Genomic DNA, 72089 nt, shown 5'->3' with positions numbered 1-72089 from the left:
ATATTTACAAAGAATGGAATACAAGTTTATCATGATTCATTATGTTTATTAGCCTAAATGTTATTATGATTATCATTATTCCCCCCCCCCTCATTATCATGAGTATTATGTGTGCAAAGTCCAGTTATCATTTACTGTTACAGCCGGGTGGGGTGGGTGGACAGGTAGCCTAGATCTTGTGCTGTTGAAACATGTAAAAGTAGCCTACATCTGAAGTGTAGTCTATGGTAAACACATTAGGCACCCCTGTGCTATGCACTCCAGTGACTACACTGAACAGCATTTACTCATTTACATAGCCCTCTGAGAAGAGTGTTCTCAATGTTATTAAAACAGTTAGTGTCAAACAGAAACATAATTTGTATTGTATACCTTCGTTTAGATGCTTTGTTTATTGTGCAAACGAACCCTTTTTGAGTTAGACAGACCATGTCTTTTAAAAACATGAATTATGCCGCGTTTATTTTGAAGGCTAAACGTCCAAACCGGAACTCTTATATTCGCTAGCCCCGGCGTTCCATCGATGTATCGGATGTATTGGGGCGTCATGGGCGTTCACGGAACAGAGCTGGATTGAGGATAGAAGGAAACTGACTTCCGGTAGAATTACGTTCGCAGCATTCAAAATAAAAGTCAAACAAAAGCACAATAGAGAGCCGCAGTAACGAGTCCGGAAATCATCGATGCTAACAGCCCTGGTTCAACACAGTTTTCGCCTATGGGAGTTTTGAATGGGTTTTTGGCGCGATGCTTCTAATAATCTCTCTGGGCAACGCTGGCTTAATCAAACGCGAACCAGTGTTTAGTAACATCATCTTCACACACGAGGACCACTTTTACGAGTTTTGAAGCTTTTACTTGCCGTTAAAAGGACGGCTAGCTAGCAAACGGCTAAATGAGACTACACTTTTGAGTCGATGGGGATATATACGTCAATAACGTCACCACTTCAAAGGGCGAACACGGAAATTCTCTTTCCCTCACCTGGTTCAGCCCGTTCATCCCGGGGTAAAGTGCACACATCAACAACAGTCCAGGTTGAGTGCTGACGTGACGTGGAAGCCTATGCGACAGTGTGTAGTTCTGGATTAGCTTAGCTGGAGCATTTTACTTCTAGGGCTCGCATTTACGCTTCAAAACTCATGAAAGTGGTCCTCATGTGTGAAGATTATCCCGCTGAACCTTGGTTCGCGTTTGATTAAACTTGCGTTGCCCAGAGACCTTATTTGAAGCATCACGCCAAAAACCCATTCAAAAATCCCATAGACAGAAACAGTGTTGAACCAGGAAGTTCGGGACTATCGCATTCAGCCTACAAAAATACGTCATCCCTGCGGCTCTCTATTGTGTTGGACCGTTGGACCACAGGCCCACACCTATGCCACATTTAGGCTATTCTACGTGATCTTCATTTGATATCTCATGTAATATTTCTTCCATTCACTTCCCCCTCCCACTATGAAAACCAGATAAAATGCATTCTAACCATCGACCTACTAGATTGAAATGAGGACACATTTTAATATGGAAAACATTTATTGTGTATACAAAAAATAGTTTAGTAGGTAATAACCAATATGAATGAACAAACTGACATTTTGGCATGCTCCCCCCTCCCCTCCCCCCCCACACAGGCCTCTACCTAATGATTAAGAGTTGAGTGTTTTCAGCTCAAACAGAAATGCCCTTAATCACCACGGCAAAACTAGTTAGACCCAAGTCAATTACTTGGTCTAACCTAAGATCTTGAGACAGACTTCCGATTGGGTCCGACCATACCTCATAGCCCAAAACTGTTGGTGTGGCAACAAGACATCCATAAGAATTAACATCCTAATTTAATCTGAGAAGTGACGATCAGACCTGCAAACTACAGAGTGTGAAAAAGGTGATGGGTACCCGGGCAGACACAAATCATTCACTTTGACTTCAGTGCCCTATTTTGGGACCACAAAGGTGACTCATTTGCAGGTATGTGGCTCAAAGCCTCATTGGTTCCATCCAGTCCTTTTGGGTTACTTGGCGGCAGTCTTAGCTGAACACCTAAAGAGCGGTGATGTTCCACCATCTGTGCTACAGTCCTCTATTCACCACAGGGCTCAGGTAATGATCATCAGTTTGTCAAAGCGAGTCTGCCTTTACAATCATCTGCTTTCAATGTGTCAAGTCCAACTCTTCATCAACTACTATTAGGGGAAATCAATTGTTGCCCATTTCCGATATGAAACTAAGAATGTATTCTGAGCTAAATTAACTGGTCCAACAGAGTACCACAGGGATGATGTATGGGATATGAAATTTTTGTTTAGGAATTTCGGTTCGATCCATGAAATAAGGTCTGTGGTTAACACAAGTTTATGAAACAGCAAAGTTTGGGTTCAGCAAGATCATCTTCACAAATGAGGACCATTAAACACGCATTTACGCTTCGAAAATCCGAAAAACGGTCCTCATCTTGCTGAACACAAACTTTGCTGTTTCACAAACTTTTGTTAACCACAGACCTTATTTTAAGCATTGAATCAAAATCCCCAAACAAAAATCACATTGCCTTTTACACACAAGAGCCGGAAGTGCCAACATCCAGGGCTTCCGGACTCATTCCTGCTGGACTCTGAGAACTTTGGACGTTCAACATCGTCTAAAGCAGCGGTGTCAAACTCAATTTCATACCGGGCCACATCAGCATTATGGTTGCCCTCAAAGGGCCGGTTGTAAATGCAACATGATATAAATGTATTGAGCCTTATTTCATAATTGCCTCGGATTTGATTATTGTGTTTTGAGTAATAACTTAATAGTTAATAACTAGCTCTGAAAGCAGAATTATAGGGAAAACAATGGTACAACTATTATTCAATTCAACAATTGCTATTTATATCCGTATTGCAAAGAATTGTATTGCGCAAATTGTATTCTTTATAGTTCTCACGGGCCACATAAAATTAGGTGCCGGGCTGGATTTGGGCCCCGGGCCTTGAGTTTGACACATGTGATCTAAAGCTACCGGAGCAGCAATGCAGCCTGGTTTCTGAGTCCTAAATACACTCTCAACCCAAGAACAAGATTAGATTAGACAGTGATCCAGGCCCAGTCTGATCCATCCGTTAACACCCAAACTTAATCACCCCAGAGACCCTTAACAATAAATCAAAACAAACAAAATCATAATAGTGTAAACAAACTGATTACAGAGACAAAAACCTATCAAAGACTAAAACAAATCCAGTAATGCAAAGCACTGCATTCAAACACACAATATAAAAACTCAGTTTCCCAGGATGATATAGTTAGAAAAACAAATTGAGGCAAATGTTACTTCAATATTTCAGATTGACAGAGCAACCGTCATCCAATCAGAATGCTCGTTTTCTTTTGTCACCCAAATTGCAGTAGGTGTAGAGAGGCGGGTCATCTCGCCATTCCGAAGTGTCGGCATTCCAATCATTGACTTCTATGCTTTCGGAGAGGCGGCCCTTTTTATCTCCAAAAAAGGTTTCGCCATTGCGAAAGATATTAGGTCCGTCTTTCCGACATAGCATCTTGAGATATTTAGCCTACAGGGGTGGGAGAGGTTAGGTTCTGGGGGAGGTTAGGTTTAGGCGTGGGGGGTGGGAGAGGTTAGGGTCTGCAGGTTAGGTTTAGGCATGGGGGGTGGGAGAGGTTAGGTTTAGACGTGGGGGCTGGGAGAGGTTAGCTCCAGCCGGTCCCCCGGGTTAGGGTTATTTCGCAATGGCGAGACAGATCTCCATTCCGACAATTTTGTCGGAATGCCGGTATTTCGGAGTGCCGACATTTCGGAATGCCGGGGTGTCCCCGTAGAGAGGAGCGAGCACACGCCGCTACAGCCTACATTCACCAGTCGGAAACCAGAGACAGACATTTTGGCCACTCCAGGGTTCAGTGGCAGCCATGTTGGCTTCAGTGCTGCCTCAGGGCAGTTTTTAGGTAATTGATCTTGAGTGGTTCCATATAGAGAACCGCAGGGTAACATCTTTTTGTAGGCCCAAACCCAGAAGTCCCTGCACTTCCAGTTCCTTCATCTCAAAGTCAATACGATTTTTGGCTAAATGTCTGAAATAAGATCTGCGGTTAACACAAGTTTATGAAACTGAGAACTTAGCATTCAGCAAGATAATCTTCACAAACGAGGACTTTTATGACTTTTGGGCAGTGGTGACCCAACGGTTTAACGGAGCGAGCTTGTGACTGGAAGGTCATCGGTTCAATCCCCGGGACCGGCAGAATGAATCTGGGTGGGGTTAAGTGAAAAAGCAGCACTTGCCCCTCCCTCATTACCACCACTGTGGTGCCCTTGAGCAAGGCCCTTAAACCCAACTGCTCCAGTGGAGCCGATCGGTGGCCAACAGATCAGACTGTGGTCGTACTGGTCAGCTTCCAGGTGTGAATGTGAACAGGGCACTCCTGAACAAGAGATCATTGCTCTCAGTGAGACTCCCCTGAATAAAGGCTCAAGAAAAAAACATTTGAAGCATAAAAGTCCAAAATGTGGTCCTCATAATGTGAAGATTCTCTTGCTGAACACAAAGTTTGCCGTTTCATAAACCTTTGTTAACCACACCTTATTTAAGGCATTTAATCAAAACCTCCATACAACAACCCCATTGACTTTTAGACCTTGGAACTGGAAGTGCCAACATCCAGGTCTTCTGGACTTCTCCCTGCGGTACTCCATCACTAACTAGCAATGTTTCGGGAAACAAGTTGATCCGGACCGGACCGGACCCTGCCCTGCTGCTCATCCAAATCCTGTCACATGTCTGAGAAACATCATTTTCACATATTATAACAATCATTATCTTCATGGCCATAACTTCTCCAACAGACCTCCTGTTTTAAGACATACACCCATGATTTTATAATCATGACAGCACCAGAGCTTACAGTAGGGTGTCAAGAGCAGAGGCCAGATCATTCCCTGTGACGCTTCAGAACCACAGGTCACATCAGTGTGACTTGCAGACACGATGCCATGACACACCGGCAACATTCTGAGCAGTTTTGTTCATAATGAGGTCAGGCAGTGTTTGGTCTTAAAGGAGAACTTCACAGAAAATCTTGCACATGATGTGATCTCACACATGTCTGAAAACTGTCAACAGTTTTGCAGTCGCCAACGGTCATTAGTTTGGCAATTTGTTTCGAGTTTAAAAAGTGGTGCAGGTTAAAAACAAAAACCTGAATTTACATTTTGGGCTCATGATTAGTACGAAAAAAACAAAAAACACACGCCCCCCCCCCCACCGGGTAGAAATATGGAGGAAAAGGTGGGATACTAAATGGCCGTGTGACATCATCAGAGGAGTGACGTCAGAAGAGGGGGCTCCCCCTGAGTAACTTACAAACTTTAAAACAGGCTACACACCAAGCCATAGTCGCATTTTGCCTTCGGTTTGCAATTTCTCACACATTTAAAATCAGACTAATTAGATTGTGGATTTACGTCGTCAACGATTTAAAAAAAAAGAGCAAAAAGGTAGATTCCTGTATCATCTTTTGTTTGTTTTCGTTTTTTTATGAAAGAAAAATCACATGGCAGTATCGAGGTGTTTTTTGTACAGAGGAGGTTAACAGCCGGCAGTCAGTACGACATGAGACACTGAGTGGAGGTCGTCACTACTCAGGCTTCTATGGAACTCAACTGCATCAAAACTGTTGCCCGTGTGTCACTACCTGAATGTTTTGTTGCTCTTTGGTCTCCCAGCACGCAAATCTTCTCAGTCAATGTTCCATTTGTTTCAGGACTACGTTGAATTTTCTCTTTCTTTCAACGCGTTTCATTCCAATATCATTCTATACACATTTTAAGAGTGAGCTACGTTTTTGATATTTAAAACCAAACCCACCTCTCCTGTTTCCACCCTTCTGGGCCTGATGCTGCCAGGCATTCTACACTTACTGAGTGAGTTTGATATCAACCAAAGGGCCTCCAGGCAGCACGGCACATTTCTGAGCCTCTTTAGGTCTGTGCAACAAATCCTCATACAGAGATGGGAAAAGGACACACATTCTGCACTTAAATAGAAGTAGTTACTTGTGTTGAACAGTAGTGATTCAACATGTTTACTCAAGTCAAAGTTAAAAAAAAAAGTACAGGCTCTGAAATGTAATAAAGTATAAGTATTAGGTATAGTTGTAGTACATGTAGTAGTACAAGTATTTGTACGTATGTAGTTACTTCTCCATCTCTGCATACAAACATCCCTACGTCTGCTGTTCTGCGTGGAGGAGTTGCTGCACAGCTTGGCAATTAGTGGAACCTCGTTAGGAGGCTGGTTTTCACTGCAGGGTTGGTACGCCCCTTACAGGCCAAAATGAGCACCAAACGACAAGCCATTCCCCACTTTTCTCTATGAGGTTGAAGCGTTGGGTTGAGATACATGTAAAGCAGTAGTGTTTAGTCTTCAGGGGCATAGGCCCTGCTGTGGAACTCAAGGGAGCAATATCAACCTCACCCAGTCACTACAGGCACTAGCAATAGTTAACTGTCAGTTTATAGCGTCTACAACACACATCACATGAGTCTCTAGACCCTTCCCCTCAAAACCTCCCTAGTAGGGCTGGGTGCCTAAGAAATAAAATTTGATTTTTTTTTACACCTACACCCAGGTGTATGATTTTAATTCTATTTTTCCTTTTTCTTAAAAACCAATTGAGTGTATGAAAATTATATGAAACACCAGCACATCTGCAAGGTCTTTCCACTGGGGCCTCTTCTGCTTTTTAGCAGGTGTTTTGGGGCCCGTACTTAGGGTCACCATGACCCCAAGGTCAGACTCCACTTCAGCCTTGCAACAAGGCTAGGGGTTTAGACCCCATCCGCGCCATATTTACCCAGGTTAAAGTGAAACTCCACTTTCGTTTTTTTTTTTTTACATGTGAATTCAAATGAATTGATCAGATGGTTTGATCACCCAGCCTTACTCCCTAGCCAATTCCAAACATCCGCCCTTTGATGCTGTCTTTCCCGTCTCATTCTGGAGGACAGAATAAGAGTGAAATCTCATAAAGCATCACATCACATCTCACTGATCTCTGTGAAGAGACGAGGTGGGAAGAGAGGAGAGGAGGGAGAGAGAACGAGGACAAGGAGAGGAAGAGCTTTGGAGTTGCGTTCCAAGATTGTGACAGATTGTGCTCCAAAAAATCCGCTGTCACCATCTCATCAACACCAGCGTGGATACTTAAAAACACTGAAGTTATGAATTCATCACATCGTCATTATGGACAGAAAAAAAAAGTCAGAGTCATGATTGAGGGCCATTCACTTGAAAACCCGAATAGCAGGTTCTATGAAATTATTTCTATAGAATTTCTATACAGTTTTTTAAATTGTGCCATTTAGCCAAATGTTTACTAAGAAAGAACGGAAAACAGCCCACCGAACGGACGAGATAGGAAAATGAAAGTTTGCAGCCGAGTGCCATAATCTTTTTGTGTGTTTTAAGTGTAATTGTTATCTACAGATGATATTACTGGTATTAAAAGCAGGTCCAGAGTTGAGCACAGCAGTAAAAACAGTCTGTAAAATCCTCACGCGCATCTTGAACTATGAAAACCGGCAAAATGACGACGAGGCAACAGGAAGAATAGAAAAATATGGGAGTGGCTCTAGAGAAAAAAGGGGAAGTGAGACGCAGCAGTGTCGCGGGGGGAGGGGCTTCACATGATGGAGCACTCTCTGGAGCCAATCTTCTTGCCCTGCATGGACGGGGGGACACACAGACAGACAGACAGACAGACACACAGTTTAGTCAGGTTTACTGCGTCCACTCTTTCCATCTGGAATATTTTTTATGTCTCCGACGGTGATAGCTGGTTCCGGAGGCTTTTTATGGTTTTGGGTTGTCCGTCCGATGTTCGTTAACGTGATATCTCAGGAACGCCATCACCAAATTTCGTCACATTTTGCTCAAACCTCCAACTGGGACTCAACAATGTACTGATTCGATTTTGGTGGTCAAAGTTTAAAGACGGCATGAAATGACATCTCAGGGTCTGTGGTGACGTATCCGAGCGAAAACAAGCATTGCTTTGACTGAAATGGGGTCGAGAGGCGGGACATGGCGTGTGGAACGGATGATTTGATTTGACGAGTTCTGGGGACTGGAGTTGTGACATTGGCCAATCCTGGCGCTTGAATTCTGTGAATCCCACTCAGTGGAATGGATGGATCCCACCGGACTTGGAGGCACTGGCAGAACGAGCTGAACGAGCTCACCTCGTACTGCACCGCAAAATAATGTATTTTACCGGACAAATCTGAAACCTACCGGTCACGATTCAATAACGGTCCATGTACAAACACAATATAATGTCAATAATAATAATGTAAATACAGTCAATATAGTCACTGGCTGGCTCACTGTGCGAGTCCCCAGGGCAGATAGGAGCGGGTGCTGTTTCAAAGCTGAGTCAGAGAGTGCCGCTGCCCACTTTGAAATGCATTATTATCTTTGCATTATACATTAAATGAAGACATTACGTACGATATTGGAAAAAACTGGCATTGCTATTAGGGCTGTGAATCTTCACTGGCCTCACGATTCGATTACGATTCATCTGTCAACGATTCGATTCCACAATGCATCACGATACAGCTCAAAGTATCGCAGCTCCAAGTATCAAATCCTCAATTTTCTGTATTATTACTGCACATGGCTACTTTTTCATCAATTAATACAAGCAGTCAGATACATATCAAGTCCCTTTTTTACTTAGAAAGTGCTTTAAAATCTGAATGTCAACAGAAATTTAAACATAAACGATTCATCTATCAACGATTCGATTCACAGATCCGCATCGCGATGCATCCATTATACGATTAATTTTGACACCCCTAATTGCAATACATTTTGTTTCTGCGATATATATATATATATATATAGCCTTATGAAAAAATACTTTTCACCAAATGACTTGAGTAGCTCATCAAGCTGTGCCCCTTTAAAAGAAGGTAGCGGGTCACCTGCGTGGGTGACATAGTAGCAACTTGTGTTTTTAGCTGCAGCCAGAGTGATGGCTGGCAGGATGCTAGTGTGCCAAGTATCAACCAGCAAAACAGTTTTAGACGTATGTATGACGTGTTTGAGTTAATTTGCCCTTTGATTTAAGGAGACACGAGCAATGAAATGAGGACATCAAATGTCTGCTTTTTAAGCAAGTGAAACGGACCCAGATTTAAGGCCACTCACCCCTTCTCCCACCTCCTCTTCGTCCTCCTCCCCGTTTTCCACCTCCACCTGAGTCTTGGTGACGCTCCTACTGGCCACCTCCTTTAGGACAGACCAATCACAGGACATTATTGGCCACCTCCTTTACGACAGACCGCTCACACCACGTTCCAACGTAGAAACACAGTGCAGAGTGTCGAGGTTTAAGAGATACCACCACCTCCAGCACCACCTTGCCCAATGTACACATACTCAAGCTAGGTCCACACCTCTAAAAATGCTATGTTGTTCACTGGCCTAAGCTCAATTCCATCAAGATTCTATGGCAGGGGATCCCCATGATTCAGCATGAAATGTCATTTCAAGGTACTAAATTATATGAATAAAATTGGATATGAAATATTCTTTAAATTCAGTACCTCTCCATCAGCGTTGATCAGAGTAGTGATGATGTAATTTCCTGTACCCCAGGAAGACTGGCTCTTCCACAGCAAGTCAGATGGTGGGCTGTGAGCCATGCCCGCGTCCGCAGACCACACCTGTACAAACATGACTGTTAGGATCTTTTTTAGGTTGTGTTTAATTCCTGATCCTGAATTAGCTTCAGATCAATTCTCTCTCATTTTTTCATGTTGTCACTGATAAGCAGATAAGCAGATAAGCACGCCCCCGTATAAAAACTTCTAGTCCCTGGTTTTCAGACGGTGTTAAATCAGCCCTGCATCTCAGAGACTCTGCCTGGACCATATTTTAGCAGCCAAAATAATGAATTTCGCATTTTTGTGTCACATATACATATATCCATATGGTGGCCGGCTACATCTGGGCCAAATGTGGCGCTGGTTTTGTTTTGTGCTTAATTTGCACAAACTAAGCCTCATATCTCCCTAAGTCCCTCGACTAAATACCTTCCAAAAGTGTGTTTTCCACGGGGCTATAAATCGAGTGATAACACACATTTAGAGGCCACCGCTGTAATGCTGTCACATATTTTCTAACTCTAGGGGTGTTTTTATACCTGCCAAAAATCACTATGAAAATGAATCCCTCAAGATGGTAGCGGTGGCCCAAATTTGGGCACCCAAATACTAAAGCAAACAAATTGTCACATTTTCGAATTGTTCTTTCTTACCGTGACGGTTTGTCCGGCCTTGAGGACAAACTTTGGAGAGAATTTATAGATGACCTCCTCCTCTTGGTCAACCTGTCTCTTCAACCTCCAACTGCCCAGTGGCTGGTCCTGCAGATACACAACACAGTATAGAACATTAGTAAAGCATGTAGGTTAAGTTAACAGTATGTGGGAGAGGTTATAATATTATACAGAACATAAATAATGTAATTATTTTCTGACGACTGGATAGTGTGTGATGTGTTTACTTTATACGATTATATTATATTCAGGGTTCATATCTTTGTCTCTGAATCTGCGCCAAATTTTTGAATCGTCTTTGCTTGACAATCCGCTGAAGCCCACGGTCATCCATGGTATTTCCATGATATTCTAATTTTTTGGAAAGGATCTGTGTATGGGCCTTGATTGGTGGAACCCTAGTCATAGTGTTTGAGTGATTTTTCTGCAGTGGATCAGTGAACTTGTGCTACATACCTGTTCAGTATCATTGGCCAGGGTGACAGCGTTTCCGTCCATATCAGTGGGTGAGATGGTGACCGCTCCGCTGGCCGTGGCCTCCTCTGACACCAGCAGCTGCCCCTCTCCTTCTTCCAGCTCCTCCTCTGCCTCCACCACCACACGCTTCCTCTTGGTGGTGTGGGAGGAGGAGGAGCCGGTTACCCTGGAAATAGTGACGCGCGAGGAGGGGCTGGGCGACAGCTTCAGCCTGGAGGGAAGCACGCATTTACCAGAAAGTTACTATCACACAATACAGGCTTTCCCATATACTGTATAGAAATTATTAGTCTTCCATTTATGCGTTAAGATTCAGTTCTGGTAGGTCTTTGAGGTAGGCCAGGGAGACCAAAAAACAACGGCAAAATTAAAGAATTTTATAAGAATTCTGAAGAAATTAATACATCTTATACATTTGACTATTTAAGACATAAAAAACCCGCTGTAAGACATTTTAAGTCCTAAAATTCATATTATTGGATTTTACGCTTTTATGGAGCTACAGAAAACCCAGCTATGTATGCTGTACCTATGCTCTTCTCCCTCCAGCAGCTTCCTGTAAGCGTTGATCTCCATGTCCAGGGCCAGCTTGACGTCCAGGAGCTCCTGGTACTCGTTGAGCTGAGAGTTCATCCTCTCTCTCAGCTCGCTCATCTCCTGCTCCTTCATCTCCATGGCTCTGCGGTGCTTGTCTCTCTCTGCTGACAGGATCTCCTCCAGCTCTCCCACACGATCCTCTGAGGCCGACACCTGAGCACACAGCCATCACACGGGTATCATCGACACGTAGCAAAGATCAGACGCAATCGAAAAAGTGTAGTTGGGCGGTCAAAATATGCAAAATTGTGGGAATAAAAAAAAAACATATAGGTGGGGGTCCGCGTATAGTACCCGCTTCTGCAGGGCGCTCAGCTGATATCCAAGGCTCTCTAGTCTCATACGAGATTCCTGCAGCTCCTCCCTGGCTGTGCCCACCGCCTTGTCGTTCATCTCCGAGGACACCTTGGCATTATCCAACTAGAAGAGGCACCAGAAGAGACACCAAGACAGACCGTGTGAATGACAGACACATGGGGGGGAGAACAAGGGAGAGAGAGAAAGGGAGACAGTGAGCGTGACAGAAAGAAAGAGAGAGAGAGAGACAGAGACAGCACAAGAGAGAGACACCTTACCTTGGCCTGGAAGGTTTGCTCTAGTTCTTCCTTGTAGAAAGAGACTTGTTCATCATGCTCCCTCCGCAGGTCCTGATGAGAACACATTAGATTAGTTACTGCAGTGGGTCTCAAACTTGTTTGGCTACAGTACTCTCCTTTCTGTGAACTGGTATCCAGCGCCATATGAATCGCAGTTGTCAGCACTCCATATGGGCATGGACGCAAGGTCCAGTTATTCAGGACAGATATTGTCCGGGATGCCCGATTGGCTGGTCGATGTAGGGGCGGGACTAATCTGGTGTTACCGATGACGCATTACAGAGCGTTGCAACAAAACACCAGGGGCCGGTTGCACCAACTGGTCTTAACTATGCCTTGTCGTAACTCCTATGTCGGTCTTAGTTAAGACCAGTCTTTAGAGTGGACTTACGCCTGTTGCACCAACAGGGCTTACGTCTGGTCTTAACTACGCCGGTCGTAGCGATGCGCGTCCATGTGAAAGCATGGGAATGCCGACTGGAATGCGGCACACGACCTGTAGTAGAAGAGTGTACTGACGTCAAATGACGCTCCGCTGATGGGTAATCGGCTGTAATAGTGTGGCTAATGTTAGCGGCTAACTGTTACTTGTCGCTACTTTAGATGGCAGTAAAACGCCATGAATGACCAAATTGATTTAACTTTTAACCATTTGGATTTCCACTTTCCATACGGACCCCCAGCATTGGTTAGTTGTTTATAACGTGACTATATTTATAACCTTTATAACGTACTGCGGTTTCCAGTTTATAACTCGGGTCTGAATACAGCCAGAGCGCTGAGGGGTTGTAGCTATTGCGCAACACACATGTGAAAACCGTCTATACTGCACCCATGACTGCACCTTACGCCTGCTCTGGACTAGGAGTAATATTTACGACCGGTCTTAGTGAGAAAAGGGCTTACTACATACATTATATATATATATATATATATATATATATATATATATATATATATGTGTATATATATATACATACATATATATATATATATATATATACACACACATACTGTATATATATATGTATATATATATATACATATACATATACATATACATATATATACATACACATAAAAATAAAGGCAAGGGCACAAGACTGTATTTCTCTTATTTTCAGAGAGCAGGAATAGACCCCTTATACGACTACGTCACACTGACATCACGCAGCGTCGATGCGCAAGACGGAGGCAGAAAGACAGACTCCACGCAGCCCTGGCAAGTAGTTTTCCACTGGCTGGAAAACTAGACGAGCTAGACATGTCTTCGTGTTGTGCAGTGGGATGCCAGAATCGGAAAGCTATTGTAGCAGAGTATTCGGGTCCGCCTATTCACACTTGGTTAATAAAATAATAAACGATAGAGGCAGGCTGTAACGTTATAACAAGCTTCTCCCCACATATCCTGTTCTACAGCAACTCGAGGGAACATACTGTACACAGCCTTGCACACACGCAATAGAACACAACACAACACTGAACAGTCTGTTACACTATCAACAAAGCAAGGACTAAAGTTTTACCGAATCCCGTCAACTCATACTGCTTTTAATGCTAACCGTAGGAGTCTTTGGTAGCAAGCCGAAACGGAAATCATTAAAAATGCCCGACTTTGCAGTGCTCGCTCATTTCATATCAGGTAAGCTGTAGCTGTAGGTTGCTAGTAACAGCCACATCGCTCGGTTAGTTAACAACCAAGTAACGTTAAATAATGTCATTATTGAGTTGAACTGATTGGAACGAGGACATCATTAAAAATGCCCGACTTTGTAGTGCTCATTTCATAATCAGGTAAGCTGCCTGAAACTGTAGGCTGCTCAGCCACATCGCTCGGTTAGTTAACGACCAAGTAACGATACATAATGTCATTATTGAGTTGTGTGCATTATCAACATAACAATATATCTTTGCAAGTTACAGAATAATTATCTACTACGCTATCCCCAGTTATAAAGGAATGCACGATATGTATTGCTGGCCACTCTAGGCTTGGCCAATTGACAGCGCCAGTGCGTATGGGTCTGTAAGACGTATCCCATTAACCAACGTTAATTTCGATGGATAACATTGCTTATCACTAGGCGATAAGCTGTTGTAGTAAGCCGAGAACTGCATTTTAAAACTAAAATCTAACTGTGTGTCGCAGATGGGCACAGAGCAGTCCTGACAGCGGGGCTTTTACACAGCTCTCTGTGTCTGTCAATGCTGGGCTCACGGCTTTTTGCCTACACGATGCGCGCGCAGCTCCAATGTTGACAGCTGTATAAGGGGTCTATAAAGGCAGTCATAACAATAGCACAGATCACATGTCAAATCATTTCCCAGCATACCTGTAAAGCCTGTGCCAGTTTGAACTCGTAGTCCTGTTTGACTCCAGAGTCCACCTCCACGGTCCTCTGCTCCTGTCTGCGCCGAGAACCACGCACCTCCTAACCAGAGACAACAGAGGAGGGGGGCGGGGTTTGAGGAGGCAGATATTGAGGCACAAACATTAAAGAACCATTTTCAATGAGATTTTTCCATCTTCTATTTGCAGTTGCCATTCAGTACTCTGACCAGCAGGGCGGCGGTGCTCATGAACCCACTGCCTCTGAAGTGTGTCTCCAGGCTGTGTCCAGTGTTTACAGTGCAGAAGCAGAGTCAACTTGAAAAAGTGTATTCGACTCCTACTTCCTGGGTCCATAGATTCTGTGCAGTAGTGTTTTTCTTGGCCCCGCCCATCCCACATGAACAGAGTTATAGAGCACCACAGGAATGAGTCCGGAAGTAGCACTTCCGGCTCGTACGTGTCAAAGGCTATGGGATTTGTGTATATTTCAGTTCAATGCATGAAATAAGGTCTGTGGTTAACAAAGGTTTATGAAAAAGCTAAGTTTGTGTTCAGCAAGATAATCTTCACAATCGAAGACCACTTGTGACTCAGGCGCCTGAAGAAATTTGGGCTAAGGCCAAAAATCCTCAGGGACTTCTACAGGGGCACCATTGAAAGCCTGCTGACTGGCTGCTTCACCACCTGGTACGGGAACTGTACCACCATGGACCGCAGGGCGCTAAGAAGAGTGAGGCGCATGTACAGTAACAGGATGTGGGCTGCCAGAACTGCAGGAACTGTACAACCAGCGGTGCCTCAGGAGGTCCCTGAAGATCATCAAGGACACAAACCACCCCCACAACAGCCTGTTCTCCCTGTTACCCTCAGGGAGGAGATACAGGGTCCCAAAAGCATGCACAAACCGCTTGAGGGACAGTTTCTTCCCGCAGGCCACGAGACTCCTTAACATACACAAATAAACTCCCAACAATCATGTAGTAGCTGTACTGCAGCTGCTACCATTACGTATGTCTAATGTTTAATTGTATGTTTAATTAGGTCTATGCTATTTGCACCTGTGCAAACAGAATGTTAATTACCGTATGTTTAATTATGTTTAAAGTATGTACATGCCATTTGCACCTATGTGCAGTGAAGATGTCACTGTCTTTGGCTTGTCTTATTGCTTGTTGTTTCTCTTGTTTTCCTGCACCTATATGCCCTGTTATTTTGCACTATGTTGTAACGGAGTCTACAGCACAAGAATTTCACACGTGATACTTGTACTACGGAGTGACAATAAAAATCTTGAATCTTCGAAAGTGGTCTTCGTTTGTGAGGATTATCTTGCTGAATTCAAACCTCACTTTTTTATCAACTTTTGTTAATCACAGACCTTATTTCATGCATGTAACCGCAATCTCCATACAAAACCCCTTTTACACCCTCTCTGGGTTTATTAAATATAAACCGGTTTCCACACACACACACACACACACACACACACCTCGGGGTTTATTAAATATAAACCGGTTTCCCCACACACACACACACACACACACACCTCAGGGTCTATTAAATATAAACCGGTTTCCCCACACACACACCTCGGGGTCTATTAAATATAAACCAGTTTCCCCCCCCCCCCCCCACACACACACACACCGCGTACCTCTTCAAACATGCTCTTCCTGAACTCCAGCTCCTCGCTCAGGGACTGACAGCGGTTCTCCAAGTCCACACGCATCAGGGTCTCTGCCTCCAGTTGGCGCTTAGCAACAGCATGGCTATCCTCCGCCTGCATTACACATCACCAACATTAGCTTAGCAACATCATGGCTATATCCACTGCATGTACATCAAATCACCAATGTTAGCTTAGCAACAGCATGACTGTCCTTGACCTGTACATCACATCACCAACAATGTTAGCTTAGCAACAGCATGACTGTCCTCCGCCTGTACATCACATCATCAACAATGTTAGCATAGCAACAGCATGGATTGATGTGGGTTTGTTGGCTTATGAGAATTGTGTGTGTGGTGAGGGGGACTGACGTCATACAGAAGTATATTTCAGTGACCCCGGAAGCAATGTTCCTCCTGATACCTTGTATACACACCTTAGCCAGACCTAGTATACACACCTTAGTAGAGCTGCCGAAAATAATCGATTCAGAGATGCATCGCGATGCTTAATAGGACGATTCTGAATCGATTAACAAATATCAAAAATCGATTATTAAATTTTTTTTTTTTTTTTTTATAATCAAATAAAATAGAATGTAAGTACATGCAGTTGTTTATTTTAATTATGGATCATAATACAATGCAATTCCAAATGCACTTTTATTTTAAAAGTAGCCACACAGTGAGAAAAAAGAAAGTGAGAAAAAATAAATCATGTATTGCGGAAAAAGTGATGCATCGATTTAAGATGCATCGTATAATCGAATCGAATCGAATCGTAGACTTGAATAATCGAATCGTATCGAATCGTGAGATCAGTGAAGATGCACAGCTCTACACCTTAGCCAGACCTAGTATACACACCTTAGCCAGCAGGCTTCTGATGTCGGCCAGCTCAGCGGTAAGAGCAGCATTTTGGCTCAGAGCTGTAGAAAGAGCTGCTTCACTCTGGTTCAACTGGCCTTCCAAAGCACTGGCTCTGGACACTGCTGCTGCTAGATCACTGTCCTTCTTCTTTCCACTACAAGACACATGGAGAGAGTGAATGAGTGAGTGAGAGATGAGATGGGGCAAAATGAAGAGAGAGAAGATGGAGCCAGTTACTTCAGTAGATGTTTACAGGGTTCATACACATTTTGGTCAATGGATTTCCATGACTTTTCAATGACTAAACCAAATTTCCATGTGTTCCAATGTGTGCAGTTGGGCAGGTCTGAAATCATCTGTCTTTTCCAAAACACAGTAAATTCCAAACATTTTCCAGGCCTGGAAAACGGTTTTTCAAATACCATAACTTTTCCAGGAATTTCATGACCGTGGGAACCCTGGATTCTATTCATGTGCTGATACTAGGGATGCCACGGTGTTGACATTTTCCCACCGGGTAATAAACACGTGTCAGCACCGGTGTTACCGGTTACACCGTGTAAAAAAAAACAAAAAAACAGACTCCAGAGCTGCTCAGCAGTCCTCACGGTCCGGAGTTTTAATTTAACTGCTCTCAGTCACATCCGTCAAGATAGTCACCAATGCAAGCGTGGTAGGGATGTCAGGTTAACCACACAGAATAGTTTGGAGCAGTTACGTTTGTCAGTCTATAAATTAGGCTACTTTGCACACAGTCCTTTCTACCCCATGTTTCTCCCCCACTCCCCAGTCAGTCAGCCCCTCCCATCCCTGCTGCTGCGCGCTGTTGTGAGCGGTGTCTGTCAGCCTCACATAACGTTAAACACTGGGGACAGACTCTCCTCCTGGAGAAAATAAACTAACTTCATTAGCCACAAATCTGATGATTTCTTCTGGCCATGGGATTAACGTGACCAGCAAGCAGCAGTAAGCCAGGCAATGACGATAGCTGAGTAGCATGTGCTTTTATCACAGCTAAGTCATCAATGCTAATTATTACCATTAATGTTAGCGGAGGTTTAGCTAACATATTAGCATCAATCCTAGCGGAGATTTTTCTCTGTTAAAACCACATTTCCAGAAATGGCAGTGGCAAGACAATACACACAGGCTTAGATAAGGGTCTTACCTACATGTCTATGAGGGGGGATTGTGTTCACAACATGTACAACTAACGTTACTTGCTGGTATGTCTAACCAGAGAGATACGAGGAACAGTACAGCCACACTCAGACAGCCAGGATAGGAGGGAGCGCTTGTAATATACACCAGCGCAGCTGAGCGCATGCTGAAACTGTCACGAGCGGGTGGAGTTGAAGGTGTTACCGGTGGGCATGTTATGTAATCGGTGTAAGGCTCCCCACCGTGTAACACCGGTAACACCTAATATGGCGGCAAGCCTAGCTGATACGGATGTTTCAGAGTGAAATTGAGCACATAATGGCTTTTCATTGTCACTTCTAATTAAAGCCCGACCGATACTGGATTTTTGCGACCATACCGATATTAGGGAGTAAAAAAATTCCAATATCGACATTTCGGCTGATATTATTATATTTTCTATATACATTATATTAATAGTATATAGAAAATTATATTTTTTGCAATGATCCCTCATATCAAACAAAGATATGACTTGAGATATGTAATGTAGGCATGACATTTAATGTTTAACAATAAACTTTAATAAAGTTGATTGAAGTTTAAATGAAGACGTTAGTACACTGAGCCGTGTTTTGACCACATTTCCTTACCCATGTGGTAAAACTTTGAATTGTAATTGTTTGTTTTTAGTCATTTCAACAAGTAAATGTGCTGTGTTGAGACAGATTAAGCAGCACAGAGTAGGCTATGAGGGCGGAGAACTGAAACACTTATTCAGTCAAAACAAGTTTGGTGATTCTATTCATGTGCTGATATACGGTCGTTTGAGAGTGAAACCACACTCAGTGTGCTGCACATAATGGTGTTTCATTGTGACTTTTCATGGGCCGTTCTCACTCTCATCACTGCGATCTGCGGAGGTCTGCCTTTGCGGAGCCTCGCTCGACTAGAACAAGACCGTAAGTGGAAGTTACCTGCGTGTAGCTTCGTCCAGTTCAGCATGAGCCTTGCCCAGGTCGATCTGCAGTCTGGCTCTCTCTCTGGCCGTCTCATCCAGGACCCGACGAGCATCGGCCAGCTCTGCCTCGTACAGAGACTTCAGACCAGTCACCTACAGACAGGACAGACAGAGACTTCAGACCAGTCACCTACAGACAGGACAGACAGAGACTTCAGACCAGTCACCTACAGACAGGACAGACAGAGACTTCAGACTAGGGTTGTCAAAAGTATCGATCGATATACTATCGAAAAGTATCATCAATACTGAACATTTGAATCGGATACAATAATCATTTGCAACATGTATCGATAGTATTGTTAAGTATCAGTACTAAAAAAAAATAAACGATACAATACTCATTTGCAACAGTTTCGATACAATCAGTGCTTTCTTTGAATGAAAAATCACTGATTTTCCCCTCACCATCATTGGTGGGTATCTGTTGCTTCAACAAGCTAAACGTGTTGTGATGGCTAGAGCAGGGCTAATCTGCCGTCTAAATTCAACGTTTGATCAGGTCTAGATTATGCAGAAGTGTGCGTCTGTCCATCCATCTGTCTAACTTTATTTTTATGCCTCTTGATGTGTCGTCATCCCCCCCTTCCAGTCGTATCGACAATGGTATTGATATTGGTATCAAAGTAGAAATTATAGTATCATGACATCCCTACTTCAGACCAGTCACCTACAGACAGGACTAGGGCTGGACGATAAGTCGATATATATCGGCAATAGATAATTCATCACTACAATAAGAAAATAGTTCATTATATATCGATATGTCCCTTGATAATGGAACATGTGACACACAAACAGCCAATCAAACAGACAAATCCGAAAGTTCCCAACTGAGCATATTTATTACACAGCTGCAACACTCAATTTGTGTTTTTAATTGTTGTGTTAACATTAAAATGATGACCTGTGTGCCTGGATGAAGAAGAAGACGTCAACTCGTCTTAAAACAACAGTGGGAAATTACTGGAAAGTCGTGGTGCAAGTTGCTATTCAGACTGTAAACAGTGGAGCACGGACGCGGAAAAGGAAGTGACGTGGCAGGAGAGGCGCTCTGTATAGGAAGCTGGGAAAAACAGTAGGGCTGTCCCAGAGTCTATTTTTCAAATAAAAATAGACTCTGGGTTCAGATTGCCTACAGACAGGACAGAGACGTCAGACCAGTCCAGTGTAGGTATTTAGCCAGGAACAAGGGCAAAAATGTCCCTAAGAAATCTCAGAATGCCCCTAGAAACCATGATCCAGGGGCAAAAATTGCCCCCAAGATTTCTAGAACTTTCTTTTCATTCAATTTCTTTAATTTCCATCTGTAACACTGTACAAAAGAGTTACTTCTGGACTGTTACTTCCTGGACTCAGTTTCCCATAATCCTCCACACCTATTTGCTCCTTCCCCTGATTCACCAATGCACACACCTGACAGCACTCTGGACTAATTCGCCCCGGTCACTCTGCCACTGTATTTAAACCCTCTGCTCAGAGTTACGTTCAGAGCACCAGAGAGCATAGCCGTGTTTGCTGTCCTTTGTTGTGTGTGCGTATATGAAGAAAGTAAGTAATGATTTGTATTGTTTGTAAATCCTGCTTATGCTGTTAGTTTGGGTTATTGGCTAGTTAAACACTATCATTTTGATGTTGAATGCGTTAATGCTGAATCTCCTGTCATGCACTCTGTCTAGCTGATGATTGCTATATTAAGTTTGAGTCCTGTGTTTATTTCAGAACCACACACCCCTCTGTATCCCACACCAATATAATAAATGATTGTTACACCTACTTAAGTGGATTGGACTGGGACATTCCTTTCATTGCAAACCTGACCGTTGTACCATGGTGATGTTAGTTTCCTGAACCCCCTCAGCTCAAACCAACCCCCTCAAAACCAACAGACTCACTCCACACCTGCCAGCTGTTTGCCAGAAGACAAAGAAACACAAACGCACACACAAACAGTGCGCTGTTGTCCACACTACATGTTAGCAACTTTATGCAGTAATTTTTGCCCCCAAATTTTGTAAATGCCCCCATTTTACCCCCCCTACACTGAGCCCGTCGCCTACAGAGGACAGACTTCAGACCAGTCATCTAGTACAGACGGAACAGAGACTTCACACCAGTCACCTACAGACAGAACAGAGACTTCCATAGGGAGATTATCTTTGGATCAGATGATGAGTAGGAGAGCATTTCAACCACTTAACCCCCCCAGTTTCGTTATGGGAAATCATGTGATGCTGTTTCAGAGAGAAACTGAGAGAGTGGAACATTATGGGGCTAGGGTATGACGGCAACCAACAGAGCAGCAACATCAACCATCATCCAACAACCATTCATTGTTCATATTTAGGCTCTTATTTTCACTAATTATGTGATGGTCAGCTGCCTCAATCTGATTTGTTACGTTTTGAAAAGAAATGGCGGGAGCTTAGAGGTCCGCCTAGCCCCATACATTCCATACATTCCGAGAAAAAAATCATTTTAATGTTGCCTATAGTTTATCTGCAAATGTGCACACCACACCCTGAGCGAGCCTCAGACTTCCAGGAATGGTTAGGATCCACTCTCGGCATACAACTAAACACCAATCACGCAAGTAAAAATGTTCAGTGTTCCACACACACAACAGCGGGGAGGGAACAGTGTAAACTAATCAATTGCTGAGTACTATCGTTACCATCACAGATTATGTTGTAACGTGACATATTTGCCGATAAGCACATAAACAAATTGAGTTTGGCGTGCACTTCCCAGCCTAACGTACAAGTTAATCACGTAACGCTATCGGCCTTGGTGACCTCCCGCTCAATCCACCGGGTGGGTCCCGTCCCGTGACGTTATTTAACGTTCAGAGCAGAGATCTCTTAGCAGATCTGCACTGCAGCTTTTACTACTAGCAGCTAATCCAACTGCATGGCTGCCTAGGCTGTGAGCTCACTTCAATCTCCAATCAGGACTAACATTAGCCATCCGTATTTACATTACTTAATTAAGCGTTAACTGAACATTACAATTGCTTTATGGTCACTTGCAACCACTGCGTCTTTATTTAAGCGATTTGATGTTTAACTTATAACGTTAAGTTGAAAAAAAGCGCCGCACACTGGTTCCATAATGCATTTCGTTTATTGTATATGACTTTTCGTTACTTTTCCTTTTATTTAATAACTTAGCTATAATAACGTGATAATACACGTGAGTTAAAGTGAAGAGCTTTGTTTGCTGCTGCAGCCAGAGAGAGTTGAAAGGAAATAGTACGTGAACATTATGGGGCTCACCTCTCTAGTCGTCACCTCCTCTTTCTCGGAGACCTTGACCATGAGCCGGTCGTTCTCCAGCTCCAGAGACCGGACGCGGTCGATGTAGACAGCCAGCCGGTCGTTGAGGTGCTGCAGCTCCTGCTTCTCCTGGAGCCGGCTGATCCGTGTGGGAGACAGAGGGGTCGAGGCCGCCCCGCCTGGCCGGCCCGCTTCGCGGCTTGGGGTAGCAGCAGCCATCACGCGTCTTTCTCCAATCCCAACTCTGGCTCCTCCACTCGGCTTACTTCGTTCGCGAGTGACGCAACACCTAACCGGCCCGTTTCTCTTGGCTAAAGTCCGGCTGTTTTCTCAATAAAGCAGAGCCGCGTGTGAGTGAATGAATGAATGCAATGTTTCAGCGGCAGACTGCTGCAAACACACCACCGAGCTCAATCCAAGATGGACGACGCCAGCACCGCGCCAAAAGGGGGGACAGCGCTTCCGGACTCGCAATGGATGATGGGAGGGAGGGAGGTGGATGATGGGAGGGAGAAAGAAGGCAGATGCTATTTGTAACCGGGTGTAAATATTTACACCCGGGTGTAAATATCCCATGTGGCTATTTGTACCCGGGTGTAAATAGTGATTCACAGGGCCTAAAATGTATTTAGCAAATTGTGTGTGGGGGGAGGGGGATTCCTCCCGGTTCCTCTTGGAATATCTGGAGGGGAAAATCTAAAAAAGGAAAGAAGGATTACATTTTACGTTTTTGAAGAAAGCATAAACTGAAACCCTGCCTCCCACCATGACACAAGTCTCAATAATCAAATTCCAAAATCGAAGAAATTTAAAGTATAATTGAAAATCGATGCCTCATTTGCCTATTAGTGATTACAAATATTGCCTCCCCCCCCAATTGAATAATCGCTTTAATCGCTTCAAGATTGTACATGTCGATATCACTAACTATCACTGGAGAAGAACCTCTTTATAAGTAGGCTACTATTATATGCTATTGCTTTGAAACAGTTATGTCACTCTGTGAATATTGTAATTTTCAAGTCTCAATAATCAAATTCCAAAATCGAAGACATTTAAAGTTGAAAATCGATGCCTCATTTGCCTATTAAACAGTGATTACAAATATTGCCTCCCCCCAATTGAATAATCGCTTCAAGATTGTACATGTCGATATCACTAACTATCACTGGAGAAGAACCTCTTTATAAGTAGGCTACTATTATAGGCTATTGCTTTGAAACAGTTCTGTCACTCTGTGAATATTGTAATTTTCTTATCACATTTTTATTTCAGGCTCAAATCATATAGCCTACAAATATATTTAAAAAATGAAATATTTATTAGCAAAATCATACGAAAAGCAGCAGAAAAATTACAGTATTATATCGACAAATGCGTCAAACTAATATTGTTATTAAATCCTCTGCAGTCCCTCTCCCAGACAGCCAGCGGCGCTGTGGACATCAGAGCAGACTTTTCCGGGTCAAATCCCTCATTACCCAGCGGCTCGCGAACAACATTCCTTCCGGCTTGACCGCCATTAAAGACAGCAGGTAGGAATTTACTGATGCCTTCTATCAAACAAAATCCACCTTAAATCGCTGCCATCCGTCCACTAACACCAAGACAAAAGAGACGACAACAATCCTTTAGCAGTGTGAGACGTCTGTGTGTAATATTGTCACACTATGAAGAAGAGCAGACTGTACATTTAGCACCGAAGTCTACCGGAGACTGCGGCTTATTACACGCCGTGCACCGCCGACAAACGCTCAAGTCATTTTATCTGTACCTCAATACTGTACCGAATGAACAGATTGGCAAAGAGACACGAGCCTAGCAAATACATTATTCTTACAACTATGATAACACCGATTGGCATAACGTTTAGCCCATGTGCAAAACTCACCGTTGCTTTGGTATCGGCAAGCCTGCTGTTGTAGCCTAAATTCGGTGTGTAGACAATTTGACAAACGGCACGTAAATACGCAGGGTTGCAAAACTAGTCACCTTTAGGTGACAGTCACCTATTTGATCCCAAAATAGTGAATATTTTGAGTGGTTTTGTGTCTGCCCTGGTATCTGGCACCTTTTTCACGCATCCCTAAACCGGAACTCTCATCTCTTTACATTACAATTGGTTCACTATGCAGTGTACTGTCTGCACCTACCGCCTGTGTGTGTTTGTTTTGATCTGTCGTGGTTTTAAGATTGGGGAATAACCCAATGATTGGATGAAAATGTATTGCAGTTAGAGATGGAACGATATTAAAATTTCATATCACGATTATAGTGACCAAAAGTATCACGGTTATTATCAGTATTATCAGGGTTTGTTAAAATGTGCTGAAAATTTTCAAAAAGTACTAATACACTCAGAAATCATTTCACCAAGTTTTATATTAAACTCAGACGCAAAAAGGATTGATACTCACTGACACTGAAATGTATCCAAGGCTGCGTGTCGGCATCTCGGAGACGGTTGCCAACTTTGTTTGATGGGCAGTATTTACCATGTTTTTCAAAGCACTGTAATCATGGTAACACGGTAATAACGGTACCACGGTTTTAATGATAATGAAAATTTTGAAACGGTACGGTTATCGTAAGGAATTTTAGCACGGTTATCATTAAAACCGGTTATCGTTACATCCCTAATTGCAGTATGTGAAATACACTAGCCCATGGCGTTATGCGGAATTAGAGTGGACCGTTAAACAGCACTGGAAATGCAGACGCTACTAGCAGTAGGTGAAATAATAACATACAGATACAGTAGTGGCAATGGCATAAGTGGTCAGAAGGCATTAAGCATTTGATTGTCAGAGCTGGAAGACGAGTGAGGGTCTCTTCTAAGACATGTAATATAGCAGCTTCATGGGGCATATAAACGGGCTGTCATTGGTTCTGTAACTGTGTTTGTGTGTCTCCTCCTCCAGCTATGGCTATCCGCTACAACATGGCCGTGGGCCTCAACAAAGGCCACCCGGTCACCAAGAACGTCACCGCTCCCAAACACAGCCGCCGGCGCGGGGTGGGTATCTGCCGCCTGCCTGTGTAGTTTTTCCATATTCAGAATAAAGAAAACAAAGTACTTATTATGAATGTGTAAAACAATGACTTTATGAAAATATTCTCAGAGTTGTCTATAAAGTTATTGTCTGAAGTACAAAGTTGTCTATCAAAGACAATCTTGGGGCCCCCAGCTTCTATCAGTCTGACGCTTAATAAGACTCTAGGACAAGATGGCTGATATTTCTGGGTTTCCAGTGTAGAGCAGACTTTGGTTTCCGTTGTTGTTCACAGTCCAACATCTCATATTTATGTTTATGAAGATGAGCTGAAAATGCCTACAATCGACTACCGTAATTCCATTCTTGCGTCAATCGGACTGTAAACAATGACCGCGCTGCGCACAGAAGAGGAAGTCTTGACGCGGACGTCCACTCTACACCAGAAGCCCTGAAATATCAGCCGTCTGTCCAGAGTCTGGCTACACTCTGGGTTCCCAGATTGATCAAAAGCAGTTTGTACAAAGGATCGGGCTAAATTGTTGATCCACTTTGACCATTCAACAGTGCATAAATGTAGATTCAGTTATCACACAGATCGTGAAATCACTAATGCTGAAAAACTGAAGCAAACATTTGAGCTAACTGTGGATAGGATTATCTTCTTCTCTTAGTTAAAATTGGCTGGGGTGGGTGTCTGTGGCGGTGGTGTCAGTCACGGTTGTGATGTCAGTGATTTCAGTGAGCAATTGTGATGTCATCAGTTATGTCACTTGAGCAATTGTGATATCGTCATTGATGTCACTTGAGCAATTGTGATGTCATCAGTGATGTCACTTGAGCAATTGCAATGTCATCAGTGATGTCACTTGAGCAATTGTGATGTCGTCAGTGATGTCACTTGAGCAATTGTGATGTCGTCATTGATGTCACTCGAGCAACTGATTGCCCAACTGTGATGTAACTCGGGCAGTTGTGATGTCATCGGTGATGTCACTCGAGCAACTGTGTTGTATGAGCCGATGGCAAACTGTTGCACGGGGGCGCCTAGGTGGGTGGGCAGTGTCTGTTTGTCCGTCAGTCCAGAGTCTCCACCCTCGGACTCGTGGTTGACTAAAGCCTGTCTAACTTGACGTCTGGTTCTCCCGCAGCGTCTGACCAAACACAGCAAGTTTGTTCGGGATATGATCCGTGAAGTTTGTGGCTTTGCTCCTTACGAGAGGCGTGCCATGGAGCTGCTCAAGGTGTCCAAGGATAAGAGAGCCCTGAAGTTCATCAAGAAGAGGGTGCGTATTGTTTCTGTCCTTGACCCAAACATTTACAACAACCACCTTCCCCTCAGTGGTTGCACCACAGTTAGTTGACACTGAGGGGAGAAGAGTGTATTAATTACTACTAGTGGTGGTGTCCTACACATTCCACAATATGGAATACGATATACTGAACATTTTCTAAATCCTATAGTAATCTCACAGTACGGGCCAGGCCTAGCTGACTGATAATGTCAGCTTTGGGGTCAGGTAGTGGCTGAGTACAGACTGAAGCTCTAAAGTTCTTTTCAGACCAAAAAACGAATAATCTGTTCGATTAAATCACGTCAATAAAAAATAACCCATTTATTAATGTACAATATATGCCTATCCACACCAAATCAAAAACTTCCATATTTCAGTGCAGTTTTCCCCCCCGCTGATTTGGTGTGTGGATAGTCCCATAGAGACGAATGAGTTCGATTTATTCGCGGATTATTCGCTTTTGGTCTGAAAATACCTTTACAGTGGTCTTCACCAAAATGAGGAATAGTTGTATTTCACATACTTATTTAATTATAAATTAAATATTTAATTATAAATTAAGTTTTGGAATAAACAATCAATTCAATCAATTTTATATTTATATACACCAACTCATAACAAGTTATCCAAAGGCGCAAATAGAGCAGGTAGAAGACCAGGCTCTTTATTTCAGACCCAACAACTGAAACAGTTCTCACATGCACTGTAGTGGAGATGATACAAGGTCATGTGGCAATTGAAACAATTACCCAACAAGAGCAGCACTTGGCGACGGCGGCAAAAAACCTTTAACGGGGAAGAAAACCTTGAGCAGATCTGGCTCTTGGTGGGCGTTCATCTGCCATGAGCAGTTGGGTAGAGTGAGAGAGGCACAGTAATGGCAGTAATAATGATCCCATTAACAACTATAATAAGTAAGAGCATAAGTAGTAACAGTAATGCACAGTTATGACAGTAGTAACGGTAGCAGCTGTAATAAGAACAGGACTAGTAATAGTAGTGGTGGGTCTCTTCCCAGCATAACTAGGGGCTGGTAAGACAGTACCGGTACATCAAAAACTAAATCTTCCCATATAGCTCCCTTGACAGTGGAAATGTGTCTATGCAAAGTGAGTGTTCTGTCGTGGCTCACGGTCTTGCGTTTTTCCCCCCAGATCGGAACTCACATCCGCGCCAAGAGAAAGAGAGAGGAGCTGAGCAACGTGCTGGCTGCCATGAGGAAGGCTGCTGCCAAGAAGGACTGAACTGTCCCTCAATAAAGCCATTTGTTGTTAAATATTTCTGTCTTTGCTCTTAGTCTGTTCATGACTGACCTGTTTGACCTCTTAGCTACAGGACCCGTTTGACCTCTTAGCTACAGGAGGGGCAAGAGGGGGTACAGTGGAGGGTAGGGCCACTTTAACTGTTTACCACATTTGTATTAATAATAAAGTGTTGAAAGTTTGGAAAATGCTTGATTTTAACAGTCATGTTTTCAAGGTTAGGAATATGCTCCTCCTTGAAAAGTGCTTGATTTTCATCATAATCTGGTGTTTCATCTCACAATCACTCATGTGAACCAAAAATCTTTTAATATCTGAAATTAGATGCCATCATCTGTCTCCTAGCGTTCACATAAGACGTGGACCGGAGTTGGATTGGCTGACACGGGCTCAGAAATGAAGTGAAGAAGTGAAGTGATTAGCATCACTGTATCTTGCCCAAATGCATTGTGACATTAATTTCCAGTGCACAACACCATGGTCTACTAACCATACAAGTGTAGTTCAACTAGTACGTTCATTTATCCAACTAGCTAGGTAAAGAAAAATGTTACAAAAAGATGGTAAGCATTATCAAATAGCCTAGATACGTTCCCGACACCAAAAGTGAAAAAGTTTTTGAATAATTATTTGTAGTGGACTAATCTGTGGAGACTTCCAGAGAGGGGTACCATAAGCAGAGTTAGAATATTCTAGGTACAGGGTCCCTATGCAGCCTGGGAAAGTATTTGAAGGAAAATGTGGTTCAGGTTTGATGCACATAATTGTAGCTTGGATGATGTTGGCCTACTGAGTCCACAGATTGTGTTGATCAGTAATATTCAGATAGAGGAATGCTCGTTAATGAGCCAGCTGCTGTCGGCATGCATTATATCAAATACCCTGCACCAAAATTACATCCAGTCAAGAACATCGGGTCTGTCTGCCTGGAAAAATATGGAAAGCGTGTAGGAACCCTGCCAATCATCTCATATTCTGATAGTTGTCTTGTGGCTGTGAAGAACAATCTTTATCTGCAGTGATATGACCTAGTTAGCAGCAGGGCAAGTTGTCTATCTGTAAATCATATTGAACACCAGACAAAATCTTCAAAATAAATGAAGGTCTGGAACAAGTATGGAATTTTCACTTGAAAATGTGTTGGAACGAAGACCCCAAACTCTTTCACGTCAAGGAGTCGGACCCCTAAACTGGACAACGGACAAGACAAGATTTTGTCACACTACAGGCCTCCGCAAATAAATGGAAATGTTTAAAGAAAATTCAATCTTTATGGGGAAGGAAATTATTTAGTATATGTTGATACTGCAGTATATTAAATATATATTTTTTATTATATTTTGCAATTATATTTATTTAGTGTAGTATTCAAACAGAATTGAATATTTTCCTTCCACAGAAAAATTCATATTTGCCATGCCCATCTCTAATAATTTCAACTGTCTTGAAGTGAGTGTAAACCATCCACAATTCTAAATGTTATCCTTTTCCTTTGTTATTGTCATCTCTAGTGGTTATTTGCATGAAAACACACAATTTGAGTAGGAAATTATTATATCTTTATTTAAATATGTGCTTCGATTTAAAAAAAAAGTAACTCAATTTGTAACTTGGGTTACTTGACAAAGTAACTGGTATAATATTACTGAAATCCTATTGGTAATAAGATATTACTGAGTTACTGCTAAAAGTAATATATTACATGTAATTATGTTACTTTTGTAATGAGCTACCCCCAACACTGACTGCACGTAGGGGGGCAAAAGTGAGTACAAGATGACAGCTCAAATGTGTGGACGTTTGCTGTTCACTGCAAAAAAGTGGATTTTATACAATTGTGTGGGTTTACCACACACACTGGAGAAAAAGCTTTCATTGTTTGAAACCCCTCTTCAATTCAGTGCCCAGCGAAGGTAAGTGATGTCTAGAGACGGTGCTATAGGCAGAGGGGAAAATGGCTATGGGAGAACAAACAGATGCTGTAGTGCAAGGACCCTAAAGCGAGGGATATCGGTTTAGTCAGTGTCATTAAATGGCTAGACAGGAAAACAAAGAACAGTAGCCTGAGACTTGTGTTCATCACTTAATTAAATGCAAAATTAGTTCATCACATGTGGTCAATAATAATAATATAAAATAAAAATAACACCAGTAATATATCCAAGAGTCTGTCCAGAGGCATACATGATGAGGGCTGTGGACATACTGTACAGTAGCCACAGTCCTCCTGCTTTGTTGTTCACAGCACCATCACCTGGCCATGGCCATGTAGGTCCATCTCCCGCATACTTTCATACTGTTATCAGTTTGACATACTCATATACTGCAGCGCTTCACTTCACAGATGCTGTCGTGTGTCTCTCTTGCAGCTAGGGGGCGTTATGGTGACTTCTCCACAACAGGACCAAGAAGTAAGGTTTACCTTAGTCTCAACGCCAGACCCATGAGAGTTCTTACGCTGATACACTACGTTACTGCATGCTGCAGATCTCTCTCTGGGTCTGGGACACTTTCCCTCAGCCAGCTGGGGTCGGAAGTGAACCGTTCACTTGGCCAGTGATTGGCCAGTGGTGGATTCTGTCTTCCCCAATCAGTAACGACTTTGCGATTTGACTACAGGGGGAGGCCCAGCCCATTTTTTCGAACCGCTCTCTCGTTGGTGCTACGACCTGTCACTCATTCAGTTTTAACCCCCCCTAGACCCGTCCTCAAACCCCAGAGGTGGCGGTGAAGTGGCACAGACTCATTTATGTAGTATGGGGAGAGACTAGGTTTACCTGGGCCAGGGCCAAAACTGCATGTTTTCAAAAATTTGTCAAAAATAACTGGTTTATTTGAAAGCCAGACGCAGAAATCAACGTAGGTTTTGGGTTGTAAGGTGTTGAATAAGTCAATGCTGTGTGTCCGTTGTGGCTTGTTTGGCGCTGTCATTGGTCGCAGTCTAAAGCTGAGGTGGGAACGCCAGGGGGTACAGCTGTGTGTAGTGGTCCACAAAGTGGACCTCCAAGCCCTCGGTGATGAAGTCTGGCAGGTCAGTGAAGTCCTTCTTGTTCTCAGCTGGTAGGAGCATGCAGGTCACACCAGCACGACGAGCCTGACACACACACACACACACACAACCACAACAATCAGCTTTATTGGTCAAGTAGTATATATGAGAAGTATAAGAAGTATATATGGAGATCAGGGATACTCAACCTGCTTTACCTGTGAGCCCCTTTTGCAAAATGACAGGTGGCCAGGCTCCAGTTAATAAGCAAACATTAATAATAAGCTTTTCTGTAGCGGATTGTAGGTTTTTGAGTGCCAGCTGGAGTTTAGTCTGACAAGTTTAATGTTTAACCCACATAGCATAAATCTGAACCACCAAGCAGAATACAAACAAATAATCAAAGCAACAGATGTATGGCTCTGCCAACAAGTCAGCAGTCTACATCCATGTCTGTCCAGACTCATACACGCACAAATACGTTGATGGGCATAGTTGATGACGCAAGTGTACTCTGCAAGTGTTCCGTTCCGTTCCTGAGCACGAAAGACATTTTGTAATGTGAAAGCTGACCAGCGGGGGAGAGGGGACAATGGTACTCGGGCACGGAACAGAACGAAAGCAAACGTTCCCAGTGGAGAAAGCACTTGTACTTACAGCTATAGTTTCTTGTCAGGGTATAAAAGCCAGAGTCTTGTACTTACAGCTATAGTTTTCTCCTTGATTCCTCCCACTGGCAGCACCTTGCCAGTCAGTGACACCTCTCCGGTCATGGCTAGGTTCTGACGCACCGGCTGGTTGGTTGCCAGGGACAACAGAGCTGTGACTATGGTGCAACCGGCACTTGGCCCATCCTTTGGAGTTGCCCCCTGAAGGGAAACAAAGTCAGTCAGAAACAAGCCACCAGTACCACTAACCAGTACCACTAAAACCAGTACCAAAACCAGTACCACTAACCAGTACCACTAAAACCAGTACCACTAACCAGTACCACTAAAACCAGTACCACTAAAACCAGTACCACTAAAACGAGGCATTGTTTTATTTGGTGGACAAGTAAGATTACATTAGATGAAGCGTTATTGATTCCTGTGGGGAAATTGGCAGCAAAGAAAATTATGAAACAAATACGTATAGAGTTAATATCGGGGATATTCACCAAATTAAATATAACTGACAGGTAAAACAATAGAACATTAAACACAATGTATGAACGAAAAACAAAACACGAATGACCGCATTATGAACAATATGACATACTGACAATGAAAAACAATATGCTGTGTGCGGTTTATGAAGGAGTGTATATATTTGCGCGCACACACACAAAATAAAGCACAGTTACCTCAGGGACGTGCAGGTGCAGGTGAGAGTTGACTAGGAAAGGATTTTCGGGTTCGTGGGTCATAAGAAATGCTCTGGCAAAGGTCAATGCGATCTTAGCGCTTTCCTTCATCACATCACCCAGCTGACCTGTAGAAAGAGTGCAACCACTGTTTAGCATTATACTACCCATTGGTGTCAATGGTGAAAGCTAAGTGTTATTAAGCCATTTAATTTTCATCTTGACTCAGCCTCTGGAAAGGCTTGAGAGAGATCACCTTCCCTTTGTGGAAAAAAAATTGTGAAATCGGTTGTGCAATAGTCAATTTTGGTAAGTTATTTCTACATACAATTCAGTTATATGACATGTATAGTAAACATATTTTTTTATTCCAGTGAATAGCAGTGATATAGCCCTACATGTACTGTTACCCTTTTTATTTCATATTTTAGTGATAAGCACTAGGACTCACAGGCTTTGCATAAAAACGAATGCTGTCAATTGTACAAGGAACCCTCTAACCTCTAAAAATATGAATGTTTATCCTGCAAAAGCAGTTACATTAACATGACCAACACACTACAGCAGTAAAAACAATAATAGGCTATAGCCTATGGTGTGGGGAAGTGTAACCTCTGTAAACAGCTGTTACACTATGGTAATTATCCCTGCCAGAGAATACTTTATTCATTGTTGTTGGAGTGTTTATTTCCATAAATAACCTAGCATGAACAACAGTAATGTTATCAAGAGAATCCTTATGATTATTATCATGATATTGATTTCAACCAGATCCAGCCCAAATGTTGTTAGTAGGCTATACAGCCCCCCTGGACAAAAATGCACCAGCTGCCCCTGGATAAGGTAACTCTGTCTACAAACTATAACCGCCAGTCAAGAAAGACTTTGCAAGGTAGCTACTGTATGCTTAAAGCACAATACTTGAGGAGAATTGACTGAAATAGCCGACACTTTTCTTTGCATGTATCATTCATTAACCGTCATGTAGCTGTGTTTGAACTCAGTCATGGATTGTTTGTTGTTTAATACCCTTTTTAGCCAATCGGAGAGCACTCTGAGCGGCAGTGGGGGGGACCAGCGGTCTTGAGCGGAAGCCACTAGACACGAGCTCAATGGCTAACGTTACCGTAGATAGACGCATTTCCATGCATTAATGTGAACAAACTGGGGCAGATTTCAAACAGATTTCAAAACGGGTGCCGGCGTTGAAAGCAGCATGACTCGTAACGGTTAACGTAACATACTTTCAGTCACTCAATATGAACGGAGAAATACTCTTCTGGAACCGAGGTGTCGTCGTGACTTTTCAGCTCTATAATGGCTGTGGTTTCCTCCCCAACCCCCACTGACCTGTGACCTCCAGTGACCCCTCTCCTTCTTTATGCCCCGGCCCTCCAGTGGGACGACGCAATGACGTCTCAATGAACAGAGTAGTGCCTCCTGGACAGAGGGAGAGATACAGATATACAAATACAAATACGCTATTAGTCTTGTCTGGACTTAGTTCATTGTTTCCAGAAGGGGGAGACAAAGGTTCGGCACGACAAAAGTTACACACTATGGGCCATATCTTCCACCCAAGTGCAAGGGCAAATCTTTGCTAGTTTCTAGCACTCAAAATCTGCCTTTTTTTTCACTGGGTCAGTACATCAAAGGACGTCTTTCAGTGGTAATTAAAATAAATAAAATGGAGATTTTGAGTGCTAGAAACTAGCAAAGATTTGCCCTTGCACTTGGGTGGAAGATATGGCCCGATAGCTTCAAGGTTAGTTTAGGGTTTGGGCTTGAATTCAGGGCTACCGTTAAGAGTTAGGTTAATGGTGGGGGTGAGGGTAAGAGAACTGAACATAGTCAATGGAAGACCTTCACAAGTATATATATATAAGTAATGCAATTGTGTGCGTGTGTGTGTGTGTGTGCACGTCTCACCCAAAGCGGTCCATGCCAGCCCCATCACCACTCCTGCTGGTGTGACATCATACATTCTGTCAACAGTGAACAGCGGTTTACCAACATAGTCCTGCAGGTTGTCGGGGGTAACCGTTACCATAGTTGCTTCATTGCTGATGATACGAAATGCCACCTTACGGAAAACCTGAGCGAGACAAACAGACAGACTAAATAAATCCGCCAGAATAAATCCTTATGTGTATTTATTGATGGTTTCAACTCAACATGAACATTCTAAATTGCCCCCAGCTTATTTCCTGTTGCAGGGTTTGCTAGTACATAACTGACAGGACATAAACTAGGTTCCAAACTGTTTCTTAGCAACACAATTCTGTGAAAACCGTCTATATAGCACGTTTAAAGTCGAGCTGAAATGACATTCCCAGGGTATGTGACTCCTTTATCGTGAGTTCGTTCGTTCGTTTATTGTCCTTTCGGAAATTATTTTTGCATCTGTGGCAGTCAGACAAAATACAATACAATACAGTACAGTACAACACAATACAAACAGAATTCACATTAGCGCAACAGCGATCATAAAGGCAGTATGGATTATACCCGACATGTAGCTTTATAATAAAGTTGAAGTTGTGTGTGTGTGTGTCTGTCTGTGTATCTTTTATGTACGCCCACACCGCAGGTCGGTATGATCCGGGGGAGGTCATCATGGGCAGGTTGGAAAGTCTTGGAACCACTTGGAAAGTCCTGGAAACCACCTGGAAAGTCCTGGAAACCACCACCTGGAAAGTCCTGAAAACCACCTCCCCAGGTCAGATTGTGCTGAAAATTGGCATGGCGGTGTTATGATCTGGGGGAGGTCTTGGGCAGGTTGTAAAATCTTGGAAAACATCTGGAAAGTCCTGGACACCACCTGGACACCACCATCATTTCCGGCCGAGCAAAAGGCACAGTTGTATTGCTTTGTGCCCATTTAACCCAGGCAACCCTGGGTACATTGCTAGGTGTAAATATCTGGCAAACCTTTTCTTGTTCCACAACAACTGTATTGTTTGCTAGAAGAGCTAACCAGCTGGTTAGTGAGCTGGCATCAGGTGACCTTATCATCCGCTTTGATTTCTCCTCACACAAAAGTGCTCCAGGCAGCGCTTTTTCCACACCCCCACAAAATGCTGACAAATGCTAAGTGGACACACGGCCTAAGAACAGGGTTGTTGTACATTACTTTCTCCACTTGTTTCTGGAGGTTCCTGACTCCAGACTCTCTGCAGTACTGTCTGATGAGAAGGCTGAGCGCTTCAGGTGAGATGCTGCTCTGCTCCTCACTCAGACCACACAGCGAGCGAAGCTGAGGGACCAGGTAACGCTACGGGGAGGGGTTCAGAGGGAGAGGGAGAGAGAGGCGGAGCAAAACAGGGGGGAGGGGGAGAGAGAGGGGGGAGGGAGAGCGAGAGGGAGAGTGGGAACAAGAGACATGGTGGGGGAGAGGGGGGAGAAAACATTTAATTGCAGTGTTCAATTAACAGTTTAAAATAGAGACTGCAGAGATAAAAGCCAAGTAATCATAAAATAATGTTCACAACTGATGTACTATTTTAACTAATTAGGACATAATAGATTAGATCACACCTGCAGGCTTGGATACTACAGCACAGAGGCAGGCGAATGAAGTAGTAGGCTATCATCACTACCAATATTGAAAATATATATATATATATATATATATATATATATATATATATATATATATATATATATATATATATATAGGTTGTTTTGGGTTTATTTTGTTTGTGTGTGTGTGTGTGTGTGTGTGTGTGTGTGTGTGTGTGTGTGTGTGTGTGTGTGTGTGTATGTCAGAAGTGGAGGTTGGTGTTACCTCAGCAATAGCCAGTTTCTCCTGGGCCACGTATCCAGACACATTGATCATCTCCATCCTGTCCCTGAGGGGCTCTGGGATGGTGTCGACCACATTGGCCGTGCAGATAAACAGCACCTTGATTGGAGCAGACAGACACAGGGGTGGAGCTTAGATAAACAGCACCTTGATTGGAGCAGACAGACATAGGGGGTGGGGCTTATAACAACAGAAATGTCCATGTCACTCATGCTAGGCCTATAGAGAGCCCCAGGAATGAGTCCGGAAAACATTGATGCACTTCCGGGTTCTTCACTGTTTTCGCCTATGGGATTTTTGAATGGGTTTTTGGCGCGATGCTTCAAATAAGGTCTCTGGGCAACGCAAGCTTAATCAAACGCGAACCAGTGTTCAGTGGGATAATCTTCACACATGAGGACCACTTTTATGAGTTTTGAAGCTTTTACGTGCCGTTAAAAGGGCGGCTAGCTAGCAAACGGCTAAATGAGACTACACTGTTGAGTCAACGGGGATATTATACGTCAATAACGTCAAAGGACGAACACGGAAATTCTCTTTCCCTCACCTGGTTCAGCCCGGGGTAATCAGTGTACAGCAGCGCACACATCAACAACACTCCAGGTTGAGTGGTGACGTGACGGGGAAGCCTATGCGACACTGTGTAGTTCTGGATTAGCTTAGCACAAGCTTTTTACTTCTAGGGCTCGCATCTACGCTTCAAAACTCATGAAAGTGGTCCTCATGTGTGAAGATTATCCCACTGAACACTGGTTCGCGTTTGATTAAGCTTGCGTTGCCCACAGACCTTATTTGAAGCACTGCACCAAAAACCCATTCAAAAATCCCATAGGCAGAAACAGTGAAGAACCCGGAAGTCCGCAACTTCCGCATTCCGACTACAAAAATACGTCATCCCTGGGGCTCTCTATGGGACGAAACTGGAAGGACTGTAGCTTCCTGTGGGTCTGATAATTGCACAATAGCAACAGATCGACAGAAATCAATGAGATCATACTCAATCTACAAGCTGAAGAATAGTATTTCTACCACATGGAGACAGAGAAGAAGCAACATTTTCGATACCATATTCTTTGTGATACCATGTTTCTGTGATACCATGTTTTGAATTCCCGTTTGGGGAGGAAGGCGATGTGTGTGTGTGTTCATCTCTGCCCCATACACACACACTCCTCCTACCTTGGACAGGTCTACAGGGACGTCCAGGTAGTGGTCTAGAAAGTTGAAATTCTGTTCAGGGTCCAGAAGCTCCAGCAGCGCTGAGGACGGGTCACCCTGGTACCCACGACCCATTTTATCCACCTAGTTGTGACAGGTTGGAATTTGAAACACACGCATCATTATCATCATCATCATCATCATCATCATCACACACGTGTTTATCCACCTCGTAACAGCAGGGTTCATACCCAGACTCAGAGAGTTCAAGTGTTAAAGGGACAGTTCACCTGAAAATCAAAAATACACATTTTTACCTGTAGCGCTATTTATCCATCTAGATGGTTTTGGTGTAAGTTTTGGAGATATGGGCTTAGAGATGTCTGCCTTCTCTCCAATACAATGGAACTGGATGGCACTGTGGCGCTCAATAAAGCACTACAAATACATTTGAACAACTCAACATTAGGCACGCTAGAAATGAGCGCGCGATATTTCTAGTTTAATTAATTTCCAGACAGTTTACTGGTAGTCCCACAATCCCACAATGTCGCCCACAAAACAGGCAAACATCTCTTCAAGAAGCTCTAGATCTTTTAGAGGCACCACCCCTGATTATATGGAGGACCTGGTAATCCAGATACAACAGCTAATTGCAGGTGAATCTCTTACCGCGGTAGCCAGACAGAATCGCTGACATGTTGGTTCCGGATTGGATAAAATCACAAGTCACCGGACCGCCCCTGATAGCGCTGCTGTCCAGAGAGCACTGTATCCTGACACAACCTTTTACTGACCTCATCTATCAGCACCAGCGGGTTCTCCGTCTTGGTTTTCTTTAGGCACTGGATAATCTTGCCTGGCATTGCTCCAACATAGGTCCGCCTAGACACACAAAACACACAAAACACACGCACGCACGACACCAAGCCTCGTTACCTTGCATAATGATGCAGAGGTGCCAACATTGCAAAGTTGAGAACCTTAGCAGAAAGGTTGAAAAAAAAAAGAGAATCTGAGCCTAAAAAGAGGTCATAGGGCACCTGTGTCCTTTGATCTCAGCCACGTCCGTCATGCCTCCCACGCTGAAGCGGAAGTACTGTCTGTTCAGGGCTCTGGCTATGGAGCGAGCGATCGACGTCTTCCCCACGCCCGGAGGACCGTAGAAACACAGGATCTTGCCCTGGGTGGAGCCGCGGAGCTGGCTCACCGCTATGAACTCCTACACACACACACACACGCACACACACACACAGGCAGACAGGGCAACAATCTAGTCAGTAGGGTTGGTGGGGGATCGACACAGCATAGTATCGCGATATTTTGAATGGCAATATATCGTATCACACGAAAGTATCGCGATATGTTATTATATAAATTGTCAGGTGCAACATTATGGTTTTTATGACAGTGTTGGTCAGTCTGTCTGCTTGACAATCCCATTTTGCTGCAATAAAAATGATTGAGGTGAGATGAACAGACCGGAAACTTGATCTTATACTTAGATAAAACACACGTTGGGGACATAATTTGCAGTGTAAAAAAGGTAATATATCGCAAAAAACGCAATAGTCAATAGTAGCCAATCGCCGAATAGTAGTCAATACACACACATACACAATGGTTAAATAGGTGTATGTAACGATATTGATAACAGTCCTCTTTGTGTGTGTACCTACGGTTTATACTATGATATACTCTAACCAAGATACGTTTCTTGACGTCATCCATCCCATAATGGTCTTCTTCCAGAACCTCTTTGGCTCGGTCCAGCGCCACGTTCTCCTCGCTGTTGGTACCCCAAGGCATGCTGGTCAGCCAGTCCAAATAGTTACGGGTTACACTGAAAAACAAAGGGATGACTACTTTACTGATACTGTATATATTGATATACCGTATGCTTGTAAGCTCTGCATTTTGATGCACTCGTGTCTCTCTGGATGTTGATGTCTTCATGTATCTATTCTACTCGATTTGATACAACAACATGACCGTTAACTAAGTAGGAAAGAGGAGGATATTCTTACAGCAGAATGCTACAGTAGCTTGAATTCTGAGCTACATGTAGGTGACAGACAGGATGGAATGTCGGTTTCAAAAATGTCGCGCGACGAAGCAAAAATGACGCTTAATTTATGCGTAATTTATTTATTATTATTTATTTATTCATTCATTCATTTTGGCCTGGTACCATGATCAGGTTCACCTGAAAAATGGCGGAAACACACCACGGTGTTCCAGGAAACGCCTGGAACCAAAGTGCTGCTGTTTCCAGAAAACAATTCTAACTTTGTGTTCCCACTCAGAAAACATGGGCGTCGCGAGTATCTAGCTACCCCAAAAGCTTCAAGTACTTTTTTGAATACTTTGTTTGGTATGTCCATGTTTCTTATTGTTTTCTAACTGGCGAGGTTACGTGAATAGCCACAACTATGTGCAGCTGGGGATTTGCCATTCCACTGGAGTCGCTTTCATTCATGGGCTATAGGAGCGGCTGCCCGGCTGCTGAGTCAAGTCAATTGCGACACTTAGTGGTAAAATTAGTTGTAGCGTTTCGGTGTGATTTTTGGTATAATATCGACCCGGTGTAAAAAAAAATTCAAAGCGGCCCAACTCTAGTATAGAGCACAGTAGAATAGAGCACAGTAGAGTACAGTACAGGTCATTCTACAGAGCAGACAAACTTGAACTCTGAAGAGTGGTTGTCTAGCAGTCCCAGTTTGTTGAGTTCTTCGTTGATGACGTCCATGATGTGTTGAGGGACAACTCTCTCTTTGAGTCTCTCTCTAAACTTCTCCTCAATGGCATCTTTGTCCTCCTTCTCCAGACCCAGCTCCTGAAAAATCCACAAGCTCCTGTTCAGCTCTGGGGAGGACTACTATTCGTCCCTCCATATTCTGTGCAGCAGCAGCAGCACAGAATATGCCAAAGATGAAACTAAAAACATCATGTGAAAAAGCACGTGTAGGGGGGGCCCTCGGAATTGAAATGACAGGGGCTTTTAAATGTCCTCGTAATGTATTTGAACGTTATTCTGTATTGGATTTTGTTCTGTATTTGCAAAGCGCGACTCAAAATTAGCCAGCAAGGCATCCGTACCTGCACAACCCCCGCCTCTTAGCGTTATTTACCCCAATGAGAGGCAGTGCAAGCTAGCTGGCCAGCTAGTTCACTAGCTCAAAAGCTTTTTAATACGCAAACCACCCACTGAGTCAGGACTAGAAACAGATCCAAATGAAATGGAAACAGTTGCTGACCCTCTCCTGGTCTGCCCAGGGCCTAAAAACGCAGTCAAATAGTCTACTATTCATATTCTTAATTAACAGCCACAATCGCTACATTACTGAGATATTTAAATGAAAGAAATCCATGAAGAAGAATTTCAGAGGAGTTTGAAATGAAGGATGCCTGTTCATATTACACGTGGGTTCTTGGCAGGTGTATTGCTGGGCACCCAGGGACATGCAGTGTCAGATTTGGTGCAGTTTGGACACGTGACATGTCTAATATGAATAAACCTTGACTAAACAAGACAACAGCGCTCTGTGCTAGTAATGATGATAACAAGAGGCCATAAAGGCCATTACAACCTTCTTAATAATCTTGAGTTGCTCCTGCAACAGGTACTTTCTGTGCGTCTGTTTGATCTTCTCTTCCACCTGGGAGGACAAAGTGGAGACAAAGTGCAGTTAGTTAGGTTGAGCAGCAGAGTAGTGGTAGGCTAACAGTGATGTCTAAGTAGAGAAGGTGGTCCCTGTGGTTGGTTAAGAGCTATGTCTGTAGGTAGAGGAGGTGGTCAGGGGTTGGTTAGCAGTGATGTCTGTGGGTAGATGAGGTGGTCAATGGTTGGTTAACAGTGATGTCTGTAGGTAGATGAGGTGGTCTGTGGTTGGTTAACAGTGATGTCTGTGGGTAGATGAGGTGGTCAATGGTTGGTTAACAGTGATGTCTGTGGGTAGATGAGGTGGTCAATGGTTGGTTAACAGTGATGCATGTAGGTAGATGAGGTGGTCAGTGGTTGGTTAACTGTGATGCATGTAGGTAGAGGAGGTGGTCCGTGGTTGGTTAACAGTGATGTCTGTAGGTAGATGAGGTGGTCAGTGGTTGGTTAACAGTGATGTCTGTAGGTAGATGAGGTGGTCAGTGGTTGCTTAACTGTGATGTCTGTAGGTAGATGTGGTCAGTGGTTGGTTAACTGTGATGTCTGTAGGTAGATGAGGTGGTCAGTGGTTGGTTAACAGTGATGTCTGTAGGTAGATGAGGTGGTCAGTGGTTGGTTAACAGTGATGTCTGTAGGTAGATGAGGTGGTCAGTGGTTGGTTAACTGTGATGTCTGTAGGTAGATGAGGTGGTCAGTGGTTGGTTAACTGTGATGTCTGTAGGTAGATGAGGTGGTCAGTGGTTGGTTAACAGTGATGTCTGTAGGTAGATGAGGTGGTCAGTGGTTGGTTAACTGTGATGCATGTAGGTAGAGGAGGTGGTCCGTGGTTGGTTAACAGTGATGTCTGTAGGTAGATGAGGTGGTCAGTGGTTGGTTAACTGTGATGCATGTAGGTAGAGGAGGTGGTCAGTGGTTGGTTAACTGTGGTGCATGTAGGTAGAGGAGGTGGTCTGACCTCTCGGCCCAGCCGCTGCTGCAGTTTGCTCAGTTCGTATTCCTTCTTGAGCAGAGACAGAGCCTTGTACAGACGCTTAGTGATCTGCAGAGACGCAGAAGAAACATATTCATCGTGGCCCACAGGTTGGGAAAAGCTCATGTAGAGTGAAGCACTGTATGGGCTGTAGGCTGCTCACATTAGTCTCCTCTAGGACGTCCTGGAGCTCGTGGGACTCTGCTCCTGTCAGTGCTGCCCCCATGTCGCTCAGGTAGATGGGGTTATCCACCACTCTCTGGCCAGCCTGCATCATCTGGAGCACCGACTCTCTGACACACATATACAAACCAGGACATAAGTATATGTTGTATGGATGAGACACACATATACAAACAAGGACACGCATATACGACACGACACACACATACAAACAAGGACACACGTATACAACAAACATATACAAACAAGGACATGTATACGACACGCATAAAAACAAGGACACAGAGTGTCAAGATCAAAGTGACAGACTGACTGACTGAGAGATGGACTGACCTGTAGAGAGGGTTGAGTGACAGACTGACTGACTGAGAGATGGCCTGATCTGTAGAGAGGGTTGAGTGACAGACTGACTGACTGACTGACTGAGAGATGGACTGACCTGTAGAGAGGGTTGAGTGACAGACTGACTGAGAGATGGACTGACCTGTAGAGAGGGTTGGGTGACAGACTGACTGACTGAGAGATGGACTGACCTGTAGAGAGGGTTGAGTGACAGACTGACTGAGAGATGGACTGACCTGTAGAGAGGGTTGAGTGACAGACTGACTGAGAGATGGACTGACCTGTAGAGAGGGTTGAGTGACAGACTGACTGACTGAGAGATGGACTGACCTGTAGAGAGGGTTGAGTGACAGACTGACTGAGAGATGGACTGACCTGTAGAGAGGGTTGAGTGACAGACTGACTGACTGAGAGATGGACTGACCTGTAGAGAGGGTTGAGTGACAGACTGACTGAGAGATGGACTGACCTGTAGAGAGGGTTGTGCGTGACAGACTGACAGATGCACTGACCTGTAGAGAGGGTTGAGTGCGATGATGTCTCTGATGGTCTTCACTATCTCTGCTGTGAGAGCCTGGAGAGCACAAACAGCACTCTGTCACATTCTGCCGATCATGTATTGATATGAGCCAGTCCTACTGTAGCTTACTGTATCGTAGCATGTATTGTAGAGAAAGCGGGTTGAATGCGTACCTTAACCTCCTCTGTGACAATAAAATGCTCGTGTTGAACATTGCGTACCTTAACCTCCTCTGACTGTGACAGTAAACTGCTCAGGTTGAACATTGCGTACCTTAACCTCCTCTGTGACAGTAAACTGCTCGTGTTGAACATTGTCCACCTCCACCATCAGGATGTCAGAGGAGCGACGATGCTCCAGCTTTGGACTCAGGTCTGCTGCTGAGATCTGACAACAAACAAATCAGTCCCAACAATACAACACTACTAGTAGTAGATCAGTATAATACTACTAAGAAGAAGAATGTAACAATAATAAAATAACAGTATTGACTCATAATAAACACTATAATAACTTTATGTGTATAGTCACTTTCAAAACAGCAGCTACAAAGTGCTTCTTATAGAGCCGGGGTTCCACTATGTATGCACTATGTACCACTACACCTTTTGTATGGGGATTTCGGTTAAATGCTTGAAATAAGGACGGTGGTTAACAAAAGTTGATGAAGCAGCAAACTTTGTGTTCAGCAAGATAATCCTCACAAATTAGGTTTACCTGTACGATTTTCGAAGCGTAAATGTGTTTTTTTATCGCGACTTTCAAAAAAATGCTTCATAAAAGTCATAAAAGTGGTCCATTTTCACCATAATTCCATCCCTAAGTAACACAACAGAATGTATGATTATTTTGGTCATGGGTTTCATAACACTTTCTGTAATAAAACATTATTTTTCTTTCTTTTCCCCCATGATTACTATTGAAAAATGAAATAATTGTATGATGAATGCAAATGCGCAACTGTAAGGTTGAAAATGATTGCAAAATGAATGTAATGATAGTTTTTGTGTCATGTTTTTCTGTGTTGGACCCCAGGAAGAATAGCTTTTTGCCATGGCAAAAGCTAATGGGGATCCTAATAAATAAACAAATAAACAAATGAAATCTAAAAGCAAAAATCAATGTACTGGCTCTCTTCACCGGTGTTGAACACTGACCTGCTTTTTGTGACATCTCACACCCTTGATAAAAAAACTCTATCTTCTGCATTCTGCCTGTATGTAAATATCTTCCGCATTAGGCCTGTATGTAAATAATTTGGAAATAACAGGATTGAATAAAATGGCATTGTTTGTAAGGGATCTTGTAAGCCATTGTTTTACTGCTTCATTTTTCCAAGTTTGGCCAAGTTTGAATGTGAAAATGGTCTGTACAGACCTGGTCCTCCAGTGTCTAAGTTTGAATGTGAAAATGGTCTGTACAGACCTGGTCCTCCAGTGCCTCTTCCAGTGTAGCAGGCTGGTCCTTGCGGGTGCGTTTGGTTTTGCGTCTGGGCGGAGGTTTGGCTTCAGACTCCGGCGATGCTGATGCCGTCGCCGACTCCTCAGGCTCCACCTCCAGCTGCTGGGTGATCCGGATCCTGACAGTCCAGATGATTACGATGGTCATTACATGTTTTTACTGCCTCCAATTGGTCGACTTCTCCAAACAGACCCAACTGTTGTCAAACTGCTTCTACTAGGTAGCAATGTCATAGTACTAACAGGTGAGTTTCTCACCTGTATCAGTGGAACCAGTAGGTAATAGTAGTGTTTCTCACCTGTATCAGTGGAACCAGTAGGTAATAGTAGCGTTTCTCCCTGTATCAGTGGAACCAGTAGGTAATAGTAGCGTTTCTCACCTGTATCAGTGGAACCAGTAGGTAATAGTAGAGTTCCTCACCTGTATCAGTGGAACCAGTAGGTAATAGTAGTGTTTCTCACCTGTATCAGTGGAACCAGTAGGTAATAGTAGTGTTTCTCACCTGTATCAGTGGAACCAGTAGGTAATAGTAGAGTTCCTCACCTGTATCAGTGGAACCAGTAGGTAATAGTAGCGTTTCTCACCTGTATCAGTGGAACCAGTAGGTAATAGTAACGTTTCTCACCTGTATCAGTGGAACCAATAGGTAATAGTAGCGTTTCTCCCCTGTATCAGTGGAACCAGTAATAGTAGAGTTCCTCACCTGTATCAGTGGAACCAGTAGGTAATAGTAGTGTTTCTCACCTGCGGTGTCCCATGACAATCATTCTCAGCTTGTCTCCCAGGTCCTGCATCTCATGGATCTGAACAAAGGTCCCTGTGTTGTAGATGGCATCAAGAGACTCCACCACATCTGAGTCATTACTGCAGAGAGACAGAGAGTCAGGGGTTAATACCAGCACACAGCCCTGTACAGAGAGACAGACAGTCAGGGGTTAATACCAGCACACAGCCCTGTGCAGAGAGACAGACAGTTTAGGGGTTAATACCAGCACACAGCCCTGTGCAGAGACAGACAGTTTAGGGGTTAATACCAGCACACAGCCCTGTACAGAGAGACAGACAGTCAGGGGTTAATACCAGCACACAGCCATGTACAGAGAGACAGAGAGTCAGGGGTTAATACCAGCACACAGCCCTGTACAGAGACAGTCAGGGGTTAATACCAGCACACAGCCCTGTGCAGAGAGACAGTCAGGGGTTAATACCAGCACATAGCCCTGTACATAGAGACAGACAGTCAGGAGTTAATACCAGCACATAGCCCTGTACAGAGAGACAGTCAGTCAGGGGTTAATACCAGCACACAGCCCTGTACAGAGAGACAGTCAGGGGTTAATACCAGCACACAGCCCTGTACAGAGAGACAGTCGGGGTTAATACCAGCACACAGCCCTGTACAGAGAGACAGTCAGGGGTTAATACCAGCACACATCCCTGTACAGAGAGACAGACAGTCAGGGGTTAATACCAGCACACAGCCCTGTACAGAGAGACAGTCAGGGGTTAATACCAGCACACAGCCCTGTACAGAGAGACAGACAGTCAGGGGTTAATACCAGCACACAGCCCTGTACAGAGAGACAGACAGTCAGGGGTTAATACCAGCACACAGCCCTGTACAGAGAGACAGTCAGGGGTTAATACCAGCACACAGCCCTGTACAGAGAGACAGACAGTCAGGGGTTAATACAAGCACACAGCTCTGTGGAGAGAGACAGTCAGGGGTTAATACCAGCACACATCCCTGTGCAGAGAGACAGACAGTCAGGGGTTAATACCAGCACACATCCCTGTGCAGAGAGACAGACAGTCAGGGGTTAATACCAGCACACAGCCCTGTACAGAGAGACAGTCAGGCGTTAATACCAGCACACAGCCCTGTACAGAGAGACAGACAGTCAGGGGTTAATACCAGCACATAGCCCTGTACAGAGAGACAGTCAGTCTTACTTATCGTCTCTCTTGAGGAAGACTCCGGCGTAGGGCTGAGCCAGGCCAACCTTCCTCCTCAACAGCTCCATCAACGCTTTGTTCTTTACCTGAAAACAAGACACACACATTACTCATTCTGATCATTAGCACACACACACACACACACACACACACACGCACACACACACACACACACACACACACACACACACACACACACACACCCCTCCAATCTGAGTAACGGAATACAGTATTTAAAATATAAAATATGAGGAACTGTATTCATTACAGTTACAGTGCGTTTGTTTTGTTTTATTTGCTCTAAAATGCATATGCCTGCCACACACCACAAGAGAATGGGAATGTCTGAGGAGACACACAGCCAGGACTGTCAGGAATATGTTTTTGAAATGGAAATATAAAAATGGCCATAGATACAGTCAGTCTGTGTGGGAACGCCCACAAAATGTTACTATGGCTGGCGTGCGAGACTAGATGGTGGGGGGGGGACACACCCCCAAATGTCTCAGGGCTGCCTGGTAATAATTGTAAAATAGAAATAGAAATAATTCTGTTTTGGATTGGGGTGTTTTGAGAGGGGGGGGTGTCGGCCTTGTGTGGGACCCTTACGTCACCTCACACCTCACCTGGTTTTCACTTTGAGAAACATGTCGAAGAGGCTGTCTGAGAGAGCCAACTCATCAAAAAGGCAAAAATCCTAACCCATCAATTTTAATTTTAATGGAAAAAATAATCATTTAGAAGAAAATAAAACGGATTTCATATGGCCCTAAATAATGCTTGTATAACCTCAACCCTGTAATGCAAAAATCAAAAACAAAAAGGATGTACATATATAGCCTACATCCTTTCGTTTTTTTCAAGACAGCCTGGACATCAGAATATGTATGCTGCAGTGATGTCACATGAATGTATGAATTGTTACAGGGTCTGAAATTAACTTTTGACCGGTATACAAAAAACTCCGGGGGAAAAAAAGCAGGGTCCCAGTATAATCCCCCCCCCCACACACATACCTCTATGATCTTGATGAAGCGAGGGAACACGGGGTTCCTGCTGACGGCGACCAGGGGGACGTTGGGAAACACCTCGGGCACCAGCATGGGGGTGAGGGCAGTCATCTGCCCGTTATACGCTGCTCCCCCCGGGCCGTCTCCCCCCGAGCTATCTCCCCCTGACTCCTCCCCCCCAGACCCCCCGCCCTCCCCGGAGAAACCCGCCCCCCCGGCTTGGCTGCCGAAGGACCTGTCCGGGACACTGTGGGGGCGGCGGACCACAGCGACGAGCTCCCTGTCAGCACCAAAAGATTTTTATTAGTAGTAGTATTAGTATTATGGAGCACATGACAGATACAAAACAAGGCACCTCAAATCAAAATCGTATAGGTTAAGCAAAAACCCACAGAGCACGGCCTGCTATTGGTCCATGATCGGCGAGCTGTGTGATCAATGGACAAGCGACCTGTCAATCACGCCCCAAAACATAGTCTGCAACTACAACATTTCCCCATTGACCTCCATACAATCAGACTTCTTTTTGGAGCCATGGAGTCGCCCCCTGCAGACCATTCGAAAGAATGCAGGTTTAAGTCACTTCTGCTTTGGCTTCAACTTTCAGAAACGGAGCTACCCCCTTGTATGTAACACATTTGTGTGATGAATGGTTTACACTTTAGATTAGGGGATGCAGAAAGCCTTGTAAATTAATTGTAAATGATTTACACATGATTTATAACAGGTGATGAAGACTTCATTTACTAAAGGTTTATAGATGACTTACAACACATTTGTGATATGTTAACATACATTTATGAATCATCTACAATGTATATCAATGTTTTGTAAATGGTTAGTTCATCATTAACTAAAAGCTTATAAATTACTTACGACTGAACGCTATTAAGTGTTACCCAAATGTGACAGTTATGTCATCACTGTCCAGGGTGACAACTCAATCTCCTTGGAGCTCTTTTAAAACTCCAGTACTAATTCACTAATGCGCTAATTCACAAAGCCGACCACCTCCTTGTCACAAAACACGGTTTAAGGTTGTTCACATCACATGTGTCACATGTTGGTACCTTTGGCCGCTGAATGTGCTCCAGACGCGGGTCCAGCGGTGCGGTGCTGTGGGGCTGTGGAAGTGAACGTTACGTGATGCTTTTGTAATAAGGCTTCCCGCGGTGCTGTAAGAGCGGCCGGGCCGCACACACGTCCGGACCGACGTGCCGCCAGCCCTCAGCACACCGGTCCAGTTTGACGTTAGCATCAGACAGGATTGTCTGTGCATCTGTCGGCCAGCATTGAGCAACTTCATGCAAGCCGCCATGTTGGTCTGGAACGTTCTTCTTCTTCTTCTTTTTGGTGTTTTGTGGCAGTTGGCATCCTCAATGTTTCATTACCGCCCTCTTCTGGATCCATCCAGCCACCGTCAAGTAGCCCTGACTGCAGTACGCAGATCGGGGAGTGGGTCAACCTCAACGTGTTTGACTCCGCCCACCTGCCCCCACATGAACCGCACACTGAAGAGAATATTTTTGTAACTGCTAAAATCCAGAAGGTGGCGGTAATGCACAAAAGCTGTTTGCCAACCGCCATAAAACATTAGAAGAAGAAGAAGAAGAAGAAGAAGAAGAAGAAGAAGAAGAAGAAGAAGAAGAAGAAGAAGAAGAAGAAGAAGAAGAAGAAGAAGAAGAAGAGAGGAAGAGAGGATATGTTTATATTTACTTCCGGGTACCCCTGGGTCCACACATTATAATGGCGGTGGACGGCACAAACTGACGTGTTGAAGACAAAAACAGACAAAGAAGACAAAAATGGTTCGTCCGTGTTGTGTTGTTTAATATCATTCATAACAACACTTTAACGTTAGTGGAGACCAGACTAGCTAATTTACCTGTTGGATCAGACCAGAGTAGACTTGAAGCTAAATTAAATTAACGTAGCGTCAGTAGCTCTGTCTGTAACGTTAACGAGTCTGCAAAAAAACAGCGAGTTTGACAGACAAACAAACGTTATTAGCTAGCTAACACTACATAAAACAAACACAGAAGAAAGGCTAGATAGTCGGACTAGCATGTTTACCAACCGTTTAACCATTTAAATTGAAAGTAGTTGGCCGAAAACAACGAGAGGGGTTGACAGCATTTATTTGACAACACGCACATTTAAACCTGCCGCCTTCCCCAAGTGGTACCCGGAAGTAAATTTGTTTACATGGTGACGTCACGGTGATTTGGTCTATAGAGTGTACAGAACACTTACTGTTTTTGACACCGACAGGAATAAAGCGTGTTCAAGTGTCAATGGCACAGACATCACTTCAGTCTCTGATCTCCTTAATGTAGCTGATATAATTGTGTGTACACAAATTTAACATGTGTCACTCACTTGTGGAAATGCTATGGTATATATATTTTTAAATATAGGCAGCATGGATAAAATAATGGACTTAGTAAAAAGAAAACATTTAACAAGTAAAAATATAGGAATGTCTGTCTATCAAATGCATTGATTTCACTTCACTGTTCCAATTCAGCTGGCCCTAGTTACACAGGTTTCAAGTTCAGTGGGAGCTGAACTTCAGTAAGAAGTTGTGTGTGAAGTTTTGAGGGCTCATGAAAATGTAAACGTGTTCCCATTATTTTATTCACAAGATGAGACAAGAATATCGAATATTAGGTAAAAAATATCCCAACACCTACACAGAACATTACAATAATAATGTGTTGTAGTCACTGATGGATAAACCTATACAAAGTCTGCTAGGATCCCCACTAGCTGCTAAACACAGTGATATTCAGAGTCGATGGGTTAGGTTTTCTATAGATACCTGGTTTCGTCTAGTGAAACAACTTAAAATTCAGAAAGAAATAATATTGAGGTGGCTGAGCTTTGACCCAGACTTTAAGCCAGCTGCAAGTGATAATAGATTTATTCAATGGGCAGAGAAAAGAATCACAGCACTGTTTGTTGGTTCAGTTTGATAAGCAGGAATTTCCAGAGAATGTCATAAAAATACGATCTTGTTCAACAGGATTTTTACAGATATATTAGAGTAGTTTTGTGGATACATGATAAACACTGTAAAAATAGTCACTATGAACTTTATCCTGCGGAGGGCAGTAATACGCCTAGAAGCGTGCACACTGCCGAAGATCTGATAGAAGAAGAAAGAGCTGAGTTTTACTTTGAGTGGGCGGAGTCAAACGCGTTTGACTCCGCCCGCGTTGAGCCACTCCCCGATCTGCAGTCTGCAGTCAGGGGCTTCTCGCCACCGTAGGAAAATGTTGATCCTATATTGCATACTCCGGTACAGTAGGTGGCGGTATGCTCTTTAACCATTGGATTGCAATCTGCCAAAAAAAATGCAAAGAAGAAGAAGAAGATCTCGCGAGAATTGATTCCACAGTGTCCTTGGTCCAAGACCAAAGATGGGTTACTGGGAGATACCAGAGGGCACAGACTGCGTCCAGAAGACATGGATCACAACCAAACTCGGCACGGCTCTGGGTAAATATATCACCTCAGCACGGCTCAGCTGCTGGCCTGGCTGCAGCACCGGGCTGCTCAAAGTAATGGAATGACCTAATGCTAACGTTAGCCTAACCATTGCCTTACTTGCTAGCAGGATAGCCCTGGCTAGTGGCTACTACCTACTGTACTACCCAACTACCGTCATAAGCAATGGATTTGTTAGTGTGGAGAATGGAGATCAAATGTGATTCTACAGCAAATCTTTATTTCAACTGGAACAATAGGCTGAATTGACTGCTGCCTCGCCTGAAAAGCAGACGAGACTAGAGCAGCCGAGGGCAGACTTCATGTTTACAAGTGGCTTAATGTACCTGTGCCTGAGGGGGGGAAACAACAACACAATATCGCTATTGCCCAGCCCTACGTCACGCAACTGCAAGCGGGGGTCAACAACAATTCAGGGTTTTTCCCTGCATAGAGAATTCGGAGGTGGCCACCTCCATCAAATTTCGTGACACCTCCAGCTCTGGACAAAACTCTGACAGGTGTCTTAATTTAAAACACAATTTTCTAACAAGCGTTGCACTCAGTGGATTTCTGTCATTTGTATTGCCATTATGCCTTTGTGTTGACAATTTAATGTAAAATATTCTTTAATAAAGTTATTTCTTCTTTGACCAGTGAATTAATCAAGTTTGTTTGTGTGTGTTTTCAGGCCTGGTCGGTTCAGCCTATCACATCGTAGCGTTCCAGCCTGACTCTGCAGTAGAAGCACTACAGAGGGCCACCAACGGGACTGTTACCATGGGTGAGTATATTACAGCCAAGAGGGGCCGGGTCTGGAGATGTGACATGAGTATTTAAAGAGGGGGGAGGTCTGGAGGTGTGACATGATGAGTATTTAAAGAGGGAGAGGTCTGGAGATGTGACGTGTGTGTGTGTGTGTGTGTGTGTGTGTGCGCGCGTGTGTGTGTGCGCGCGCGCGTGTGTGTGTGTGTGTGTGTGTGTGTGTGTGTGTGTGTGTATGTGTGTGTGTTGTAGCTACCCTGGGAGCCATCTTTGGCATGGCGACGTGTCTCAGTGCTCAGGCCCGTGAGGCTCCAGACGACCCAGTCAACTACTTCATCGGGGGCTGTGCCTCGGGGGTGTTCCTGGGAGCCAGGAGTAAGTCTCATCTCAGCTCTCTGCCATAACGGCACTGTTTTGTTTGTTTGTTTTTTATAGTGTTTTTGCACACATAAGATCAGACGGACAAGACATACTTTAACCGGTTGGACAGGTGCAATGTCTAAAGAACAAATAAATGGATCAATAATAGTAACAGTGCACATTGCTAAGAAACAAATAAATGATTGTCAACAGTAGTAAAACAAGGAGAAAAAACAGAGAGAGGGGGGAAAAGGGCAACATTTCAATAAATTATTTTACCCTTTCCACTGCATGTCTGTAAGAGGGTCCAAGGTCAAGTCCTAAGGGGAGTTCTGTTGGTTCTTGATGTGCTGTAACACCGGGTTCCAGATCCTGAAAAACTTATGAGTTTTACCAGACAGTTCGTATCGTAGTCTTTCTATGTGTAAAATGCTCACCAATTTGAGGATGGCGTTACCGATTATCAACCCACTTTGTATCATATACAATCTCGGTAATATAAGCACATGGGTAGTGTTTACCTTCTCTATCTGTTCACCTCATGGAGAAAAATCCTCCCTTTCTCTGCCTGCAGAAACTCTGCCCCCGCCAGCTGCAAGTCATTAAATGGTAAATGGTAAATGGGCTGTATTTATAAGAGCACATTTTTATAAGGGGCGGCTGTAGCCCAGGAGGTAGAGCCGGTCGTCACTAATCGCTTTGGATGAAAGAGGTCGGTGGTTCGATTCCCGGCTCCTCCAGTCTGCATGTCGAAGTGTCCTTGGGCAAGATACTGAACCCCAAATTGCTCCTGATGGTGTGCCAGCACCCTGCATGGCAGCCTGCCGCCATCGGTGTATGAATGGGTGAATGTACCTACTGATTGTAAAGCGCTTTGGATAAAAGCGCCATATAAATGCAGGCCATTTACCATTTTATATAGTCTATCGACTACCCAAAGCGCTTTTACATGAATTGTGACGTAAAACCTGTCACAACAGAGCATTTTGCCAGAGGAGGAAATGGGAGATCTCCATGAGGAAAACAGAGAGAGAAGGTAAACACGGCCCATGTGCTTATATTACTGAGATTATTATGTTACAAAGTGGGTTGATCATTTGGTAAAGCCTCAGCATGGACCTCAGTACTGTAGGTTTGGATTTGACATCTCTGCTTTAACAGTCCTGTGTGTGTGTGTGTGTGTGTGTGTGTGTGTGTGTGTGTGTGTGTGTGTGTGTGTGTGTGTGTGTGTGTGTGTGTGTGTGTGTGTGTGTGTGTGTGTGTGTGTGTGTGTGTGTGTGTGTGTGTGTGTGTGTGTGTGTAGCCCACAGTCTTGTGACCGGGACGTCAGCATGTCTGGGTCTGGGCACGCTGGCCTTCTTCACAAAGGTCGGCAAGATGGAGGGCTGGAGGATAACTGGACCTCCCAAACTCTGACCTATGTTCATGTCTCTGACCTGTGTTCATGTGTGCTCTGTCAATAAAGTTTTTCTTGAATAAAAATGTTTAAATGTGAAGTGTCATATTTCTGCTTTACTGAAGCATCATATGACTTATAAGAGGTCCCCTGGCTAATACAGTGGTTTTCAAACCTTTTGTGGCCAAGGCACACACAAATGACAAGCCAAAATCTAGACGTAGACTCTATGTGATGATACGCAGGTATACGCAGTATACCCACTAGGAAAGCTCCAGGATTTGAGTATGCCCGCTTAAACATGTACAAGGATATGAACAATATAGTTTTGTGACAGAACTTTCACTTCAGAGAGTTTGTTTAGCAAATATCAGGTAGATAACTGCAGGGGAAGATGATTTTGTCCAGAGTTCCATGACTATTAAATATGCTAGGTAGAGAGATAACAGTGAAACTATGATCAAAACAGTCATTTTTTTGACATTCTTTAATTGTGCTAACGTCTTGTTAATGAAATAACGAATAATATTCTAATTGTGTTAACCTCTTGTAAATGAAATAATAATGAATAATAACAAAATAATAACTCGTCAATTTTATGGGGATCCCCTGGAAACCACTCCTCCTTTTTAAACAAATAGGTAAATAAATACACTTGTATATTAAAATAAATAAACAGAAATATATATGGAAATGTGAAAATAAATGGTTAAGTTAATTTTAAAAAGTAATGAAAAATAAAGCATGAATTCTGATGAACACAAATGTATATTTCTATATTGATTTCCAGGTTTACCAATCTGTTTCTATACATATAAAACAATGTATTCCTCGTTATATCTGAACATTTATTAATTCATTTCCCTTATTAATTTATTAATGTCATTTTATGTGCATGAATGTATTAATGATCACTGCACTAATAGGCTACTATGAACTCTACATTATGATAAGCAAACAATACCTGCTGCAGTTTGTGTCTGGTAGATTTTAAATTGATTTAGAAAAAGAGTGGACACCCACTCTTCACTTGCTCAAAAATGGAAACTTTAATACATTTTTCGGTACAAGACCTTTTTCAAGTATATGCTGACAGGAGGAATAGAAAACATTATATACAGGAGGCTGGCTTCACAGTGACCAATCATTCCAGACATATCAGTGGCAAAATAGTTTAAATTGATCAATTGAAATTTCGTTTGGTTGTGGATGGTCCAACAATATAAAGACAACGCTTCCAAATTATAGCAGCTATAGTGTCATATATGCTGTGATATGATGATGAACTTGGTAATAACCTCTGTGCAGCTGCAGCCTGTCCTGGGAGGAAATGGTTTTTGCATGGTAATTGCAGTGAGTGGACAATCCTGATTAAATGAATGAAGAGGGTGAGTGACCCCCCCCCCCCCCCCCCCCCCCGCGTGCGCCTGACGCGCTGACTGAACAGGATGACAGACAGCTGAGACAGCAGTGTGTGTGTGTGTGTGCGTGCGTGCGTGAGTGTCTGTCTGTGTGTGTGTGTGTGTGTGTGTGTGTTTTACTGGCCCAGTCTGCTTGTTAGCCTCAGTCAGTCCACTGCATTGCTTTTCAATCTGTTTGGTCTGAGGCAGTGTGCCACAGCCAGGGCTTGTTGCTAAAAAAAAAAGGGTAATATATTACTCATTACTCTTTTCAAAAGTAATATTACTTTACTTATTACTCCCTGCCAACAGGCATTTGTTACACTACTCGTTACCGTATATTACTTTTCCGTTGCGTCCTTTCTAATCAAAATTCAGACTTTGCATGTACGTATATGTGTGCATATAGGCCTATTCGCTTTGCCGGTAAGCACAGCTAAGGCTTCAATTCAAACTATATTTTTTCCCTACAGCCTATGAATGGATCCATGAAGGTTACCTGCTTGATGAAGAGCACACCTGGCTCAAATTAATGACAATCTTTTAAACAGCTTCTGTCTATAATAATGCAGTTGTGAAATCTGCAACAGGGGCAAACTAAGGGGGGAAAATGTCTTTTAGTTATTAAGTCATGACCCAAATTTAAGATTTCCCCCTTGCCAAAATTTAGCCTAACTGGAGCATTATTTAGCCCTCTTGACCTTTATAAGCTAGCATGAGAAGATTGGTCCCACTGGATGCCTTAGATCTTCTAGTGTCATACTGTATAATACGAGGATCTTCACTCTGGCTTTCAAAATGAACCAGCTACAATTTCTGAAAGACAGTCAAATCGGCCATAGCCGTGACCCACTCAAAACGGCCCCGCGCGACCCACGTTTGGGTCCCAACCCACCAGTTGAGAACCACTGCCTTAGAGCACTGAGACACCACCAGACGCCCCATCACTCTACTGTTTATATGATGTCACTGGAGCCATGTTCCTCCAGAGTACACAAACCACACACACACACAAACACACACACACACACACACACGCACACACACACACCACATAAACACGTGAATGCACACGCACACTGTGTGAGTGTATTAATTCTACAATCATTTCCTGGAAAGAGGCATGTAGACACTCCCTATGCATGTCTACATAGTAACATAGGTGAGCACCAGTGTTGAAGGTAACTCATTACAAAAGTAACATATTATATGTAATATATTACTTTTAGCAGTAACTCAGTAATATAACTTATTACCAATGTGATTTCAGTAATATTATAGCAGTTACTTTGTCAAGTAACACAAGATACAAATTTAGTTTAAAAAAAATTCCAATCAAAGCACATATTTAAATTAAGATACAATCATTTCCTAATCAAATTGTGTATTTTTATGCAAATAACCACTATAGATGACAATAACAAAGGAAAAGGATAACATTTAGAATTTTGGGCAGTTTACACTGACTTCAAGACAGTTTAAATTATTCTTCGGGATGGTTCAGGGGCGGCGATGTCATTCTGCTACTGTTGTTATTTTGGTGAAAGTAATGCAAAAGTAGTGTAAATAAGTAACGAGTTACTCTACACAGACAGTAATATTGTAAAGTAACTTATTACTTTCAAATTAAAGTAACTAGTAATATGTAGTATATTACATTTTGACAGTAACTTGCCCAACACTGGTGAGCACCAGGGTGGGAATTTGGTCATTTTAGGGGCGTGGTCATTTAGTTTTCGGCGTCGCAAATCTTTTTAGGGCACAAGGCCACATGCCAGGACACAAAGGTCATTGCTCTATTGACATCGTGAAGAGTGATTTTTCTGAAATGTGTGTTAAAATGAGCCAATGACACATCCTTTGCATAGAGCAGCTACATTAAACTGAGACCACTGATGCTTTTAAAGCAACTGACAGCAGCAGGCTGGTAGCAGGCCACTGCCAAGGTGGCCTTAGGGATCTCAGGGCATCACGGCCAGAGGGAGGGGCAACGGAGGCCATGGTCTCCATGGCCTCTCTGTACTTCCCGCCCTGGTGTGTGTGCGCACCCGCCTGCGTGTTTCGAGCCGCTCTCTCCGTAGCGTGCCAAAGTCTCGCCAATGAGGAAAAGAATTCGCCATTCATTTCCAGACGTTTCATAAACTGTGCGTGCATGCGCGCGCGTATGTGCGCGAATGTGTGTGTGCCTGGCCGCGTGCGTGCTTTACCGGCTTTGAAACGCTATCGTCTCAGGACGCTCTGTCTCTCTCTCTCTCTCTCTCTCTGTCTTACGCCTGTGCCTCAGCTGTCTGTGCAGACCGGGGAGCTGGGGGCGGGGCCTAGGCTAAATCACATCCACAAATCTCGGTGCACACATCTCGGTGCAAACTCTCGCCGACAAACACACATAGTTACGTAGAGAAGCTACGACACTTAACACTTAGCTACGGCTACAGCACTTAATCCAAGTCATTTCATAAGCCTATTGCTTAAAATGTAAGCAGCTAGTTGCCCTCCGGGCAGGTGTCAACTGTTACGCTGCTCTGTGAACTCTAGAGGTCATGTTCACGCATGTCGAAACTGTGCGCAGACCAACTAGCTAGCAAACCAGGGGAAATGGCTTCAATCGTCCAGATGCTGTCGCTCCGCATTCAGGTTTAAGGGGAGGAGCCCCAGTGACAAAAAAGGTAAAAAAGGTCAACACCAACAACGGCAGCTCAGTGAAAAATATATTTTCTATAGTTTTTAGGCTATACTTGTATGGAAGAGCGCAAAAAACACATGAGTGAGAGGGGTACTATTGGCACGGCAAAACCGCTCAAGGGGTACATACGCTTTTTGTTCTTTTAGGTTGGGAACACTGGTCTACAGTGTGCACAATGTGGTCCTGGACTGGTTCATTTATATTCTATTGTGACTCTGAAATTTATTTGTATTTTGATGTGATTATGTCTTTAATTGAAAATCCAAAATGTGTGTGTGTGTGTGTGACTGAGAGAGAGAGAGAGAGAGAGAGAGAGAGAGAATGTGTGTGTGTGTGTGTGTGTGTGTGTGTGTGTGTGTGTGTGTGTGTGTGTGTGTGTGTGTGTGTGACTGAGAGAGAGAGAGAGAGTGTGTGTGTGTGTGTGTGTGTGTGTGTGTGTGTGTGTGTGTGTGTGTGTGTGTGTGTGTGTGTGTGTGTGTGTGTGTGCGTGTTCGTGTGTGTGTGTGTGTGTGTGTGTGTGTGTGTGTGTGTGTGTGTGTGTGTGTGTGTGTGTGTGTGTGTGTGTGTGTGTGCGTGCGACAGAGGGAGAACAGCTGCTCTCAGTCACGTTATTTATTCTTTGTGTCAGTGATGATCAAGGGAAGGATTTGGTCATCCTGATTGGCTATTAGATAAACAAGCTAATCCCCGAACCTCCCCACAGGCACGCGCGCGCGCGCACGCACACCTGCACACACAGCTTATAGTTGCATGATATTCCTACCTCATCCTCTCTTCAGACAAGGTAAATAAAGCTGGCTGATGATGATAGATGATACCTCTAACCTGAGGTCCTCAGATTCACTCCAACTGTCCATTCCACGTCTACAACTCAAACTTATGGAGAGGCTTTAGCTTCTTTTTTTTCCCTGCTTTTTTAATTGGACCTACGAAGGGCAGTTGTATTATCATCTGAAATGTTACAATTCACTTATTTGATTAAATTCTGTTCTTCCAAACGATTTTGCGATTTATCAGTTGCGTTTTTCCCTCCTTCCTCATTCTGTGAACACAGAAACACAGACACATGATCATATAGGTCAGGATATTGTTTATATAACAACAATTGATCATACTTTCACATAATGTATTTACTGTATATAATATAATATAATATAATATAATACAATACATGCACACTCTCATTTGGCACCAATAGTGTAATAAATAATAGCTTGTCAATCTGAATAAATAATTAAATACTTAAAACGTACTGCTCAATAGTCTGTGGGTCATAAATAGACATTCTGGTGTCATGCGAAGGCAGAAACTGGGTATATATAATTATATACTATAATTAATGTGATTATTAGGTAAACAAAGGATTTTGGTGTCTGCAAAAGTAAGACTACTTCCACCACTTTTGTAAAAGGAGCCAAGATTGTTTTCTCAGCTACAGTGATAAATAAAACATTATGATGTCACAGTGAAGTTGGCCTTTGAACGTTTGGATATAAAATGTCAGTTTTTGGTGATAGTTTTCAATACATTTTGTTTGAGATTCCAGGCAAACAGGCCAGTCAATCCAAGATACAGACCTCCTTGTGCATGCACTGGGGGCCATGGGCATCTATAATACACAGTCCCACTGCTACAGCTAATGGCTGTATTTCTTTTTTTTAAGTATATGTATCTTATTAAAACCATAATATTCCCTGAAACCTCTTCATGCTTCTGGGTGCAGAGCTGTTTGTCAGACACATGGCCAGCTTTGAGTCGACTAGCATCCCTGCATAATATTGTATTGTATTACTTATGCACAGCCATGTCCCATGGTCTTCTGGTGGATGGGTAGGAAGAAGGTCAGTCCATGTGCCAGGGTTCAGACTTGGAGTGGGCTGTCATGAATCCACAGTGTTGAGTCATGAATCCACAGTGTTGAGTCATGGATCCACAGTGTTGAGTCATGAATCCACAGTGTTGAGTCATGAATCCACAGTGTTGAGTCATGAATCGATAGCAGTGTTGAGTCATGAATCCACAGTGTTGAGTCATGAATCCACAGTGTTGAGTCATGAATCCATAGCAGTGTTGAGTCATGAATCCACAGTGTTGAGTCATGAATCCCTAGCAGTGTTGAGTCATGAATCCACAGTGTTGAGTCATGAATCCACAGTGTTGAGTCATGAATCCATAGCAGTGTTGAGTCATGAATCCACAGTGTTGAGTCATGAATCCATAGCAGTGTTGAGTCATGAATCCACAGTGTTGAGTCATGAATCCATAGCAGTGTTGAGTCATGAATCCACAGTGTTGAGTCATGAATCCATAGCAGTGTTGAGTCATGAATCCACAGTGTTGAGTCATGAATCCATAGCAGTGTTGAGTCATGAACCCACAGTGTTGAGTCATTAATCCACAGTGTTGAGTCATGAATCCACAGTGTTGTCATGAATCCACAGTGTTGAGTCATGAATCCACAGTGTTGAGTCATGGATCCACAGTGTTGAGTGAAGAGAGTCTTATTCTGTCGCTATCTTAACTGCCGAGACATTTCACACTTTCAGCCTCTGATTGTGAGTTTTGCCATGCTGATGCTATATAGCCAAAACTTGCTCATCTTCTGTGTAATAGCAAATGGCCGACTTCAGTCAAGATGGCAGAGATCAGGTCCAGTAATATCCTGTTTCATAGCATTTCACATGCAGTCATTCCTTGTGTCAGTGCTCCCATTTTGCAGCCATTCTGTAACAGGCATCGTGTGTCCTTTCTTGTAAGCGCTCCGTTGAATCGACATGGGAGCTCTAAACAGTGATAATAGCTCTGTCATACACAGCTACATTTCTGTGCAGAGTACCCGTGCAACATCTGATATTTATTATGAATATCCAACACCACAATGTCCCCCTCGTATTCTATTGGCCGACAACAGGGGGCGCGGTCTCTCCGGGACACGCCCCCCTTTCTCCATTTCTTCATGATGAGGTCGTAGTTGCGTCGCTGTTGACGACAGGAGCCACTGCAATAGTGGAAGCTTATAGTCTCGTCACTCAGGTAGCCCAAGCCCAGGTCACTGACGGTTAACTGCTCCTCCCGAAGCGCACAGGGTCTATGGACCTAGGAGCAGAAAACAGGAGAGGTCAGACAGACAGGATTATATATTATATTATTATTTTATTATTATTATATTATTATTGTGGATTATAAGTGCACACATTGTCCACATGGGGTTTTTCAGCCTGGCCGACCTGCGGCCAACAGGCACTTCAGCACCCTGGAGAGCGTCTGTGGTGACTGCAGAGGGCCCTCCCTGACTGCAGAGGGGCCTCCCTGCCAGGCCTGAGTCCTAACAATAGTTAGACCACTATGAAGTATATTGGTGACAAAAGTATGAAGGGGAAATGTCATGGCCAGCACAAACAAGAGGAGAAGAAGAAGAAGAAGAAAAAACTGCTTTTGTTGCAGATGGAAGGACAAAATGAAACAAAAAGAAATGGAGTGGAGAAGCACAAACAAGAGAAGAAGAGTGGAGAAGCACTTGGCCGTGGAAAAAATACCTCAGCAGACTGAGCGAGCACTTTTAATCGGGCCCTGATTAAAGTAAGTGCTTGTTCAGTCAATAGATGATCCAGCGCTAAAAGCTAATGGTTTAAAATGAATAGTTATGCTAAGGAAATACTTGCTCAAAATATTTAGTTAGGCAGTACATGCTAAAAAGTTCAGTTAAGTCGTTGATCTTTTATTCCAGATACTGTCTGTAGAAGAAGAGAAACTGTCCAAAAATAGCACCTATATGTGTCAAAATGAAACTCTAGACACCGAAACTATGCCTAACACCACATTATTTGGTTATTTGAAGCATTGACAATTTACAATCTAGGGCAGTGGTGGCCTAATGAAGGTTAGGGGAAAATATCAGAATCATTGTGGGAGTGAACAGGTCATTTTTAAGTGGTGCAACCGCTTCTATAAGTGACTTTGTGTGTATGAGCACGAGAGTTCACTTGAGATGTAGTCACTGAAAAGTTCACCTGAGATGTCCGTGTCGTCTAAGGGACATCTCTCCACTACATAGTTTCAAATGACAACATCTACCTTGGTTTGACCGTGCCGACCAGCACGCTTAGGCCGACGGTACTGCCCATCTCGACGTAGCTTCTTTGATATGAGCTTGTCAATGAAGTTTTTGATCTCCTCCTCGGTGAAGGACTGGAACATCTGCATAACTGGAGGAGAGGAAAATACAAGTTGGATGAAATGTTGTACTCAGATTGACCAATCAGTCACATTCTGCAGTTTATGAACAATGTCATGAAATCCAATAAAATTAAAATGGGGACAAGAATGGGGCGAATGTGAAAAGAAAAATAACAAGGAGAAATCACTAGAGAGACAGAAAATGTGCTGGTTGATTAGCACATCAAAACATGGAGTTGGTGGACAAAACCTCTCAAACTAGAATAGATTGGATGGAACTTCAATGATGTGGTGAAGTTAGGTTGTCACAGCAGCAAAGAAGATATACAGATGGAATGCGGTAAGACAATGGTAGGTACTAGAATGATAATGTAAAACGTAATCACACCAAACGTAGGTTATGTCATTATAACCAGAGTTATAGGACCACCATCGGAACCCTCTGGAAAGGGCTCTCAGCCTTAACCAGAGCGCCCCCTACGCCTCACATGTAGTGATTGGTTAAGGGTGGGGCAGCTGTGACTCAGTAGGTAGAGTGGGTCGTCCACTAATCAGAAGGCGGTGGTTCGATCCCCGACTCCTCCAGTCCGCATGTCGAAGCGTCCCTGGGCAAGACACTGAACCCCAAATTGCTCCACGATGGCTGTGCCAGCACCCTGCGTGGCAGCTGGCCGCCTTCGGTGTGTGAATGGGTGAATGTAGGCACATTGTAAAGCGCTTTGGATAAAAGCGCTATATAAATGCAGTCCATTTACCATTTACCATTTAGTGATGTCACAATGAACGTTCAGCCTAAGCCAATAGGATGATGACGTGCATACCTGCATAAATACACAAGTCGCGCTCTGAAATCTCATAGGCCTACTGGTCAATTTCAATCAATCAATTTTCAATTTTCTTAGTCTCCCCCCCAGCATGGCACGCAACAGCTGTTGTGTGCGCCTCACCATCTCAGTGCGCTTCACATAGTGACGGCCGCACGGACGATGTGACGAATCACAATGCAGTCCTTCCTAACACGCCCGCCCCCTGCAACAGTGGGAAAGCAATGACGACCAGCAACGTCTTCGTTGGAGCGTTGAAAAAACAAAATATCCCCCCACCCCCAAGCGTTAATCAAGCAGTGTCAGGCACTGAATCCAAACACACCTGAGGCTCTCGTCAACAAAGACTGCTTTGATGTGCAGCTGCATGGTCTCATTTGTGGGGCTTATTGCTGAAATACACTCTGAATTAGACACTTACATTCTGACAGGATGGAGCTGAAGCCTGCTGTAGAGCGCCCCCTACGCCTCCCTGACAGCATGACCGGGGAGGAGGAAAGAGACGACGATGATGATGATGATGATGACGACGACGACGACGACGACGACGACGATGATGACGATAAGGACATTAATGTCCAGGAGGGGATGAGCCTGCGTTTGGTGGGCGTGGTCACAGGGCTTCTAGACAGGAAGCAGCAGAGGACTGTGCCAAATATCACCACGGCGATGAAGACTGACATCTTCCATAACCTCATCTTAGAAGGCCAGAGGACATGGACACTGTGGACGCAGAAAGACAGAGACACAAATAAATACTGGGTCAGAACAACAAGATCTGAACAAGAAGACATGACCAGTGTTGGGAGTAACTAGTTACTATGTAACTAAACTACTTTTTGCAGTAACTAGTAATCCAATTACCATTTCAAATTGAGTAACTCAGTTACAATTACTGAAATTTAAATGGGCTAGTTACTAGTAAAGCTCTCAATCGACCGGTCGATCTTCGTTCCTACCCTCACTTATGGTCATAAAGGATGGGTAAAGACCGAAAAAACCAGATCGCGGATACAAGCGGCCGAAATGGGGTTTCTCAAGAGGGTGGCTGGCATCTCCCTTAGGGAGAAGGTGAGAAGCTCAGTCATCTGTGAGGGACTCGGACTAGAGCCGCTGCTCCTTTGCGTAGAAAGGAGCCAGTTGAGGTGGTTTGGGCATCTGGTAAGGATGCCAACTGGTCGTCTCCCTAGGGAGGTGTTCCAGGCACGTCCAGCTGGGAGGAGACCACGGGGCAGACTGAGAGCTAGGTGGAGAGCTTATATCTCCACGCTGGCCTGGGAACGCCTCGGGATCCCCCAGTCAGAGCTGGCTAGTGTGGTCAGGGAAAGGGAAGTTTGGGGTCCCCTGCTGGAACTGCTACCTCCGTGACCCGACCCCGGATTAGCGGTTGAAGATGGATGAATGGATGGATGGATGGATGGATGGATGGATGGATAGTAGTTACTTTAGAACTTGAAAAAAGCGGACAACTTCAGAGGATTATCTGGTTTATGAGAGACACCGCCTCCCTGCCTGGCAAAAATGCTCCACACACCGCAGCTGCAGCCTCCCCAATAAGCCAATGTATCCCATGCAGGTATGATGATCGATCAAACTTGACCGTATGTCTTGTCCAACAACACTGTGCCACAGCAACACAACAATAATATCTGTACATTAATAAGACAATTGAAGCAACTTTTTTAAAGTAACAAAAGTTACTTTCCCGAGTAACTAATTACTCTCATTATGCAGTAATTTGTTAGGGTCTGGACGCTCTGCTATTCTCTGCCACTGATTCAGTGACGTGTTTTTTAGCCCCAACTCATTGGTTGTGGTCTGTGTCAATCATCGAACTACTGGAAACATTACCGGAAACAGCCGCCATGACAGTCCTCGCACCGATAAAAACATTATTTTAGAGCCACAATATTGTTATAAATATCAACAACTAGCCAACAGATATCAAAGCTGGTGGGCTTTATGGAAAGAGCATGACTCGAACTGGTTGACAGTTAAATCAAACTGGTGTTTTACTGCCACATAACTGGAAATGGAGACTTGTGGTAAATCAAGACAAAACACAAATTGTACATTTTAGACCCACTCTAAGTATTTATTATTACTCTCTAGGGAGAGGAGTTCCTTTGTATTTAATTTTGGTTCAGTAGTACTATCATATACAGATCACTATAAATATCTGGGCTTGATGCTGGACGAGCATAATGACCTTTCAATCATGAGAGACTAGAAGGAAAGTACGATAAACTTTAATGATGAACAAACAACACTTAGATTTGGCGAATGACTCCATGGTATGATGACGCTCCTCTGAGCCAAGAGGAGGACGTCAGTGATTTATAGGATAGAGAACCCCCATAGGGAGTTCTACTGGAGTCATGACATTGGTGGTGTTCAGGGGAGGAGGAGGGGCGAAGCAGCAGCAACGCAGGAACAGCAGCTATATGGGTGAACAAACAGGGTGAGTTACAACTTGCAAGAGTCTTAAATAGAACTTCATTTAGGTGATTGGCAACAGCCGAAGAGAGGGAAAGCGTGGGAGACATTGATTGGACAGGGATAAAGAGGGCGTGCATATTTATGAATGGCTGATGTAACCTGAGGGCGTTGCTGCAGGGGAGAGAGAGATGAATGGAAAGGAACCATGGATTAGTGAATGGGATGGATAAACAATCATTGACTAGTGAAGTAGTCTTCATTATTGAAAACAGTCTAAGACATCATTTAAGGAGGGAGTCAATGTCCTAGTTCAATCAGAACACTGGGTTCTGTACTGAACAAAGTTAAACACTGTGGTAATCTGGGATTTCATACTTACACACAACTGTATAACTCATGTGTCTGTCCGGTGTCAGATTATGCTTCTGGTGTTTGAGGTTTCCATGAACACCCAAGCTGTAACTCTGTGCATCACAGAGCCATCTGTTATTTTCTAGGAGTTCATAAACTCACTCCACTTTTGGCCATTACTGGCGACATGGGATGGGAATCCCCAAGCATCAGACACAAGGGTCAAATGCTTCGGCTGGTGAGAATGTCTGACCAGAGACTCACGAAAAATATATTTAATTGGGACATCGCCCATAGACATCCCTGGGGAAATTAATTGAAATCCCCATTTTATTCGAACGATTTGTCATTTATCTTTCATAACAGGTTATTTTGTGACACCCGAGAGACTATATTATGAGTAATATGTTTGTTTTGTATAAAGATAAATGGTCTGTTGACTTATGGCATAAACCAAAACTAAGAACCGATCGTCTCATAAAAGACAGTTACTGTGTAGAACCCTATGTGAAGTTCGCTCGGGAACTCTTCCCTTAGCACTAGAGACTGGTAGGCTCAAGGCTACCCCTGAAGAAGATAGTTTATTATGTGAACTACATGAAATTGAAAACAAGATTAATTTCTTGTTCTATTGTACTGCTTATGAGGCAAGGGACGTAGTACTCTTTAGTAAATTGTCCTCTATTTATGTTGACTTTTTTTTAGTTGGACGATCATGAGAAACTTGAGTTGCGTTCTAAAAAAAGCAACTTTCCTTACAGCAAATCTTATTTGTCAGGCATGGGAACAAAGACCAAGCTTTTTGTTTGGAGAGTGATGTAATGATCTGTTTTGTTGTTTGAGCAGTCTGCTGACGGTTGTATTTTATGTGTGTCTTGTAGGCCCATGAGGGCTGGGCACCGTGGAGTGCATGACACTTTAATCAATCAATCACTAATCAATCAATCAATCAATCAATCAATCAATCAATCATAACTAACGTGCTAACAGCTAGCTAGCCTAGCTATTAAGTTGAACATACAGGTGTGTTGTTGTATCGGTAACGTTAGATTCATTATTAATAAGGTCCCGCCGCCTACATCGACCAGCCAATCAGGTGTCCCGGACACTATCTGTCCTGAATAAACGCAGTCGATGGGCGTGGCTCCAGACCCATATGAAGAGTGACGATAACTGCGATTCATATGCGGCTGGATACCAGGCTAGTCATTTGTAAACAAATTAAATTACTTTTTGAAACAAGTACTGTAACTAACTGTAATTAATTACAGTAACTTGTCCGGCAGCACTGCACGTGACAGAGGCTGGAGTTAGCATCTGGTCATTGCTAAGATGTTAGCATCTCTAAATTCTATACCATATTTGAATTCAACTGACATTTAAAATTAAGCCACCTGTTTGAATCATTGGTTCAGGTGTAGTTATGTTTGAAATATAGCCCACTATAACCTGACCTAATTCCATGTCACGGATGAGAAGAGCGTTCTGCCCCTAAAAATGGTTAAAGATTCAAAGATAAAGGAATAAAATAAAAATAACATAATGAGAGGAAATTCTCTCAGGTGTATAGGGGCTCACAAACAACATAAAAATATACACCCACGAAAGAGTCACATAAAGTTACATTATAAACACAAATAATTCCATAATAAATAAGAGCAGGTGTACAAAGCGTAACAAATTAGTAGTCTATTTGGTCTTATTTAAAAAGTATATTGCAGTCGGAATGAACACGCTTCTGTAGATGTTCTTTTTGGCCAGAGGTGCTCTGTGACGTCTGGCTGAAAAATGCTGTCTGTGTGAATGCAGCCAATCTCTATGGTCATAATCCAACCCATATGACAGACAGACACGATGGTGGGTTTGAGGAACCACATCCATATTGTTTTGTTTAGCCTGAGTGCAATAAATCTAATGTGAAGGACGATTTCCCTGCAGGCATTTACTTGCTTGGACCAACTTCAACCTGCACTTATCTGAGACAAGCTATTCGCGGAAACTCAGAGTTAATTAGCCATTTGACAGTGAACTCTTAATAAAAGGTTGAATAGCCTACTTGAGTACACAATGGTGGGGAGGAAGAGATTAGCCTGCCGACTCAGTTTTGCGTCAAGTATCAAATGTATGACTCTAACTCTGATCATTGGTTATGAATAGGATGAAGATCAGTTACAGAGGGATCAAATAGATAGATTGGCTTTTGAGGATATGAAGCACATAGTGGCTGTGTGTACAAGATGCAGGTAGCAGGCGTGGACTGCATAATCGGGCAGATGCCCGGTGGCCTGGCCTGGCATGGCCTGCAATTTTCTTTTCTTTTTTTGTGCAGGCCAGGCCACTCACTGAACAGCAGGCCAGTATGTTTATTTATTTATTTATTTATTTATATATTTATATATATTAGGCTATATTAAAAAATCCCATTGGTCAAATGTAAACAGTAGTGGCTAAACTGAAAGTATGGGTTGGATTGCTTTTGGGGTTTTCTTCACAAAAGTGGAGAAGGAGGCAGAAGCAGCACTAGCACTGCAGCAGGTGCTCCTGCAGAGCTGGAGGTGGTGTTGAACTTATCAGAATCAGGAACGTTCAGGTAGGCTACAATTTCAGAGCATAAAGTGAAAGATGTAGGCTATTATAGGGCCCTATCGTTGCAATCGGTGTAGAAACTGCGTTTAAGGCCTGGCGCAGCGCAATTAGTGGGTGTGGACCAGCGCACTCGCTATCTTGGTATCGGCGCTACACGCAGCCTCAACCATTATAACCACGCCTTTTAAGCGTAAAATTATGCACAGTCCGCTCATTGGAGAAGTGCAGTAAAGAGTCACACGCTTGCCTTTTAAGCTCCAATTCCAGGAGAAATCCGGTAAAACCAGACAAAGCCAAGCGCTCTGCTCCCCCCCCCCTCCCTTCATCCCGTCTGTCTGTCTCCATATATAGGCTATTATTCCATATTATTATGCTTCTCAAACCAATCTAACTGCAGTTTAAATACTGCAAGCATGTAAATACGCTACACTATAGCAAGATCAAAGTGAAAAGAATGTTCTAAATGCATCAGCTAGAAAAATATAGCCTATCCCTATATGATGAGATTAATTAGATTGGTGAAAGTTTGTCCAGAAAGATATCGTTTTCTCTCCCCTGCTGCAGGTAGGATGATGCACATAAATATAGCCTACATTATGTAAAGTCATTGCAGAAATGTGTTTTTATTGTAAAACTAAATGTGAAGTAGGGCCAAGTTATTGGAGCAGACATCACAGTATAGCACATGACAGTAGAAGCGCGTTCCGCTGTCACTTATCTAAATCACATTAAATCGACAAGGGATATATATAGGCCCAGGATGACATATATGTTTCACATAGGGTGGTGTTTTCTTTTCGATGCTTTATTTGGTCCAATATTGAAATGTTCTACAATTGCAGGTTGTGTTACCATTACACATTATTTAGATCTACCTTTATATCTATTTCAGCTCATTTGGTTGCTATTTAGTAGTGAAATGGAGTAGCCCATTGCATGCTGGGACCTTTCACAGGCAGTGAACTTACAACTTCTTTTTCCTATGGGACGCGAGGGAGTCAGAGAGAAACAGAGAAGGGTGACAGAGGAGAGGCAGAAGAGCGCTCCTCGCAACTGGCGCACTGAATAGGCCTGGTTTCAGAGAGAGACAGAGAAGGGTGACAGGGGAGAGGCAGAGGAGCGCCCCGCTCAACTGGCACACTGAATAGGCCTGGTTTTCAAAAGCGCTAAGCGCTAAATTTACGCCAGGTGGGAAGATATCATTAGGCCGGCATTTAAGGCCGAAACGCCCATTCTCGCCCATTCAGGGAGTGCGCCCCGCCCATTCAGCGTAAAGCGCATTTACCAGCCTAAAGCCATGTTGATATCTTCCCGAGACAGGCGCAAGGCACGTTTTTTAGCGCTGAAGGCCCGTTTTAGCGCCGAAGGCCTGTGGGAGAATAGGAGCCACATGCTTATTGCTTTCACATTAATGTGCTTTATGGGATTATCAGTGGGACTGCACAATACAGTTTAAAGTGGAGATGAAGCAGTTTGATTTTATTATTTTTGTATTTGCATTTAACCTCAGACAAGCCAAGACAGGACACTGCACTCTTCCTTAAATTAAGTTTGCTGTGAAGCTTTTGTACAGAGGCATGTTTTTGCCATATTCATACATTCATATTATACTTGCAGTTATCTCGGCAATGTTGAATTCTATTAGTGAACAAATAGGTAACATAACATGTAACATCACGTTAGCATTATATTCACCAAATCTTGCTTCAAACGACCCAGTTTTTTCGGCGGCTACCGTGTCCGCGTGTGTTGGCCTGGCCTGCATGGTGTCTAATGCCCGGCCTGAATGATGGTCCCAGTCCACCCCTGGCAGGTAGCATTACACACAGCTGATAGGCATGTTACAATCAATGTCTTCCCAGCAGCTAAGATTGACATTCAGCTGTAGGAGCTTACAAACAAACTTCTTTTAAATCACAAACTCCTCCCACAGTGGAGGCTGTAGCCTACTCTCCGTGATCTGGTTTAAAACTGCAGCAGCTCCTTGTGCCTATCTCCACGGCTGCGCATTGTTATTAATTATTAATGACAATTTGGCAGAGCTCCAAAAGAGACAATTGACTATGTTCAGTGCAGCATCTTTCATTATTCATGTTACTTTGACACCAAATCAGGTCTCCACAGCATTTCTGCCTTCAAGTAAGTGAGTCTCACAGACCAGGAGCTTGTTTATATAACAGTTCATTTTCAGGACTACTGTCCCGTGGCTGGTATTGTATTGGTAGGGTTATTCATCAGAATGATGCATTCCAATGAAAGTCCCCATGCCCGAAACGTCAATGCTTTTCTACAAACTAGCAATCGAGTGCACATATAGCGCGCTCGATTCCTATGCTGATGAACCATAATCAAAATATAACCATATATAACCATAATCGGCCATTGCCTCCCTGCAGTTCACCCACTGCGTGTCGCATACCGCCTGCTCACTCACTGATGACATCATCACGGATGACATCACTGATAACATCATCACTGATGACGTCAACACTGATGACATCTTCACTATAGACCTTATTCGCTAACCCCGGACGGCGCCATATTGTTGACATACCGTCCTGCAGCTGACAACTATAGTAACGGCCTTATTGTCGTTTCTGTTCCATTACAAAATAGCGATAGTGATGATAGCAATAAAAACCCCAGAGTTGTTGTTTGTATGCTGCCGTTAATGCCTGTAATAATAAACAAAAGAAAAAACGAGGTGAACAGACTTTGCTGTGAGGAGCTGTCAGAAAGTTTCACCTGTCTCTCCCAACTATCCACACATCTCCTGTGCTGCTGACGTATCCCCAGTCTCACTCCCTTCACGTCTGTGGACGGTAGAGATAGAAACAAACCACGGGGACTTTATTGCTGTCATTACTACAGCCGTGTGTAACGCAGGTCACCATCCGAACACAATTGGAACGATACAGGTAATGCTAACGGCGGCTAGCTTCCTATAAACTCTGCTCTTACTTACATAGGCTGTCACTTAAAGCGGCTGCGCTATGTCAACAACATGGCAGCAGTGGGCGTGCCCGTACGTGAGTGACGTCAATCGAATAAGGTCTATAGCCTCAGCCAGGAAGGATGACCTCACTGATGACATCATCACTGATGACATCACATCATTAGGTAATTAGGGCAATCACCTAATTAAAAAATCCGGCTCCATCGGGTCACCCGCACGGGTGCTCTTTACACCCCCTGAAAGTTTCAGCCCGATCACACATAAAACGGCATAGCCGTGGCCGGCCAAGATTCTGCTCCATCACCTGCAACCTTCTCCTCCTCCATGACCAATCACCTGCAACCTTCTCCTCCTCCACGACCAATCACCTGCAACTATTTTCACTTGAATTTTGAGTGACAACAAGCCATTCTGGCATTCTGTACGGCTATCAATCACCTAAAATGTATATCCTGTGGTTGTGTGTGTGTGTGTGTGTGTGTGTGTGTGTGTGTGTGTGTGTGTGTGTGTGTGTGTGTGTGTGTGTGTGTGTGTGTGTGTGTGTGTGTGTGTGTGTGTGTGTGTGTGTGTGTGTGTGTGTGTGTGTGTGTGTGTGTGTGTGTGTGCATGCATGTTTTTCACGGCACATCTGCGCAGTCCAGAGGAAGGTGTGAGTGCATTTATCAGACTATGCGTGGGAAAACCATTCCTTTTACATTGACACAAGTCTTATGGCTTCTGGATTCAAAGCAAACGTTCTTCAGTTGGTCTTACATGTGGGGCTTGTAAAGCACATTCCTGAAGGCATCAGGACAAAAGACTCATGGGGAACATGTGTACGCTCTTTGATAGCATATGCCTTTTTGAGGACCGGTTTCAAAATGTTTCTGTTTCCCCAATCATTTTAGAGCTAAGATTAACAGCACCTTACAGTCGGTTCCTGTCCTTTTGACTAAGGTTAAAATGTTTTCAATGAAATAAGTATTAAATGTCGGTATTCTGCTCTCAACCCAGCCAGATGCTGTGGCTTTCTAACAATGACATCAATGTACTTAACACAATGCATTAACAATGCATTATCACTAAACATCAGTCATCAAATATCATCATACAATTCCCAGATATTTCAAGATTCAATATTTCAAGGGGCTTAATTCCGGGTCTCGTTGAAGAGGCGGATGGCAGTTGGGAAGAAACTGTCCCTGTGACGAGAGGTTTTGGGTCTGCCAGACCTCAGTCTCCAGCCAAGGGGGAGGGCCTTAACCATTTAGGTAGGGGGGGGGCGGCCATGATTTTCCGAGTCCGCTTCAGTGTCCTGGCAGTGTGCAGGTCCTGAAGGGGTGGCAGGCTGCATCTGACCACCTTTTCAGCATGGCAGATGCAGTCTGAGATGTCCTTGAGGGCAGCAGCAG

At 43.6% G+C, this 72089-nt stretch overlaps 4 protein-coding genes across 4 annotated transcripts; 2 read left to right on the top strand and 2 right to left on the bottom strand.

Moving 5' to 3' along the window:
- Positions 1-6819: 6819 nt before the first annotated feature.
- lmnb2 (lamin B2) lies at positions 6820-22744 on the bottom strand. The gene is made up of 13 exons (XM_083648114.1): positions 22324-22744; positions 19005-19141; positions 16885-17041; positions 16004-16129; positions 14351-14449; positions 11997-12068; positions 11716-11841; positions 11354-11574; positions 10804-11035; positions 10327-10434; positions 9614-9733; positions 9216-9296; positions 6820-7722 (listed from the first exon to the last, which is right to left on the bottom strand). The coding sequence occupies exons 1-13, from the start codon at positions 22540-22542 to the stop codon at positions 7684-7686; spliced, it is 1737 nt and encodes a 578-aa protein (XP_083504240.1). The 5' UTR covers positions 22543-22744; the 3' UTR covers positions 6820-7683.
- A 999-nt stretch (positions 22745-23743) lies between these two features.
- On the top strand, positions 23744-27889 carry rpl36 (ribosomal protein L36). The gene is made up of 4 exons (XM_083648124.1): positions 23744-23858; positions 25245-25339; positions 26468-26602; positions 27766-27889. Exons 2-4 carry the CDS (start codon positions 25247-25249, stop codon positions 27853-27855), a joined length of 318 nt encoding a protein of 105 aa, XP_083504250.1. The 5' UTR covers positions 23744-23858; positions 25245-25246; the 3' UTR covers positions 27856-27889.
- Positions 27890-29637: 1748 nt separating this feature from the next.
- On the bottom strand, positions 29638-47384 carry lonp1 (lon peptidase 1, mitochondrial; the record flags this gene model as incomplete). Its single annotated transcript, XM_083648112.1, has 21 exons — positions 29638-30967; positions 31567-31731; positions 32208-32335; positions 33558-33647; positions 34137-34302; positions 35341-35481; positions 35995-36111; positions 37192-37314; positions 37968-38055; positions 38214-38392; positions 38875-39013; positions 39855-40006; positions 40761-40829; positions 41787-41870; positions 41965-42094; positions 42839-42900; positions 43120-43233; positions 44272-44425; positions 45052-45171; positions 46261-46349; positions 47280-47384. The coding sequence occupies 21 exons, from the start codon at positions 47382-47384 to the stop codon at positions 30815-30817; spliced, it is 2568 nt and encodes an 855-aa protein (XP_083504238.1). The 3' UTR covers positions 29638-30814.
- A 3248-nt stretch (positions 47385-50632) lies between these two features.
- Positions 50633-53367, top strand: ndufa11 (NADH:ubiquinone oxidoreductase subunit A11). Its single transcript, XM_083648123.1, has 4 exons — positions 50633-50774; positions 51454-51546; positions 51780-51902; positions 53191-53367. Exons 1-4 carry the CDS (start codon positions 50696-50698, stop codon positions 53301-53303), a joined length of 408 nt encoding a protein of 135 aa, XP_083504249.1. The 5' UTR covers positions 50633-50695; the 3' UTR covers positions 53304-53367.
- Positions 53368-72089: the final 18722 nt, after the last annotated feature.

The sequence above is a fragment of the Poromitra crassiceps genome (genome assembly GCF_964638095.1).
Source record: "Poromitra crassiceps genome assembly, chromosome: 12".
Classification (NCBI taxonomy): Eukaryota; Metazoa; Chordata; class Actinopteri; order Beryciformes; family Melamphaidae; genus Poromitra; species Poromitra crassiceps.
Note: the sequence above shows the minus strand (reverse complement) of the source record. Positions and strands in the feature narration are given on the sequence as shown.

Coding starts and splice junctions, on each gene's coding strand:
- lmnb2 (XM_083648114.1), bottom strand. CDS start 22,542: ATGGCTGCTGCTACCCCAAGCCGCGAAGCGGGCCGGCCAGGCGGGGCG. Junction 12,069..14,350: donor AACTGGCACAGGCTTTACAG/GTATGCTGGGAA, acceptor TGTTCTCATCAG/GACCTGCGGAGGGAGCATGA. Junction 9,297..9,613: donor TGATCAACGCTGATGGAGAG/GTACTGAATTTA, acceptor TCTGTCCTAAAG/GAGGTGGCCAGTAGGAGCGT.
- rpl36 (XM_083648124.1), top strand. CDS start 25,247: ATGGCTATCCGCTACAACATGGCCGTGGGCCTCAACAAAGGCCACCCG. Junction 25,340..26,467: donor AACACAGCCGCCGGCGCGGG/GTGGGTATCTGC, acceptor GTTCTCCCGCAG/CGTCTGACCAAACACAGCAA. Junction 26,603..27,765: donor TGAAGTTCATCAAGAAGAGG/GTGCGTATTGTT, acceptor TTTTCCCCCCAG/ATCGGAACTCACATCCGCGC.
- ndufa11 (XM_083648123.1), top strand. CDS start 50,696: ATGGGTTACTGGGAGATACCAGAGGGCACAGACTGCGTCCAGAAGACA. Junction 51,547..51,779: donor CAACGGGACTGTTACCATGG/GTGAGTATATTA, acceptor TGTGTGTTGTAG/CTACCCTGGGAGCCATCTTT. Junction 51,903..53,190: donor GGTGTTCCTGGGAGCCAGGA/GTAAGTCTCATC, acceptor GTGTGTGTGTAG/CCCACAGTCTTGTGACCGGG.